Here is a 51,791-nt window from a genome sequence, read left to right as displayed (position 1 = left end):
CATCTCCCTTCTACTTGTATATATATACCATTAGACTCTCCACCCGGTCCCTTGGCATTTCTTCCTCTCCCCATATAGCTTTTCATAAATCCGGAATCCATTTCTCCCCCTCTGTAGCCAGTAATTTGATAATTTCAATTTGTAACTCTGATGGACCTGGTTCTTTGCCATTTTTCTTATTACTTAATGCTCTCATCACTTCTGTTTCCTGTATCTCCATCACTGGTCCCTATACCCATCTCCTCTCTCTCATTTTCAGTATTTAAAAGTTGTTCAAAATACTCTCTCCATCTCTTCTTAATGTCTTCATCCCTATACAATACATTTCCATCTCTCACCTTGATGACACCCAATTCACCCAAATCCTGCCTCTGACTTCTCCTAGTTTGAAATCTAACAGATTGTTACGGATCGGGATCCGCTCAGGTTCTTTATTACAAACAAAAAGGATTCAACACCAAGAATTGAAACACGGAATACGAATACAGAAAGAAACTGAAACAGAACACAAGATTATTTACAAGCTTATTCACAAAGATGAATGTAGAATGGTTTCTCCTACTTACATAACAAAATTAAATATGACTATATGTGAAAATGGGGGATCAGTGCAGTAGTAAAATACTTGCTGGGCAGTTTTACAGTTGTTGAGATTGGTGCTCTAAACGACGGCTTCACAAGGGAACAGTAAAAACTTCAAATGGGCTTCTTATCATCGTACTGCAGGAAGGAATAAATTAGTCCTGAAACTTGAAGGACAGGTTACTTCTCAAAACCAATTGCAGGACACTTCTTCACCGAAAGGGTTTACTCGTCATTGGGACTCTCTCTCTCTCTCTCTCCTCTCTCTGACTATGGACTTTACTTTCTTGTTTCCGTTCCCACTCATTCTCGTGCGTCCTCTCCCTCTCTCATCCTTCATCTCTGCCTTCTTGTCTTATCTCTGTTCCTTCTCTCCTTCTCTTCTCTGATGATCTGATCCCTTTACTTCCTCAAGAGTCCTGTATATATACATATATATACGTCGATCTCAGGGCGGGGCTAAAAGGGCGGAGCTAACCAGCTAACATTTTCATCACAAGAACTTTTCAGAAGACTCTGGACGAAATGTTACGGCATATCCAAAGCATCATGTTGCTAACAATGGCCACATGTTGGAGTTCCACAAAACAACAGAGTATTCTCGAACAATCATGACTCAGAACAGACACCCCCAAACACGTGTGGGAATACCCTCCTTGCTGCAGACCTACTCGAAAAAGATACATTTTCCTTTCCTTTAACATATGTTCCTTCACTAGAAAACAATTACCATGACATATCCTTTTCTCCTTCTCTTCTTCCTAGCCTTTCATTCAACTGCTATGCCACCCTTCCAATAGCCAAACCTACCCTCCTCACGTCTCTTCCCTCTTCTCTGTACCATTCCTCTACACCCTGTTCATGCCTTACTTTCCGGTCCTTAAATCCTTTTGAATAATCTTTTAATTGCTTCTTGCACTTCTCCATTCCACCGTCACTTTTCTCCTTTCAACACTCCATATCTCCTGGTTCTTCCTACCAGTTCCTCTGCTTCCCTCACACATATTTCTGGCCAGATATTTTCCACTCTGTTACCCTGCCCAGATTCTACAGTCCACCTTTCCAGCCATCTCTCTCACCTGCAACCTTTCTTCCAAAGTTTTGTTTCTAATGCTTGACATTTGTTGGCTGGAAAGCAAACAATCGCATCAAATATATTTAAACACCATCAGCGTTTTTCTGTACTCCCTGTTTTCTGGGAAGGGGTCAACTTGGGATTTCATCAAACACTCATGGACCAAATGAGTGTGACCAATTCGAGGATGAGATGTGTCTTTAATGTGACATTGATTTTTTGGCTGATTATTATTAATATGAGCTTGTTGGAGGGTGCATGGATGCTGGAATCTGGGAATACTGTCTCCCCTACACTTCTGATCACCTACCCTACCCTGCCCCACCTGGGATGGATATACAGGTTTCCATATCTACCCCATTCCCACCAGGGGTGGACAAACTGGTTTGCAGGATTTGGCTGGCTGTGTAATGTCTCTCCTACTGTCACCCGGGGGAGGACAAACAAGGTCAGATCCTCTTGGATTTTATTATTATAGATTATTATTATTATTTAGCAGATGAAACCTATTCACTGGGAACAAGCACACAGGGGCCATTGACTTGAAATTGAAGCTTCCAAAGAATGCTGGCGTCAACCACCCATCACAGACCCCACACAGCTGCAGTAACTGATCATGATACTAAGCCAGTGATATTTCATCGCCCAGAGGGAGGCGCAAACTTGGATAGGCCATGACACTAGCCACTATACCAGTGAGGTTATTGTTTGTTTCAAGTTGCGGTTATCAAATTAATTATTGCATAAAAATTACCATTTACCAAGGGAGATGGGTTTTAAAGATTATATAAAAAAATATAATTATCAGCTTCTTCATTTCCTTTAACGCCTACAAGAGCATAAACCCAACACATTTTATTACTATAATGCTAACTTTATACAATTATAAAATAAAAACTTAATATGCTGGGTATAAGGATTTTTAGGAAAATAATTTTGCAAGGTTTCTTAAGAACTTAATGAATCAATGAAAAAATAAAATTTCTGTGGTAGTATGTTTTCAACAATTTTAATTTTCTGACCAGATTGCAAAGTTAAGGACTATTGGGTTGAGATAAGTAACTTGTTTTTAGGCGATATTGCAGCAAATTCTAGACAAAAAATAAGTTTTGCAGCCATTGTTATACATAAAGCAAAGTGTGGCTTTACTTATTATATGCTCTACTGTTTGTTGCTTAGGATTCAATTTATAATGTGGTTTACGTAGTTCTCCAAGAGAGCACAGTTAAATTACTGCCCTCGTCCTGAATGGCCTCAGTAATATATGCAAACGAGGAAATATGTGGGACGGGGGAAGAGTTACTATATGGTTATGAGAAAAAAAAAAGCTTACTCTTAGTGTAAAAATTCACACAATTTCTTGCCTTATTTTGACCACAGAGAGAGAGAGAGAGAGAGAGAGAGAGAGAGAGAGAGTCTGACATATAACAAACCTATACAAACATAAAATCGAGTTACATCCAACTTCATTTACAAAACCCGAATGACCAATTAACCAGGGAATAACTTTGGACTCAGATGAAAAATTCATAAGTATGAAATACCTACCATCTAATTAGCCAGAAGGGGATGGCGGTTAAATATTTTGTGAACACTAAATAATGACTAGTTACTTCAGGAAAAGTGAAAAATGACTTGATATATAAGCTAGCCCACTAAATGAATATTACAGCGACATATTCGTCCATATCTCATACCTCTGACTCAAAACAAACGTATGTTTAACCTCATCAAAATCTATGCATTCTGATGTTACACAGAAATGAAGATGATCACTGCCGTATTCATACTTGAGCTGCTGAATTGTGGATGAACATTGAGAAAAAAAGTCCAAAATATTAGCCATTCCATACACAGAAAATTTATCAGCAACACATCGAAGCCCCTTGATATAATGCGCCATTCCCCAAATATCTTACGCTTCTACACATTAAAGTTCTTCTGCCATTCACCTTTCTTGCCATCATCATCATCATCCAGCCTTTTTGAAGAAGTGTCTCTCTCCTCCTCCCTTCTCCTTACACTTTCAAATTATACTCAGTCAGGGACTAACTTCGTTTAACGACCTGAAGGAAACGACACAACACACAGTGACTGTAAATACGTTATAGAATATAAATAAACAAGGTATACGGTTTCATAATCTCCCTGACTTGTTACATTTTATTTCTGTCAATGTATATCTGACTGGATTTTCATCAGAGTTCCAGTATACCTTACATTCGTTTTTCCATATCAGTAATGTACTAATCTGGTTACGTCATAGTGCTGTTTCAAGACACGATGATGCTTCTGAGCATTGGGCTGGAACTGGTTTTGCTTATGACTTCTGTTCCTTGGGGGCTCCGTGAGCAATTCAAGTCTTGCAGTTTGGAATTTCCTGGATTAGTTTTCAATTGTTTTCCAGATGCTTGTTTTTAGTTTGGTCAAGTAAATGGCCTACAGGTAAAACACATACATACATACATACATACATAAATAAAGGTTTTTGCCACGAAGGAAAAAATGAAAAAGCGAGATAGCCGAGTACTTTCGGTCTTGTTCTGACCTAAAGGGTCGGAACAAGACCGAAAGTACTCGGCTATCTCGCTTTTTCATTTTATCCTTCGAGGCAAAAACCTTTATTTATACATAGCATCACGTTTTATATACTTCGTGATCAAGTTATATATACATACATATATTGTCATGCATTATGATGACATGTATAGGGAAGTTTGCATATTGGGTCCGCAAAGTGCAGTTTACCAATATGACTCTCGCTGCATTTGTTAACGAAGCGACAACGTAGCCGGGATTTTGACTACGGCAGTAAGGAGCTCGTCAGCAAGCATAGAGGTGCTCTGCTTTGAGGAGTAGTGGGGCAGTGTAAGGACATGGTCCGGTAGCCCTTGCGTAAACTGGAAGAATCCCCAAGGTAATCTTCGTGATATTGACCGTTAGGTTAAAGTGTTTATTCTATATTGTATATAGAACATTTGTATAATCATTGATGCTTATATTACACGAGTAAATGTTTTGTTTTAGGAGTGGACAGCATATCCGTAATACGTCTTGGGTAGTGATCACCTTTTGTTACGTGTGCATTATCTCTCCATGGGTTTTCTTTTAGGTAATTGTGTTAAGTTTGGTGTTCAAAATTTTATGGAATGTGACTAAAGTATTTGTGGTTTTGTGTTGATACTTTAATTTTGGTGTAATTAGTGTTCTGTCATTGTAAGAGACTTTTCTTTTGTTTTCTTTTAAGTGTTGACCGCAAGTCACGTACCGACTATTTTGTCCTGGTCTATTTAATTGCTTTATACGTTGCTGTGTGTTGATGTATTGGTTACGATTGTTTATTAGTTTGCTTTTAATTGTTAGTTAGCTATTATTTTGGTTTATGTTCAGTCTAAGTTTTTTGTAATAAATATATTTTTTAAAGAAAATTGTTTCCTTTCTGCAATATTTACCATTGTCTTGTGTATGAACCTTTTATGAAGGGAACGGTCTCCTTTACCCTAGTGCATTAAGCCATAACAAGCTTTAACTATAAAATTCACGTGACATATATATATAATATATAATAATAATATATAATCTATTATATATCTAATAATATTGGGATAATAGGTGGGGCAATTTGAATGAATTCCTCTCAAAATTAAACGCATTAGTGCCCAGGATCAAATTTAAAGTTGAATGGGAAACAGACAACAAAATTCCTTTTCTTGATGTTTCAATAATCAGAGACACGACAGAATACAAATTTACCATATACAGAAAACCAACGTTTTCACTTTCATACATTCACTACTTCAGCTATCATGACATTGCTATCAAGATAGGTGTAGCCAGCAACCGGTTCTTAAGAGCCTTACGAATTTGTTCCCCAGATTTCCTGGAAAAAGAATTTGAACTAATTCGCAAACAACTTTCGTCTTTAAAGTATCCTGACCATATAATTGAGAAAGCGATTCACAAAGCAAACGTAATTTTCTACCGACCCCCTAAAGACAAGACCAGAGATACACCCAACAATAAAATAAAAATTCCACACCTGGACACGATTAACAAGGTGACTCAGACCCTCGGGAAATCTAACCCTTTTGCATTTACTTACCCAAACACCTTAGCCAAATCCCTGATTAATGTTCAACAAAAGAAATCTCCCGAGGACACTGGGGTTTACCAAATCCCTTGCCAGGACTGTGACCAATCTTACATCGGATTTACAGGTAAATCACTTCCCCAGTGATTAATACAACACAAACAGTCAGTTAGGTATGGACAACAGAACTCAACTATTTTCAACCATATAAATGAACATAACCATAGAATAAACTGGAATTTGTCACGTGTAATTTATAGCAGCAACTGCCAGTACAAGAGTCAAATGATGGAATCGGCCTTGATAAAAGAGAGGCAGGTAATGAACATCTCAAAAGGAGCATGGATTTCAGATACGATCGACAAGGTTTTCATTCAACCAACGCTTAAGAAGATTAAAGGAAGATTATCAGCGGGGGTGACTTAAATTGGCTTGCCTGTGGATGGACCTCTTGGTATAAATACCACATTTTCTGTAAACTTTTCTCACTCATCTACCTGAAGAGGGAGACAGCAGTCTCTGAAATATAGTACTTTTCTCTCTATATTTTGGTGTTTTTATGGGCTCCTTTTATTAGATATATATATATATATATATATATATATATATATATATATATATATATATATATATACATATATATATATATATATATATATATATATATATATATATATATATATATTCTCACTGTTGCTCTACTTTCTGAATACAGCTGTAGGTAACATTGACTCTTGTCAATTATAATTAATAAGATAAGGTTTGAAAGGCTAATTCGATCGCAAATGTGATATATACATAATTTACACACACACATACATACACATTTATGTATGTGTGTGTGTGTGTAAATATACTGTATGTATGTTATAAGTATATGAATATATATATATATATATATATTATATTATATATATATGTATATGATATATATATATATGTATATGTAGATACGTATGTATATATAGATATGTATATATATATATATAGATATATATATATATATATATATCATATATATATATGATATATATATATATATATATATATATATATATGTATATTATTCTTATTTATATATTGCTACTGTCAAAATGCATATATCCCCTCTTTGAGGGGATATATGCATATATGTTTTTATATTGTAAAATAAAACCGTGTTACAATGGTATATAGATATATATAATATAAATATAATATGTATATATATATATTATATATATATATAGTATATATATATATATGTTATATTATTTATTATATATTGCCCCTACTGTCAAAATGCATATATCCCCTCTTTGACTGTATAAAACATTGTGTATAAGATTGTGCAACATTTTTTCAGATTTCTAGATGGCTTAGACTTAGGATGTTTTAAATGTGTGTTCAGATTTCGCATAACATAATTTATAAAACGAATATATATATAACGTAGAATGTAGAAAGAGAGAGAATATTTTTGCCCGTTCAAAGCTAGAGTTGTTTTTCCTAATCAGTCAACATGTTTGATTAGGGACCTTGAGTCTTCATTGTATTTTGGGATTCTGTCATCATGTGTGATAAGGGACTTCTGCTTCGGTCGATCGAGTTGAGTACATGTCTTTTTTGAACAGACTGGTCTCGTACGCGTATGTCTTTGCCGAGTGCCACGTGCAGATTACACATTTTGTACGTAAAGTTGCGTAAGATTTTGAAGCTTCTAGAAAGAATTATTGCCCAAAACGTTTTGTGTCATCTGCCCTGTCCAGCTTCCGAAGGGAGAAGTTTTTCATTGGGGCGTAGATTCTCAAAGCGATCACATCTCTCTCTCTCTCTCTCTCCCTCCCTCTCCATCGCATAGCACTTTTGATTTTAAAGTAACGTAACGATTTCATACTTACTGAATGGTCACTCGTAACTTGTAAATTTCAGATTTGATATTTCTTAGAGTTTATTTAGTGTTATATAGTGTTTTTTGTGGAATCTGAACAAACATTGTTGAGTAACGGCGCCTGGTTTTGTGAAAGTGTGAAACAAGCAGCAGCAATGGTATACCAAAAAGGCAAAGTGTGTTATATTTTTATTAGTTGCAACTAATAACTGATAGGAACAGTGGTTAGGTAAAAACTAATAACTGATGGTTACTAAGGTTTGGTAAAAATTAATAACTGATGCTTAATAAGGTTTGGTAAAAACTAATAACTGATGGTTACAGTGGTTTGAGAGAAACTATTTACACTTTTACACATTGCAAATTTTTGTGTTTTGTGTTTATTCATTTGAAGTGATTTTTATGTTTTGTTCATTTGTCCATTTTCTTATGGAAGTGTGCCTTTTTATTTTATATTCTGTGTGATTGATTAATACTTTTTGAAATTTTGGTATTGTCCACATTTTTCTGTATTTTCATTTGCATTCACAATTTGATTGACTTAGTTATTTTCATTAATTAATCGTTGCACATTTAATTAAATTTAACACTCGTGAATTAATTTGCATTTACTTAGAATTCTTTTCAAGTTTTATTATTGTTTAGCACTTGTGAATTAATTTCCAAATTTCAATTATTGCCTAACACTTTTGAATTTTGATTGAATTAATTTTCTTGAATTTTGTGATAAATTAATTTTGATTTAATTTTACTTAATTGATTGAAGAATTAATTAAACTTTACTTTGTTTTCAAGTAACAGTAATTTTTCCTGATATTGTGAATTTCACTTATAAATTTTGAGTTTAATAATAAATTTTTGTATTTAAAATTTTTATAAGTGTTTTCATTTCTAACCAGTATATTTGCATTTAATTATGATTATATTGATGTTAGGTAGAAATGTAGAGTGGTGATTGATCTGTTTTCCTTCAATTAACTTGAAGTGACTTAGAACCAGGGAAGTACTTAGAATTCTGAAATCAGGGAAATACTTAGGCTTTTAAAGTTGCTGATGGAGTGATGCCCTTTGATTAATTTAATTACTTACAAGATTACCTCACACCTGTTTTGATAAACTAGTCTGATTCTCTGCAATACTGGTAAGTTGTTAAGGGATCACTGTTGCCTTTAGAGTATTCAGTCGTTTAGTACCTGTGATGAGGATTCAGGTGTCTGGCTTTTGTGAGGTAACGATAAATGAACGGTAAGTGTAGTAACCAGATACTTGGCTCTTCGTCATAATATATATATATATATATATATATATATATATATATATAATATATATATATATATATAATATATATATATATATATATATACATGTATAAACACAATATCATATTTGCCTTCGAATTAACCCTTCGAACTTTTTTATTATCCTTTTAATTGACAAGAGTGATTGTTACCTGCTGCTGCGCTCAGAAAGAGTAACAGTAGCAAAATAAATGCCTACTTATCATTAAAGCCAAAGGTTACAAGTCGAGTGTGGCGAGTGCCTCTGTGAAGGCAAAACTCGGCAAAGGTGTTCTGACAACGCCAGCTGTGCGCCCTAAAGACAGCGCAGCCCCAAATTGCACTTCAAAACCGGTAACGAAAAAAAAAAATGCGAACTTCGTAGGCAAAGTTACCCAATCAGATTAGATACTTCCTCAGGTTTAATGGTTGCAGGTCAAGATCACCTGAAAAAATCCATCACAAAACTGTAGCTACCCATGTACAAACACATCTGCCACCCACCACGTGACTCGGGAAAACATGTACGTACTACTGATGAGGAGAAGAGCTGCATGGTGACGTAAGTCAACCAAGGTGAATATGTGGGATCATAACATTTCTACGTCGTTTCCGCTGGTGACACACTCAAGGGCACCTCCAGAAGAGGTTACACATGTTTCTAAATGGTAATCAAAAGAATTAATTTCATTTTCGATGAACATTATAACTGACACACTGACACACGAAACGCAATTAAACGTAAGGTTCCCAAGTGATCAGATCTACGAGAATTAATGGGATGACTCCACCTTCATCGATTCCTAATATGGACACTTTTAACACATTCACTTTTACTATTTATGGAATGGATACCATTTCTCATTTAATTGGTTCATTAAAAGAATGAAAGGCTAACACATGCGACAGGATATTCAAACCATACTTACATCTTTATTCAAAGATATTAAGAAACAGGATCAGTGATACAGGTAATCTGTCTTTAAAATACAAACCAAATTTCCTCTCATCCCCATCCCCAATTTAAAAAAAAAAAAACATTACTTAGGCCAGCGTCAAAGGATTATGCCACCACTGACCTTGACATAACTAAGACTCGCACCTGAGTCATTCAGTTAAGTTCTATTAACATCAGAGAAAAAGGTATTCTTATTAATCAATATGTCTTTAATGCCAAGCCACAGACAACTCTTAGGACAGCATTGCACCGGTGGAACAACAACTTCCTACCACCTGGTAGCAGTTAATTTTTGTAGACTGACCTTGATGTGACTGAAAGATAATAGGATAAGCGCTAGTGAAAAGATGGGTCAGAATATTCTGAGATGGTCTGGTAATGTGGAGACAAGGTTGGAGGTTGATGGGTTTGTGAAAACAGTATACGTATGAGTGGCTAAAGTGGATGTTTTCTGTAAATTGGTTCATCCACAAATCAGTAGTTAATGTATGAAACTGGCACATGACAACTGTATAAGGGCCTCTTGAATCACCCTCGTAAGGGGTACTACTGAGAGAAACCAAAACAAAACAACTAACGGCCTTGTTGACAAACCCCAGCACTACAAGGATTTATTGATTGGTTTATATCATCTCCCTAATTAATGGAATGCAGTGCTTGTTGAGTGACAGATACTGCACACAGTAAATATTAGAGATAAAAGTAATTGAATTTATGCAACATATATATATATATATATATATATATATTCATATATATATATATATATATATATATATATATATATATATATATATATTATATATATATATAGATAGATATATATATATATATATATATATATATATATATATATATATATATATATATATATATATATATATATATATATATATATCTATCTATATATATATATATATGTTGCATAAATTCATTACTTTTATCTCTAATATTTACTGTGTGCAGTACACACAGTAAATATTAGAGATAGTATATATATATACATATATATATATATATATATATATATATATATATATATATATATATATATATATATATATATATATATATATTCTGGAATGCTACATTCAATTGATCAGCGCTTAATCAAATCAATAAATAAATCCAGGGGAGACTGGGAACATATTTCAAATTATACATTTAATAGATGACAATATGACTTTAAAATATTTATACATGCGTCAACAAATATTGTGTAAACATGCATAATATTTTATATACTATTATCACCCGTGTCAGTTTTGTCGACGAGCGAGATTTGAACGTTAGTAACGAAAATAACAGACTCCAATATACTACCTAATGATAACTAGATTACAGATAGAGTTGTATTACGAAAAATAACAATTGAGAATATAAATTAATTTAGCTGTCACTCGTATTCTCTTATCTTTACCGAGAGAGAGAGAGAGAGAGAGAGAGAGAGAGAGAGAGAGAGAGAGAGAGAGACCATGACCCTGAAAAGTTTGTTCCTAACTAGAGACGGAAAGGGGGTGGGGGAGATGGATGGACTTCATAACCCACAAATATTTTATATTGCTTAACACTGGAAGTTAACTACATAATAAATTACAGCTTTAGCTAAGGACAGGTGTTACAGTAACCTGAACAGCTGATAAACCTAAGTGATATATACCATGGTGTCAATAATTTCACCAATCCAGATGAGTACTTTTAATTGGTTATTTAAAATACCCTTGAATTAACTAAACATGAATTCATATACAAAACTACAAAACATTATTCTCAAATGTGGAAAAAATCTAAGGTAAAAGAGGGATTTAAACATGTATGAATTTGAAACATTAAGGAAAACATCTATCCTTTTTATGCACGTTATTACAATTATTTAAAACCCCAACCAATTAAATACCTTACAGTGCACACGTAACTGCAAATCAAGTCCTCAGTAAAATCATACTTGACTAAGCAAACTGCACTCTATATGCATGATTACTTCACTGACTGAGGATGGGCAATCCAACACATATATAAATTCCTTTCCTGGATATCAGTTGATATCAGAAATAGAAAACAATGCGTATTCTAGAGACAGCTACCGTAAAGAAAGGTAACACTTGAACAAAATTACTAGAAGCATCCCTGTTCTGTTGATGTGTGCGATGTCACTGTTCATTACTAACAGGAAAAAGATAACATGAATCACAGAATAAGTAAAAAAAGGAAAAGGCTTCTGTTGAAAAAGATGTGACTATGGAAGCAAAAATTGGAATGTTCAAAGGGTTTATTGAATCATCTCTCCTCTTTGGAATTGAAGCTTGGATACTGAATGCAAATGAACAGACGGAAGTGAAAACCATCAAGCTAAATTGGGAAGAAAAGAAAAATGATACATTTATGAAAAGGGTATACAATTTAGATGTCTTCTGAAAGAAAAAATTCAGAAAGGAAAGAAAGATGCAATGGAGAGAGAGAGAGAGAGAGAGAGAGAGAGAGAGAGAGAGAGAGAGAGAGAGAGAGAGAGAGAGAGCAAATTTTTCTATAAAATGGCAGACCAATAACAATGATCTGACAACACATAATTTGAATCAATCATCATCCCCCAAAAGTGGAATCATTCTGATATGCACAGGAAAACAATTCAGTATCTTCTGGATAGAACCTTTCATACAATTCTGGATATTCTTTAAACTTCTAAGGCTTAAAATGAAATTTAAATCTTTTACTCAGACTTTTCAAATGAATATGCAGTCTACCATCTGCCTTACTAAAACTGTCATACAACTGTCCTACTAAACTGAAAGCTACTGTATATTTAATATATCCCTCATTTATATTTTGCCAGTTTATTAAACACAACAGGACTTTTTCTGTACTTTATGAGAGGAAATGTTAACCTATTACCTAACACCTTAAATTAATTTTATTCAGCTTGATACGCATGCCCTTAGGCAATGGCTGCACTACCAAATACTTCTTGCAAGCTGTGTCTTCACTTTCTCTCTCTCTCTCTCTCTCTCTCTCTCTCTCTCTCTCTCTCTCAACAAGAAACAAGTCCAAAACATCATTAATTACCCAATGACACCAACAGATGTAACAGTTATGCAGATCAAAACCATATGAATATTCCTCACGTTTTAAACCTTGTGCACCTGCACACAGATGACTGCTTATAAAAGTCTGTCTGATTCACTTCCCAAGACACTACATTCTTTCAGTCAAGAGTGAAGAGACACCATATGAAGACCTCTGGTTACAAGGAGCGAGCAATGTAAGTACACAGACAAAAATACAGAACTTACTAACTTACTTTTGGAAGAACAAGAAAAATATATATGAAACGAAGTTTTCCCACTACTGCAAGAATTACTGGTAGTTGTATCTTTTATGACAAGAGCATTATACCTGCTCCAAAGATTATTATTTTCTTAACTGCGCTGTGGTTATTTACAAATTATGACTGCAAAAGATCAAGAGCAATATTCATAGCAATTTGGAATAATTAAGTTACATTGGATTTTCATATCAAATAGTTCTATTACACAAAACTTGAAGAAAATGACAGCTTTTGTGAATGATAAAGTTGATTTGCCAAACATGGAAAAAATTTCAAATTCTGTTTTATAAGTTAAGAAAATATACCTGAGAGCAATTACTGAATAATATTTACGTGATTTATAATAAAACATCCGAAATAGAAAAAGAAAAGGATTCTGACATGCACAAAAATGTTTAATCTTACCTAAAAACAAAATAGGTTTGTAAGTTTTTCATCACCAATTTAGCAAATATAGCCTATGTTTGAAAAATGATTGACACTCAGTATCCGTAACAATTTCGAAAATAAGCCTCACCTTGATCATCTAATTTTGATTGAGACTTTATACCTGCTTTGATCAAACTAGCATGGGGATATTTAAATAAACATCTAGCATATTTAAAGAGATTTCACTCATAATCTATTTGAATTTTTATCACATCGCAGTAATTCATATACATGCATTAAGCTACAAATGTCATTTAATATCCAATTCGCTCTACCTCAGAACTAAAATATTTTCATGAATGTTAACCGAAGTTGATAATAATTTCGTCCTCTCATGGATTCGAGCCGCTGCACAGAGGAGAAATCAGGACTTCAGTGACGTCTTTACTGATGTATCCATATGTGTGTGTGTGTGTATGTGACATACACACTTTGAAATACATTGAGCAAATATTATCACAGACGCTGAGAAGAATAGTGACACTCCCAATGCCCTTTAAGTTCATGTTCAGCCCCGATAGGGAGGGGGGTGAGAAGTGGATGGGAAAGGGTGACATGTAAAAATAACCGAAAACGACAGACATAGTGTCTAGTTCATAGTTTTTTTTAGGTTGCAGAGATAAATAGTAATACTCCCAATGCCCTTCAAGTCCAAGTTCAGCCCCGATAGGAGGAGTGTGAGAAGGTGTGAAAAATAAAATGCCCAAAATGACAGATATTAGAGTATAATCCAGTTTTTGAGGTTGCTGGGATGAATTGAGACACTCCTGATGCCCTTTAAGTCCAAGTTCAGCAATGATAGAAGCAGGGGTGAGAAAGGGGTGTCATGCAAAAATAACCCAAACTGACAGATATTAGTGTCTAATCCATAGATTTTGAAGTTGCTGAGATTAATAGTGACATTCCTGGTGCCAATTAAGTAAAAATTTAGCCCTGGAGGGGGGAGTGAGAAGGGGTGGGAAGGTGGTGACATGTAAAAATAACTGAAAACCACAGATATTAGTGTTTAATCCATAGTTTTCAAGGTCACTGAGATGAATAGTGACACTCCAAATGACCTTTAAGTCCAAGTTCAGCTTCGATGGGGGTGTGTGTGGGTGTGAAAAATAAAGTGTAAAAATTTTTATATATTAGAGCATAATTCACAGTTTTTTGAGGTTGCTGGGATGAATAGACACTCCCAATTCCCTTTAAGTCCAAGTTCAGCCCCAAGAGAAATGCAGGGTGAGAAGTAGTGAAATTGGAAACGTAAAAAATGCTGGGCAATGTAACTAGTGATCTATACAAAACTCGCGATTTCTTATTTCATGATAATGATTTAAAGAAACTGTCAAGGCCATGGGGATTACCTAAACTGTGAAAATGGGACTATGGTCAAAGTACGTATACAAGAATAAAAAAAGACAAAAACCTAATAGACTTAAGTACTGCACTTATGTACTTTCAAACAAACAAAGGTCATGAAACAAACTTTTATGGATGTTTTACCTCCATACTATTGATAAAATTGTTGATAAAGTGTGGGAAGCCTAAAAATCAAAGTAGGCTCAAGCATAGGAGTATGTTAAAAAAAACTGTTATTACAGTCTTAAAAAAAAACTAAAACCTTTATGATTTTGTTATTCTTTTAGTCTAATGGTTCTAATAGCACCCTCTCCCACGGGAAAATGCATTTGTGTGTAACTTCATTTTTTTCCCTAAGCTCTTCTTCCAACAATTACTGACCGTTTACCTTCGGTAATTTCGGTATGACAATCCCGTACAGCTCTCATATCTTTGATGACAGAAGCAGCTTTAGGGTCTTGTAGCAGTCCTCATTCCTAACTACTTTGCAGATGAACACAGTACAGTAAGAATATTGCTTACTTCATTGGTTCTATGATAAATTTTCTTCTATCCTTTCATTTCATACTTCGCAAACAATGGCAGGTCTTACAATAATAACATTATGAGCCTGGCCAATTCTGCCTGTGAGATGTTAGAAGTACTCACTCTTTTTGAACAACAAAACTCTCCGCTGATCATCCTAGAAGCGGTGCTTTCAATGTCGTATGGCCATTGGCGTCTCTCTATCTCCAGTGAGCAGCTTCTTTGAATTTATGGGAAACTTATCTGTCATTTACTTGGAACACTGACCTCGACAGTTTCTTGACTGCATGATGCAATTACTGTCTCAACTGCACTGTATACGCAGATGACAACCTGTCTGAGGTATTGTATAAAAAAAAACATAATTGAAGGTCAACTAATCGGAAATGCCCTAATTTACAACAACCTTAGAATAATTCCTTTTACTTGTTTTGCAGAGGCAGCTTTATCATCAGGTTACACTGACATCCATTAAAGCTAGCTTTTCTCACATTACACAAACTTCTTGACCATTCAAGCATCCAACCTGGTCTTTTTACTACAAAAAAGGCAATTTTGTCTGTGATAATGAGTGAACGTTCCCTCTAATCACAGTGTAATCTAATCAAACCTTTACTGAATTACAGTAGTACTGGTATTTTCAACAGAAAAATTAAAATGACTAAATGGTCAAAGGATAAATTAAATGGTTCATTTAGAGAAAACACGTGTAATCTTTAGTAACATACCCTTGCTTAGGATACTAATAACCTAAAATAAGATTGTAAAAATTATTATTTTTACCATGGGTGTCCGCACGTCGGGGGCTTGAGGGGACTTGCCTCCCTTGAAAACCTGAAAAAACTTCACACACACACACACACACACACACATATATATATTATATATATATATATATATATATATATATATATATATATATATATATATATATATATATATATGAATATCCTTCAGTCCACGGTAGAAAGGTGAGTGAAAACTGGGGACTTGGAACAAGTACTTTTGTAGTATATTCTAACTTTCGTAGTATATTCTACAATTTCAAGTTCACACTTGAAAATGTAGAATAATGCTTGTTCCAAGTCCTCAGTTTTTTCACTCACCTTTCTACCGTGTATTTAAGGATATTCCCAAGCACATGGCCCTTCGTGCTATATATATATATATATATATATATATATATATATATAAAATATATATATATATATATATATATATATATATATATATCTATATATAATATTATATATATATATATATATATATATATATATATAATTGCTTTATTCATTAAAGAAATGCAGGCTCTGATACTGCTAGTTCAAAGGGTCAAAGGCATTTGCTTGATATTGGAAACTATCCATATATGTATGAAGATTTGCCCCCAATTGGAAAATATGCTGCGAGCGCCCATGAGTTTTACTCCAACTTCAGTTGCTTTTTTATCTGTACTTTTTATTGATCTTCTATTTAGGCTTCTTGAAGTTGACCAAACCCCCTTTAAGCTTCCCGCACAGTTGAACTTCTAACATTGCCAACATGGATAACTACTGTTGATGTTTGATGTTGCATATGTTTGCGCTTAGCCACTGAAGAGAAAGAAACCGCTAAAGTTATCTATAAATTAATTAGCTTCATATTTTACTACGCTGCAAGGAGCTCTAATTAACGGTAGTATGATAGGATTTAGAAATACAAATGATACATTAACTTGTGTGATGAAACAGAAATAAAGAGGGTACTGTGTATGTACGTATTGCCTACATGCTATATATGTTAAAACAAATATTGACATATACTCCTCTCTCTCTCTCTCTCTCTCTCTCTATTATATATATATATATGTGTGTGTGTGTGTGTGTGTGTGTGTATATATATATATATATATATATATATATATATATATATATATATATATATATATATATATATATATTGGTATTCTCCTTAGATACGAAGGTATGTAATGCAATTGTATACTGTACTTTACTGTTATATATTCTTTAATACAACGGAATTAATAATTGCTTAGGAGGAGAAGAGGAAGAGTATATGTCAATTTTTTTTTTAACATGTATAGCATGTAGAGTGTAGACAATAATACATCCACTTTGGCATCTTTATTTCCGTTTCATCACAAAAGTTAATATATCATTTGTATTTCTAAATCCCATCATACTGCCATTAATTAGAGCTCCTTGTAGCGTAGTAAAATATAAAGCTAACTATTTTATAAATATCTTTAGCGGTTTCTTTCTCTTCAGTAGCAAAGAGCAAACACAAGCAACATCAAACATCAGTATATGCAATTGTATACTGTATTTCACTGTTGTATATTCTTTAATACAAAGGAATTAATAACTGCTTTGGGGGAGAAGGGGAAGGGCATATGTCAATATTTTTTTAACATGTATAGTATGTAGACAGTATTTATAGTTTTTTTATGCATGTATAATGTATGAAGTAGCATTATATATTTTCCATTATAAAGGAATTTACAAATTTTTACTTTTTCCTTTTTATCCTCCGGTGTGAGAAATTCACTTATCGGAAACCGCCTCACATACTTCTGTCCATAATTTATCCTTTATATGCTTATACTATATACCTTTACTGTAAAATCATAAAGAGCTGGTCTTCTCTGCACCTCCGTAATCAAAGATTCACAGACATTTATCCCTCTACATGTCATTGTAACATTATTGGTCTGTCCCCTCTGCTGGTCAATCACCTACTGCAGCCAAAATATCTCGACCACAAAATCGTTGTGTGCGCGCTCTGATTTGAAATAACGTTTTTTTTATCCCCGGCCACTAGTAGTGAGCGACTGTGGTATGGCCAAGAAAATAGACCCCGTAGCCACTTCCAAACGACTCTGTTAGTCGCGTCGACTGCTTTGGCTCGTCTGAGGCCTTCCGTTTAAATACATGTGTTCAATATTTCTTTAGTGGTTGGCCACTTAGTCGGCCAACCACTTTCCAATAAAAGTGTCCCGTGTGTGAGCAGTCTTTGGCAGTTCTTGAGAGATAAAAAAAAACCTTTCCTAAGGAATTAATATCAAAATTATTATTTCTCTATACAGAGAGAAGGCTATACCTATGGACAGATGAATTTCTTTCATAGTTTACTCATATTTGGTTTTTCTAATAACCATGAAAACCAGACCTATATTTAGTCACTACAGACTAAATTCACGGTGAATTGGCCCATTATCCAGGAAGTGTAATAGTGTATGCAAGACACAGAGGTGAATGGTGTTATGTATGCAAGGAGGTCGGATGTATTACTGATGATCTTCTTTAGCAATGCAATTCACCTCCTTCGGAACACTGTCATTTACATATATCTTGCATGCTCTTTCTTGTTCCATCTATCTTCAAAAATGCATATAAACTCATTGCAAACAACGGGCCATTCACCTCCGTCTCTGGACATTATCTTGCTTCCTAGATAGTAGACTAATCTACAACATGGGACATTCATCTCTCCCCACACAACTCATCTTTTCTGTCTAAATATAGTTTTAACAGCGTTTTATTAAAAAAAAACGATATATACTGATAATTACTGCCATTGGCAACTAAATTATGTTATACAAATTTAGAACATTCCAGGATACAGTAAGTACAGTAATGTAATTAAGAGAAGGGACCTTCCTGTTTTAGCATTCTTAATGTCACCTATTACATGAAGTAAATTTACATATCAATTACCAAATCAGCACTGACATTTCACTTTATAAATCATTCTCAAATTCTCAGGTCCAATAAAAAAATAACTTTTTAAAAACAAGTTTTGACATAGGAAAAACATATTTTTGGTAGTTGCTGTTGAGTCCTCAAGGATTACCCTTTCCATAGCCTATCCAGAGCTCTATGGTGACCAGACTAATGTAAAAGAATTCTCTTAACTGGTCTTGTAGCCGGGTATTGTGTCGTAATGATAAACATTACATATAACATGTGATAGAGTATAAATGGACTCAGGATAAGAGGCCATTTTCTATTATGTTCAGCAAATACTAATAGGTAGCCAGTTTACTTACTACATCAAAACTACAATAAGAAGTGGTTGTGCGCATACACACTGTCATATTGTTTACATACGACCAAAATCCGACCAAGATGCCATCACTTTCTGTTGGTCAATGCAGGATGATCCATCACCCAAATCCCATGACTTCTCATCAGGGAAGTGGGAGGGTTTTGAGGACTCAGCAGTGACTGCCAAAAATATGTTTTACCTACATCAAAGCCTGTTTTTCGATAGTGCATTCACTGTCTTGTCCTCTAGGAGCTTTACAAAGAAATTAACAGGTGATGAAAAGCTCTTGAACTTTGATCCCGACAACCCCAAAACATTTTTGGTCCCATACCAAATACCTTTAGGCTTGGTAGCAAAGAACAAGAAACTAAGTGTGAACTTTCGTTTTTTAGGGTGAAGTTCTTGGTGACTTACCTAAGCATGCTGGGCATGGTTGTAGTATTGTCAAACCTTCCCCAAGCGATAGTTAACATACCTGACTGTTAGGAAGACCCAGGGTCAAGGCTATCCATGCAACCTACCTATAAATAATGAAGTCGAATTTGTTCAAGCTTGTGGAAAGTGTTGCTAGGGCACAGAAAAAAACCGACCTTTTGAGATGCCTGCCGTGAAGTCTAGGTAAACCTTAGGTGCTTGAACTGGGCATAATGTTTTGTCTGCTAATTCTAGTTTACTTAGGATAGGAGATTTCCTTCCTAAAGGAATCCCATTCTTGGCCAGGAATGACAGGCCAGAGGACAATAATAACACTGGCCTGCGCTGTTTTCAAGGTCTGACATATAATACCTGATTTTAGGCCAGTTTTTTTGCACTGAATCCAAAAATCATGCTCATTTTACTCAATCAGATCAAGTTAATGAAATACTAGCTCATTAAAAATATCCTAAATTCTGATCTATTTGTAGGTGAATGAAAAACAATATTGAAAATATTACAGATTTATTCACAGAAGGCTTACAAAATATTTTGAATGGATAGCAAAAAGAGTATAATGAACTAAGAAAGCTACTCGTGGATGAATGGTCTCTTCAGAGACTTCTGTTTGTGCTGAGCAGACTCCACTTCCCTCTTCAGGCACTTCAGGCACCAGCAGTAGTCAACCAGAAAGTTGACATTCCATCGGCCTTGATAGCGTTCCTCCATAACACTGATATCTTGGTGAAATCGCTCACCCTGTTGTTCACTGAAGTCTTCACAATTCTCTGGAAAATAGTCCAGATGAGACAGGAGGAAGTGCATTTTCATGGACATGTGCGCACCAAGTTGGCGGAAATTCTCCATTAACTCATCAACCACCTTCTGATACTGGCAACTTTTGTGGTTGCCAAGGAAGTTTGCAATGACTGACTTAAGAGACAACCAGGAAGAGAGTTCAGCAGGATTCGGTGCATCATCAAAACTAGCGCCCTTGATGAGTTCCCTTATTTGAGGACCATCAAATATACCTGCCTAAAAGGGGAACTTCTGGTTAATAGCCATTAAATTTCGTCAAACAGAATTTTTAATAAGCTAAAAAATGAGCCATTGCTTGAATCTGTACATGATCCCATTTTTTTACAATTTAATTTCAAATTAGCGCTGAGGTACTTCAATGAAGAGCGCCATTTATCCAGGATTCGACTATGTTGCCATCTGGCAGATTAGTACCGATGACATAGTGTAGCGGTTGTCTCACAATAACAAGCGCAGCGAAGCACGCGTATTGTATGTGTCCTCGGTATTGTCCTCGTGTTTTAGGTCAATTGTCATTCAACTACCATCAATTATGCCAACTTGTATGGCGTTTGGTTGTGCTGATACTTCTGACAAGTGTCCAAAAGGCATATCATTCCATAGGATTGGTCAAATAGAGAGAAATCAGGTCACTGGCTGATGGCTCTTCGAAGGGAGGATATCAACATCAAAACCTTTCAACCTACGACATAAACCGTTCCCTGTTCGGACCATTTCTTGCTAACAGATTTAAAAGTGACATTTGGAGCAGGTTATTAAGTATAGCTATGAAATTTATATAATATATTTTGGGAACTTAATTTCCCTCTGAACAGACCATGGTACTGACGAAATAGGGCGGCTATCTACCACTATCTATATTAGCTACTATGGTGCCTCCACTTGTATGCATTTGAATTGAAATTTATTCTTTTCAATCGGTATGTGTGTGTTGTGACGGGGGTGAACGGCAGTTTTCTAAGCGTGTATGTATGTGTCCATGAATTGATGAGGGCCTTCACTTAGTCCTTTTCCACTAGTTTAATTAATGGAGTTTTAGAATTTAGGACTGTATGCCTAACTAGTCCTACTTCAGGCAACTTCTTCATTTACCATTTCAATCATATATTTTCAGCTGACAAATACAAACCAAAAAGGATATTATGTGAAGATGCTGTGCCCTCAGAATAGTTCCGCCTGTCTGAGCCTACCGTGATAAAACGTCACGCATAACAGACGAGCCACACATATATGGCTGCGCCCATGGTGCAATAGAAAATTGGTTGTAAAAAATAAGAAAACACCCCTTTCAAAAACATTTTTTCACCAGGGGTACTTAAATGGAATAATACTACATATGGAACAGCTAAAATGCAATCAGAAGTTCCCCTTCAAGTTTCTCCATGCTTTTTTTGTTGAAACTTCTGATGGAGGAAAGCAAATCCTCTACCTTCCCTGTCTAATGCCTTTACAAAGTTCTTCATGAGACCGAGTTTGATGTGGAGGAGTGGAAGAAATATCTTGCTTGGTTCAACCAGAGGGTGGGACAGAACGTTGTGTGACCTAAGTTTTAATCGTTGTCTTGATGGCCACTCTTGTCTGACATAGTGCTGGTCAACAGCACGGCTATCCCATAAGCATAGAAAGCATGGATACTTTGTGTAACCACCTTGAAGTCCTAGAATGAGTCAAACAATTTTAAGATCTCCACAGATCATGTTCCTGGTAATTCAGAGCAGACAACAGACGTTCCATGCTTTTGTGGAATTCTTTAATTTCAACTGAGTGCCCAACAGGGATTGATGAAAACTTATTTCCGTTATTCAGAAGAACTGTCTTAAGACTTCTGTTAGATGAGACAATGGAAAGTCTTCATTCCATAGCATCATTCTTCAGACCAAGTAATTCAATCAGGTCAACAATATTGTTACAGTAGACCAGTGAAGATGTTTCTTCAAATGCAAATGTGAAGAATATTCTAAATTCTCTCTCACGGTCCCGATACCAATAGAATGTTGTTCCTGGTGTCAGTAGACATTTCTCTTGAAGACGAGATCCAGTAGCTGGGCAGACTCCTTGGAAAGGTTCAGGTCTCTTGTCAGGTCATTGAGTTCCGCTTGGGTTAAAGGCACCGTTTGGTTTTCCTCTTCTGGCCTGTATGCACCACACTCAGCAGTATCAGTCATGTCACTAGATTCAGAATCAGAACTAGATTCCAATGTGACATTTCACTCAGGAACAGTACGATAAGGGCCATGGGGTACTGGTTTTTTGGCAGAAGGAACATCAGGGTATTGAACATGGTGCATGTTTTCGATTGATGACTTTTAGATTTGTCATGCAAAAGTAGCAGTCTGTAACATGATCTTTCCCTTCCCTCCACACCATTGGGACACTAAATGGCATACTCTGCCTTTTCTTATTCCTCCAATCCCGTAAGTTCTCTACAAATGTTTTGTAGCAGATATGGGGATCGAATGGCTTATCCTGGTCCCCTAGTTTGACTCCAAAGTAAGCTTGATAGGCCTTCTTCACAAAATCTGTAATTTTTGCTTGACAGTCTGGAAGAACGACATGTTCCCTGACGTGACAGAACCAATTAGGATGGTTTTTACACTTGCGATCCATTTTTATATATATCTAGACCTGAAAAGAGAAATAAGTAAGCATAATTATTAAAGGTTACCCATGACCCAGTTTTGCAAAAACAAAGCCCATAAACGCTTGGATAATTGCAATATTTTGGAAAAATATGCTGGAATAGAAATAGACTATATCTTAGTAAACCTTACCTGACCCAGGAAAATGAACTGTATTCTTTAATTCAGCATGCAAAAAGGACCCTAAATCAGTTGGAAACCCCTTGACCTTCGTAAAAAAAAAAAAAAAGTTTGAAACGCAGGCCAGTGTAATTGATCGTCATCTGTTTGTGTGATGTATTGTTCACGTATAAGAGAGCCAACTTTGTTAGTACGAGCTCCAAATGCTAATGAGATCAAGAAGATCGCATACTGTAGTTTGTGAGCTGTGGTTGTATCGGGTCCACTGAATTGAGGGGCTGATCAAAGTCTAACCACCTTGTTCAGGGACCAAGTGATTGGAACCCTTCTAGAGCGGATCTTTGTAGTGCAAAGGACCGTAGAAGGGAAGTGACAACTCATATACTAGATGAAGTCATGAAATCATAAAACAATTATTCGATTAATGATAACTTGTATCCCATGATTGTTGTAACTGCAGGGTGTTTGTCTTGTAAAGGGGGCTAAAAAAATTTTAAATCGTTCCCCTAGAAATTTTGACTGGGCTCTTGGTATGGATATAATGTAACTTTATTTTTCATACATACAGGTATTGCCAGACATATGAAGTCTGTAATTTTTGCACTAGGTATCTAGCAATGTTGGGCGAGTAATTTTCACAGTACAGATATTTAAGAAAATCTACCCATGAAGGTCTTTACTTAGAAAGGAGGATCCTTACTTGACTTTCCCTCCTACTGACTGGGATAAAACAGTGGGCAGTTTTGGAATTTATCTCTTTGTACATTGTTAAAGTAATAGGAACCAATCCCTGTTTAGCCAATTTGGGGCTATTAAGTAAGCTGTTCCTGAGTAGGTTAGGAGTTTGCTCCACACCTCCAAATCTGAAACAATGGCGGAAAAGGGTATAGTGTCCTCCATTTGTTCCAGTCTTGTAGGAAGGCATCTCTTGCTGTTGCTTGCCTGGTAGTTTGTGATTCTCATACGTGGCAAAGAGGTCCACTTCCATTTGTGGAAGCATGTTGGCTATTTTCTGAAAGTGGTTATCTAACTACTTCCTTTCTTGACCCTTCGAAGGATGGCTAGTATTACCATAATGAGAGGAGGCAAGTGTCATCCCAACCTCTTAAAGTAGGACATTGCAGTCTGAGTTTTTGAGAGACAAAAAGACAGCATCAGCTCCATGAAATCGATACGACAATTCCTCAGAATAGCTGCACCTCTCTGCCACCTGACGATCCTCCCAAAGTCTTCCCAACCTCTCAACAAGGCATCTGTGTCTATTGTCATTCATACAGAATGAGTCAGGTTGACCTGTATTGCCAGAGGGTCCTTCCAGGATCAAGGCCAAAGTATCTCCCCAAATTTTTTAATCTTTTGATGAGGTCGGTCTCGCATCTTGTTTGTTGCATGTGATAGCTAGAATTTGTTCATATTCATTTGTTGTAATCCGAGTATTGGATCTGTTATTGATGCAAACTGCAAGAAGCCTGTCATACATTCTAACTGCCATTTGGAAACCCTGGGCCGTGCAAGGCACGTTTTGAGGACTTGCCTTATTCTGTTTTGAGTATGATGGGGAGAGACGAACTGTGAAGTGTCCCAAGACAGTCCCAGCTACTGAAAGAGTCTGCTGGGTGTGAGGTGAGATTTTGATAATTCACCATAAAACATTTAGACATAGTCAGTTGACCACTGCTCTTAGGTATTTCAAGCACATTTTTCTTGTGGGCCCCCAGATCAACCAGTCGTCTAGGTGGGCCATTAATTGTACTTCTGATTTCTGGAAGAACTACCATTATTAACTCTGTCAAATCTTAGTGCAATGTTTGGCCCACAGGGCATGATTTTGAATCTGTACATATCTTTCCCTATCCAGAGCCTTAGGAAAGGACAGAAGGGAACGACGGCAGGAATGTGCCAGTATGTACACATCTTTCAGATCTATAGTTGTCTAAGTCTCCTTGGAACAATTGGACACACTAGGGCAATGGTAGTTATTTGGAAAATTTGGCAAACAATGGGCTTGTTCTGTGTTCATAGGTCTACAGTCACTTTTCATTTGGAGGAATCCTTTTTGGGGACACTTAGAAAGACAAGCTCATTGGCAAATATCTGTATGTTTCTCTATGGCTCTCATTAACAAGGGCTTTCTGCATGTAACATTCCAGAGAGGAGTCTGGTTTTTTAAAGAACCCCTGGGGTCAGGGTCAGGGCTGAGATCGTTTCCACCCCAGCCTATTCAAAATTAATGCTGTGTTCCCAAAGGGAAGACTTCAATTGCCGCCTGTGGTGGAATTGAAGTTGAGCCCCAACCACACCATTCCCATTAGTATCCCCCTCTTCCTCTGCCTCTGCCTTGATAGGCATTCCATTTGTTGCTTATACTTTTCCTATAAGAGGTTCTTTAGACCTTGTGGAAAATATTTACTGTTTGCTGTTGTTGCCCTTTTGTGAAGCACCATCCCTTCTGAACACTTACCTGTTCTTTGAGGAAAAACTGTTTGGGGTGACTGAAGGCTTACCTTTTAAAGACAGCCTTTTTGGGTTGGGTAAGAGGAATTTTTGGGTTTTTGTTGCCTAAATCCCCCTTTTTCCCAAAAGAGAGTACTCTTATACAATCTTGTTGATGGGTTTACCCATTAAGTTTTAACCACAACAAACTTGTCAAACAGGTCCTTACAGAAAGGGTTATTATGTAATAATGAAGTTACATCAGGATGTGACTAGTTGAAACGCTCCAATGTTTCCATTTGTGCTTTCATGTGCCAAGCTAGAGAGCCATAGGATGCTTGCCACAGGGTTCTCATAAGAATTTTAACCACAACAGCAACAATTGCTCTGGAACATTTTGGAATGGCAACTTCCAGCACAGTGGTAGAGGGTATAACACTACAGAGGAAGATCCTAGTGTGAAATTCTGTTCAGGCTGTCACCTCTGAGATTCCTCTGATATGGGTCCTAAATTGCTGTGTAGCTATAAATAAAGGAGGCTTTTCTCCCTCAGAAAGGGGATGTAGCGTTGCCCATTTCTTGGTGGAGTTTTCTGAAACTGGAATCACCAAGGCAAATGGTTTTGATTCTGGTATTGTCTCTGGTCTTTTAAGCTCTACAACATTCTGAAAATCTGTCTTTACAATATTAATAATTTTGAAAATGAAGGGACAGAAGGCTGGAACTCTTTGGTGAGCAACACTGGTCCTGATAAAGGGTGTCTTCCATAGCATCTAATGTTATAGACACAGGGAAGAAGACCGTTTCTGTTAGTGGTCTTTCACATGTACAGCTTCGATCATAATTTTTCTCTCATTAATTAGATATTTACTATAGGGAGAGAAAATGTGCACTGATACGTCTAACCATGGATCATGAGAATCATCGGTGATGAATATTGGAGCCCCTATCATGTTTTGTTTTGAAATTCTGTATTTAGAACTGACCAATTAGAGGTTTCCAGTCGTAATTCCACCACCAGACCTTATTTGGGCAGCATTTGCATCCCCTTTCACTTTTGGGTTGCAGGATGCAGCGCTTTTACACTTTGGAGTGTACTGGACTCACTTAAATTCCTTTTCCCAATCATGCATCATGTCGCTCATAAATCGCCTTTCTGTGGCAACGACATTTTCAAATGTTATTTATAATTTCCTTACGGAATTGATCAAATACCACAAAATGGGTATCCCTTATGGGGGTGCTTGTGTAACCTGAGTATGTACAGCTGAGCTGCAACTGCCTGTTCCCCAGGGGCAAAGGTCCTGGGTGAATTACTATAAGCCTCTGAAACTGTTGTCATTTTCATTGGGTTCAGGTAAATCCTTGTATCCCTTTTGGGAGAAGGATCCTAATTTCCTTACAGAATTGATCAAATGCCACAGGCTGTGTATCCTGTTTAGGTAAGCTTGCACTTTTTGAGTGAGCTTCAACAACTGAGCTGTAATTACTAAAGGAGCAGAAACCCTAAGTCCTAGGTAAGTTACAATACCCCTCCAGAAATATAGTAATATCGGTCAGAGTCAGATAGATCCTAGTATCCCTTTTGTGGCAAAAGATGCTCTTCAGCATCGATAGCTGTAAATGGGGATAGAATTCCTTCTATAAGGTTTCTCCCATGGCTACCTGAAATTTGTATTCCTGATCCATCTGGATTCAGCAGGGTCATTTCAGTGACACTGCCCACTTCATATTCTATGGTAAGAATGTCTCCCACATGTAAAAATTCCTCTATTTCCCCTGCAGGGTTAATCTGGGAAGTTGTGAGGAATGATGTTACCGGTTTTTTCCCAAACATAAATCTTTATCTGAGAAAAAGGCTTCATATCTGCTGTTGGAGGTTTGCCGGAAAGATATAATTTCCCCTTTCCTTAGTCCTACTGAACCCTAGGAATCACCAGGACAGCTTAAAATGAGCAGTTTCATCCTTGAAACTTGCTGCCAGTAGCATACTACAAGTCTGGTACATATCTGTTGACCATGTAAATTTTAATTGAGTTTTACAAGACTATACCCATGGCAGGTGGTATGAGCCATACCCACTGGCACAAAATGACCCAAGCAATTTGATACAGAACACTTGAACTGAGGGTCCTGCATCATGGCAGCCCTATAACGCTATAAAGCAAGTTGTTATTAGAAGCCAGTCAGTGTGAAATTATTAATGAGGGACACCTCCGTAGTTCCTCATGAAGTTTCCATATTTGTAATAAATTCTATTAGAAATCTATGTTAACTTAAGCCCTTGGCGGTTTATATTAGTTTTGACAGCCGTAAATGGCTTGTCTAGCAATATAAAATTGTCGATTTACAGCACCATAACGGGCCGAATTTCGGTTATTGGCGCCATAAGGTGCTGAAAATATTTTGTGACACCATAACATACCATAACAGACGAGCCATTAACCGGTTATCAGCATCATTAACCAAAACTCAGCGCCATAAGTGCCATAAATTGAAGAGTTCCGGTTAATGGCAGTTTTTTCTTATGAGCATACAGCCGATAACGGAAACCCCTCCCACCAGATAACTGGGGATTGCACGTATAAGTCCTTTTTGCACTGGCTATGTAAAATTTCAATTTGAATTGTCATACCATTCAGACCAATATCCTGTGTACTAATTTGTTAAAGTTAGCCCAAGCCACAGTTTTAAATGGCTTTAGGTTATTTCAATTTGAATTGTGATAACCATTCATACCATATCCTATGTACTAATTAGTTAAAGTTAGCCCAAGCCACAGTTTTAAATGACTTTAGGTTATTTAATTATACCTAGGATACTGTTTATATCTGGTCCGGGGCTAAACTACCACTTAGTACACCAACAATAGAATGTTTCCTAAATTCCTCTCTCTTAGCATAGTATAGGGTATTACCTAATCCAGATTATTCTAGATTAAATGTAAAGGCTAGATAAAACCAACGTTACTTACATGTAAATTCATAGGCTTACATCCTTTGTCTAACCCAGATTGTTTATACATGTATCTACCCTTAAGCTATTTGGTTTATTATATAAAACAGTAACTTTCTAATATGAGACTCACTGATGTGGAAATTTTTTATTTAGGTTATCACCTACTACAGTGGTACCTCGGTTTTCGTACATAATCCGTTCCGGAACCTCCAGCAATATCTGAAACGTATGAAAATTGAAGCAATAATTTCAATGAAGAATAATATAAATAGCATTAATGCGTTCCAGACCACCAAAAATATTAACAAAACATACATTTTACAGGGAATAAACAGTTTTATATACAGAAAACATTGAGAAATAAATATAAATGAATAATGAAATGAATAATTAACATTTAACATCACTCTTACCTTTATGGAAGACTCTTGTTAGCGTATGGAAGACAGTGAGGAGGTGAGTGGGAGGAGGAGAGGTTACTGTTTAGAAGGGGAATACCCTTCCAGAAGGACTTCAGGTGTCATGACCTTTCTGGGGTTACCTCTCTACATTTTTTAGTGGCACTGTCTGAGGCTACTTCCCCACTTCGATTTATATGGACACTAGGACCAGCTTGAGAGTCACTGGACCCCTGCCAAATAACAAAACTGTCCAAAAACATTTGTTTCTGACATTTCTACAATGTCTGCCTGAAATGGTACAAAGCATTGTCATTAAACATGTTAGACACAGATTGCAACTCTTTGTTAGGGTGATGTGTCTCAACAAAATTTTTTATATCACTCAACTTGCCAAAAATTTCTTTAATCACTGAGGTAGGCACAGTATCACCTCTCTCTTCCTCCTCCTCTTCAGATTCCTCATCTGGCATCTGTTGCTGTTCCTGCTGAAGGTCTTGCAGTTACTCAGTGATTAGCTATTCCCTATGGGCATCCACTAACTCTTCCACATCCTCGCCACTCATATCTAAGCCCCTGAACTTACCCAGAGACACAATAGACTCCACAACGGGCATAGGGCCAGCCTTAACCCTTCGAAATCCTTCTCGAGGTAACACTCTTGCTTCTCCAAGCAGAGTTCATTGTCCTGGAAGTCACTCCCTGCCAAACCTTTTCTATAAGACACATGCAATTAAAGATATTGAAGTGATCCTTCCAGAACTCTCTTAGGGTCAATTCAGTGTCTGAGGTCACTTCAAAGGACCTTTGGAATAATGCCTTCATGTGCCTACAGTTTCTTGAAGTTCGAGATGATTTGCCGGTCCATGGGCTGGATGAGAGGAGTGGTATTAGGGGACAGGAACTTGACGGTGATGAATTTAAATTCGTTTAACAGCTGGCCTTCCAAGCCAGGAGAATGTGCAGGGGCATTGTCCATTACCAGGAGGCACTTGAGGGGCAACTGATTTTTGCCGAGATATTTTTTCACACTTGAGCCAACCACTTCATTTACCCATTCAACAAAAATTTGCCTCATGACCCATGCCTTTTTATTGGCCTTCCACATCACAGGCAATTTATTTTTCATCACACTGTTTTCCTTAAACACTCAGGGAGTTTCAGAGTGTTACACCAGTAGGGGCTTCACTGTGAAATCCCTACTGGCATTCGCACGGACGAAGAGTGTTAGCATATCCTTCATAGGCAAGTGAAGACCTGTTGTGTGGAGGAATCCCTCAGCATCAAGATACTGTTTGAATTCACTAACAAATTCTTTGGCGGTATGTTTATCCGAATTTGCAGCCTCCCCATGCTGTATGACAATATGGATGCCCGTACGCTTTCTGAATTTTTCAAACCAGCCTCTGCTCGCCTTGAAATCACCAAGAGCAGCGCTAGTTGTTGGCATTTTCTTACTTAATTCATATGTAACATCCTAGCTTTCTCACTGATTGCTTCAGACACAATATCCACGTCTTCCACTAGCTATGATCTCAGTTTTGTTAACAATGTGACCCCTTTTGCAACATCAGCTGCCTTGATTTCATGTTTCTTTGCTAGGATAGAGCTGGTCATCGACACTGACTTGCAGTACATCCTAGCGAGATTAGCTACACGTGCACCACTTTCATACTTTGCTTCAAGTTCTTTCTTAAATTCAATCATATTCCTGGTCTTTTGTACCAAAAGGGTGGCACTTGAAACCTTCTTTGGCCCATGATGGCTACTTTGCAGTGAGTTTTTATGGCAAAATTAGCACAAAACACAACAAACATGTGCGGTGATGCAGACTATGAATGTGGAGATGGCTGTTCAGCGAGAAACAAAGTCAGAATGGGTCACAAGAGAAGATGGGATGGTTTGTTTGGGTACTTGATGCGGGGTTTGGTCATGCACTGGGCCCAGATGAAGCATTTCCGAGTGTACAAAAACTGAGGAAACATACGATAACAAAGACAAAGTTTTGTAGCAAAAAAAGTCTACGAAAACTGCAACGTACAAAAAGAGAGGTTTACAAAAACCAAGGTTTGATTATATGGGCAATTGTCTAATCCTGATTAATTTACCTACAAAGGTATGGGATTAACAAGGTTTGTAGCCTTCAAGATAGGCTACTACCTCATAGCCCATTTGGTCCGTGTACTGTTTTTGGTCAACTATATAAAACAGTAAACTACTACAAAAAGCCCCCGGGTTACATCAGGTTTGGGTTACGTCGTTCCGGACTTATGGTGTTTACCTTATAGCACAGTTAACTTACAGCGCCGTTACCTGCTTTACGCCACTGTAAACAGGACCTACGATGCTTACGGCACTCTAGCAGTGCTGTAAGAGATATTCATTCCTATTATAATTATGATGAGCCAGGTTAAGGCAATTTTCGGCTTACAGTGCCTTGTCAGGAACGGAACCCCACCTTCCCCCCCCCCCCCCTTAACCCAGGGACAGCCTGTGAAGGGAAACCTAGAATAGGATATTTTGTAAGGACAACGTCATTTTGCTATTTTCATTCCACAGTAACAACATGCTAAATTCTAATGTACATCACCTTATGTAGAATTCTCTGGCCTTTCCGCCAATATATAATTCATGTATGAACAACAATTGTACCCATAGATATCCATGCATATATGTCTGCAAGAAAACACAAATTTGGCTGGCCCAGACCCAGTTTCTTTCTGTTCGGGTTGTACTACATATCTGTCCACAGCCTCCTTTATAACATGTGTTTACCTGTAATAAATTATCAGTACCCAGTTACCTGTCTCTCTCCCTTGTCCTCACAAACTGGTGACTTCCTGGAGTGATTTGCACTCAGTCATTAACTGACCTACACGGCGACTAGTCTTGACTCTGCCGAACCCAATGCCATTAACAGACTAAAAACGGCACCTCACGCTTTTTTGGTGTTTATCGACTCTCATTGACCATGCCCAACACTATCAGCGGACTAAATTCAGCAACCTCGTGCGTTTTGGTGTGTAAGACAAGTCATGAGGACAGGTGCTGGGTGCTGATCAGCCAACACAGAATCAGGCGGCGGTCGAGACACATCTATATCATCGAGTACTCCTTTGTCTCAGCCGGGGAATGCCAGATACCTTCTCAACCCGCCGCACCTGCGGGCTTCCTTGGCTCCTCCCCCAACGCCACTGCCACACCTGCGAGTACCCATGCAACATCTCGATGTCGCCTCTGCACCTGTAGGGCTGCTCGGCCTGCCTGACGCTGCTGCCTGTGGACTTGCTCGCCCAACCTATGCCGCTGCCTGTAGTCCTCCTCGGCCTGCTGATACTGCTGGAGCACCTGTGGGCCTGCTCTGCTACCCTGACACCACTAACTGTGGGCCTCCTTGGCCTGCTGATGCTGCTGCCACACCTGTGGTCCTGCTCTCCCCGCCCAACGCTGCTGCCACACCTGGGGACTCCCTCCGCGGTCTTGGTTGCCCACAGTAGACAGTAGAACCTCCCTGGCAACAGCCACGGGAGGCATCCCATCAACCAGCAATGCCGAAGGGCTCCACATTCAATGACACCCCACAACAAGTGATCACAAGGACATGGGGTCATCTCCTGCCTCCAAGATTTTTATCATCCATTCATTATTCCATAATAAATGTCCTGGGGGGAGTATTTGTCAGGACAACGTCCTTTTGCTATGCTAAATTCTAATATGCTTCATCTTATGCAGAATTGTCTGGTCGTTCCGCCGATATATAATTCATATACGAACAACAATTGTACCCATAAATATTCATGTATATATGTCTGCAAGAAAAGACAAATTTGGCTGGCCCAGGCTCAGTTTCTCTCTGTTCGGGTCAGATACCACATATCAATCCATAGCCTCCTTCATAACCTGTGTTTACCTGTAATAAATTACCAGTACCCAGTTACCTGTCTCTCTCCCTTGTCCTCACAATTTTCTAATACTGACTAGCCGTTTTTGTCTACTATAGCTAGGCTAGCCTATCAACTACATAGGTTAGTGTCTAATCAATCTAGATTATTTAATTCCCTTTTAAGGGTATGCACATGATAGCCTATAGGTAGTATTAAGACCATGCTTAAGTATACAGGCTATATATAAAAGAAAAAGTCTGTAACCTTTTATCTACTAATACTAAAGTCTTTGGTGTAAAGATAAGCTACTGCCTAGGTCCAAAGCCTAACAGGATATGTCCTTAAATCTTACCTTAATTCAGGTTACCGCCTAATCCAGGTTATTTCTGTTCACCCTTAAGGTTATATAATCCTGTTCTTATATCTTACCTTAATTCAGATTACTGCTTATTCCAGGTTATTTTTGTTCATCCTCATTGTTATAGGTATAATCCGAAGTTTTAGGCTACAGACACTATCTACTACAGTCTAGCTAACATATTCTTACTGAATCGATGTAGATTTTAGGCTACTGTCTGGTAGGCTATTGCCGATGTTGTTATCTGAAAGGATTATCTATATTAATAATAATCAAGGAACATTTAGATAAAACTTCAAAATAGAATGATAAATTCTTCGAAACAATTTTCACTTCTTCAAATAGCTAACGCTCACAAAATAAATAATTGTTCCATGGTCTAAACTAAAAATTTTTTAACTGGCGCTTAAAATTATATACTCAGCTTTCAAGTTTGATGAACTTCAGTAATGAAATCAATAAGCAAAGAACGAAACTCTCAGAGCTAACAATCCTAAATTGCCAGTGCCAAATGTGTACTGGCGAAAAACCATGGTTTATAGTTTTTCATGCACTATAAAATCGTTGTTCCATATTATAAACTAAAAAAATTCTTAACTGACTCTTAAAATTGTACACTTAGTTTTCAACTTATATGTTTCCATGAACATCGGTAATGAAATTAATAAGTGAAGAACAAATTCTCAGAGCTAGCCTAACAATCATAAATCGTAAGAGACACCAACATGTGCTGGCACAATAAGCCACTTCAGCTTTCCATGTGCAATACAATAAATCATTGCTCCACGCAATCTAAACTAAAAAATTTTTGACTGGAACTTAAAATTATGCACTTAACTGAATCAATAAGCAAAGAATGGACTTCTCTGAGCACTGGTTATTTGACCAAACAGAAAGGTAATGTGGTATTGGTTGGATGTTGGTCGTATGTAAACAATGTGATGGTGTGTATATGCATAATCACTTCTTCTTGCGGTTTTGACAAGTAGGTAAACTGGGTATTAGCGTTTGCTTAGGATAATTGAAAGTGCCCTCTTATTCTGAGTCCATTTATACTCTATCACGTGTTTAAACTGTTTATAATTACGACACAATACCCAGCCACAAGACCAGTTAAGAGAATTCTTTGACATTAGTCTGGTCACCATGGAGCTCTGGATAGATCATGGAAAGGGGAATCCTAGAGGTCGAGACAGCGACTACACTATCAAAAAGCAATTTTAGGAATGGCATAAGTGTTAGTTCATCATAATTTTTGACATTTGTATATTTTTCATTTAATGAACAACTTATGTTTTATGATGTATTACTGGCCCTCTTTCATTACCCTCAATGTGCACACTATCAAATAAGGCCATTAGCATGTGTCCATGTTTTGGAATGTATGATAAGAGGAAAGTAAGAAGAAAATAAAGATGAATTTACACTGTGAATACACAAGGAAACCACCTGTCAAAATATATGATTTTGCCACAGAGTCAGTTAATCTTTCATAGGCAGGAAATTCGGCCATTCCCTCTCTTTGAGGGGCTTTCCAAGCGAAGGCCGTATCCACACTAACGGGCAATGCCCAACAGGCAAATGCTGTTACCATTACCTGTTCCACTATACTGACCGACAGAGTATGTAGCCAGAACAAGGCAATAATTGTCTGGTAACACTGCTTCACTAGTGTGGACAGGCCATAAGAGGTTACTGGGTTATCCATGGAGCAAAAAGGTGATTTTGTCTTTGTAAAGACAGAGCAAACAAAAATTCAATTAACTTAGCGTACTAAAATATATTAGTTTGAAATTAAGGACCAAACAAATACCAAGAGACAATTATTAATAGATCCCAATACCTTGACAAGTCAAACAGATATCCTTTCATACAACCAAATTTTCATTTATCTTTATTCAAAAATAAATATAACTTATTTACACTACAAATTAACTGGATATACTGAAGATATTTGAGGATTTTAATGGATCAGCTCAGAGGTCCACAGTCTATACCATTAAATCAATGTTTCCCAACCTTTTCTGACCATTTCTGGTGGCCCTGCCCTAACGCTATTCAAATCCTATAATATCCCCAAAAGTATAGAAGATAAAAGAAATATCCCTACATCTTTAAATTTCATCCCATATAAGATTTATTTTCATTTTAAATTATCATAAATTCACATTTAAATTATGTTTTAATTATTGCATTAGTCCCTAACACTATTAAAATGCTAACATCTCCAAAAGTATTGATGGTAAAAGAAAAATTCTTTCGGCAGATAAAACCTTGCATCCTGAAATTTTAACCCAAATAAGATCTATTTTCAAGATGTCATGCATTCACATTTAAATGATGTATTAATTATTGCATTATAATTTTTGCGTTGGCCCGGCCCTAACGCTTTTCACACGCTAATATTTCCAAAGGTACTGAAGATAAAGAAAATTTATCTCAGCAGATAAAACCTTACATCTTTAAATTTCATCCCATATAAGATTTATTTTTAAAATATCATAAATTCACATTTATATGATGTTTTAATTATTACCTTTTGCCCTAACGCTATTCAAATATTAATATCTCCAAAAGTATTGATGATAAAAGAAAAATTCCTTCAGCAGATAAAACCTTACATCTTTAAATTTCATCCCATATTCCATTTACTGTTCAAAATATCATAAATTCTAATGCAAATGATGTTTTAATTATTGCATTATAATTTTTGCCACGGCCCGGCCCTAACGCTTTTCAAATGCTAATATCTCCAAAGGTATGAAGATGACACAAATATTCTTTCAGCAGATAAAACCTTACACCTTAAGTTATCACCTTTAGGGCGTTCTATTGGTCACTGGGATAAAAGAAAGTGCATTGTACTGCTTAATCATTAAATCATATTTTGTGTTTTCTTAAAATTATAACATAGTGCCATTGTTGCTCATAGAAGAAATGAGAAAACCCGAGAAAAAGAAAATACCATGGGCAAGCTTAAATATGCACTGCTGGGGGATCAATCATACATATATAAATGTGATTTCTATTGTTGCTTATACACAAATACTTTCTCAATTCGAGGCTTCGTGCTGGTCAGAACCACCCTCATATCATTGAGCAACTCTATTTGAAGGTGGTTCCGGGCAGTTGCTTTGATTTGGAGCATTGTGGAGGATATCTTATCACAGCAGTAGGTAGTTGGAAATGGGATGATCATTTCCAGTGCTGCTCTTGCTACTCCAAGGGTAAGCTACCAACTTATCAAACCAGAAACCCGATAGTGGTAGTGTGCAATATTGTATGACAACCCTGTTATTATTATTATCCATAACTGCCAAAAAGGCCGAATGTATCCCTTCTGGAAATGTAAAATACATGGGAAAGTACTGTGCCATCTCTAGGAGTGAGAGGTGAGTAACAATATGTTCTATATTCAGTTTTTCAGCTGGCCGCACATTGCTAGGAAGTGATATTTTACTGCCAAATATGCATTGCGCATTGCTTCCCAGAGACACCTATAATTGATTTCAGCACCCGAGGTTGGAAACACTGGCTCTAAATTGACACTGACAACCGAAATGTGATGTTTACTATAAATTTAACCTAAATGCAAATCTTACTGAACCTTTATTTGTTTATGACAGACCATCAATAGAGGTCATCATTAGATTGTGCGGGATTGGTCATGAACTTTTGTCTAAACTCTTACAAAAAATTTAATGAAAATTTGTATACAATATTTTCGAAAATATCTAATGGATAGATTCCTATCTTTGTGCAAGACGCCACCAAAAAAAAAAAAATGTCAACATTTGTATATTGTTTTAATTTAGATTTATATCTTTGTATAAGTTAAGAATTGATCTTCACTGTATGGCACACCTCCGTTTTGCACCTTTTCCTGAAGCAGCCATAATTACTGTTTCAAACAAATGGAGAAATATTAACCTCAAGAGGCACCATATATTAAAAATAACAGCATGGCAGTATCATTAATTGTTACTATGATATCCAAAATGACTGCTGTGAGGGAAAATAGTACCATATACTCTAACTCAAAAGGAGGTGTGGAATAATCTAAACTAGATACTTACTTTACAGATAACTGCAGCCTTTGAGATCCCCTGAGACATGGGGCTGGACATGAAGGCATTAAGCCTTTCACTTACGTTGCTGTCATGCACTAAGGTAAGTGAATGCTTTGAAAGTGAAATGTGTGTGTGTGTGTGTGTGAAAAATATGTAAAATATTTTACATACAAATGTCTGTCTATATATATAATATATATATATATATATATATATTATATATATGATAGTATAGTATGATGTATGTATGTATGTAGGTATGTATGTCTTATATATATATATATATATATATATATCATATATATATATATATATATATATATAATATATAGTGTAAAAGTTTAGTATATCTTAGTTTTACCAGACCACTGAGCTGGTTAACAGCTCTTCTCCTAGGGTTGGCCCGAAGGATTAGATATTTTAACGTGGACGTGGCTAGGAACCAACTGGTCACCTAGCAACGGGACCTACAGCTTATTGTGGGATCCGAACCACATTATATCAAGAAATGAATTTCTATCACCAGAAATAAATTCCTCTGATTCCGCGTTGGCCGAGCCGAGAATCGTAAGTTCGGGGTGGGGATATATATATATATATATATATAATATATATATATATATATATATATATATATATATATATATATATATATATATATATATATATATATATATATAGAGAGAGAGAGAGAGAGAGAGAGAGAGAGAGAGTTATATATATAATTAAAAAAAATTATTAATATGATTTAGGAGGAGAATATATATGGAAGCAGTGAAAACCCATTAAAACTTAGAGTACTTTAATAACAATTAGTAAACACCTATACCATCCACAAAACAGAACGTAAATACAAATTACGGACGAGTTACACAAAAGCAACGACTCACCGTACAGCATTTCTTCACAAACTACCAATCACCAATCATACTGCGGCTTACACCACAAAACCCAAATCAACAAGCTTTACATCAACTAAACATTAGAACCATATAAACCGTAACATCAAAAGGTTAGTGGCACCCACAGTTACATCGCACAAGAAAATTGTTTGCTGCGACCCCCCGAAATACACTGTGTGGGCCGTGGGGTCTTTATATACCAGAGACCTGCTAGACAGACATGGACCGAATAATACCTTTCCTTACACAATCCTTGGCGACTGCCTCCTACGTTAAGCGCTACTGCCATCTGTTGTCTACTGTTACACTTCCTATGAACTAGAATATTAATTTTCACAACAAACCTAAATACATTAAGGAAATTAGGATAATAATACAGTAAAGTACAGTTTAAGTTTGCGATAAGGGTTGTTCGTATCTCTGAAATCTAAGTAGAGGAGCAATAATATATTATAATTATAATATATATATAATTATATATATATAGATATATCATATATATATATATATATATATCATAAGTATATGAAGGCGGGCAGGAACACACAGGAATTTGACATTTGACATTTAATCCGACGTTTCGCAATACATTATTGCATCCTCAGGGAATTCTACAATAGATGTAAATAAAATAATTTTTAAAAACTTAAAAAATCATAAAATTAAAAATAGTTATCTAAAAGTCAATTTAAAAGACCATATTTAAAACGCAATAAGTTAAGTTAAAACACCAGTTACAAAAAAAAACAAAAAAACATGGAATTGAGCATTAATCTACAAGGATTTATTAAAAAATATATAATAATAATAATAAAAATAATAAATAACTAAAGGAGTGGAGCTAACCTGCCAGAGCAAAGTCAAGCGTAAAACTGAAGGCAGAAACGAAAAGTAAACAATAAGAGGCTTTAAGAACAACAACAAAGTCAAGATAAAAAAAGTTGAACAGCCGAGGACTGGGTATCTAAAACAGGAACAAGTTGTTTAATTTTCAGTGTCTCTAAAATAAATAGCTCTTTTTGGTTGTTGACCTGTCCAATTATAGAGGAATCTTTGTATTGGATGGTAGTTTTACATTGCAAAGAATGATTTCTTATGTTGGATGCATCTGGGTTGGATAGGCGACATCCAGTTCTATGACCAACCCCCCTATGGGAATCGACTCGTACCCTAAGAAGACGCTTCGTGGATCCCACATAATTTCCCATATCACATCTGGGACAAGTATACTTATATACCACATTAGACGTCATCAAAGGACAGAGTCGGTCTTTACTCTGAAAAGGGAGCCGATTGTAAGGGGGTTTTTCGGAATCAAATTTACGTCAAGGGCATTAAAATGTTCATTTATTATTTTAGTGAAGCCTGTACGGAAGTTGTCAGATTTTAAGTACGGAAAAGATGCGTAGAATTTTTTCTTTGGAACGTTAAAATACAAAGGGCTGTTAGAGAACTTTTTGCTGAGTAATTTCTGTATGACCTTAATAATCTTGATAGGGAAACAGTTATCGTTAAAATATTTGTAAAGGAAGGTAATTTCGTTATGGAAAAGTTTCCAGTCTGAAGTGAGTAATAGTGCCCGATGAATTAGTGTATAAACAGAATTTAACTTAAAGTTATAAAAACAAAAACTATAAAAATTGGAGCCCAGACGTGATGTTAGGGTGACGTTTACTATTGAAAAGGAGCAGGAGTGTCGTTTACCTTTTTTAGACGTTTTGGTATCTAGGGATAGTAACTGTTTTAAAACCACTATTTTTAGGAAGAAAACCTTTACAGGTCTGGGCTCCAATTTTTATAGTTTTTGTTTTTATAACTTTAAGTTAAATTCTGTTTATACACCAATTCATCGGGCACTATTACTCACTTCAGACTGGGAACTTTTCCATAACGAAATTACCTTCCTTTACAAATATTTTAACGATAACTGTTTCCCTATCAAGATTATTAACAAGGTCATACAGAAATTACTCAGTAAAAAGTTCTCTAACACCCCTTTGTATTTTAACGTTCCAAAGAAAAAATTCTACGCATCTTTTCCGTACATAAAATCTGACAACTTCCGTACAGGCTTCACTTTAAATAATCAATGAACATTTTAATGCCCTTGACGTAAATTTGATTCCGAAAAACCCCCTTACAATCGGCTCCCTTTTCAGAGTAAAAGACCGACTCTGCCCTTTGATGACATCTAATGTGGTATATAAGTATACTTGTCCCAGATGTGATATGGGAAATTATGTGGGATCCACGAAGCGTCTTCTTAGGGTACGAGTCGATTCCCATAGGGGGGTTAGTCATAGAACTGGATGTCGCCTATCCAACCCAGATGCATCCAACATAAGAAATCTTTCTTTGCAATGTAAAACTACCATCCAATACAAAGATTTCTCTATAATTGGACAGGTCAACAACCATAAAGAGATATTTATTTTAGAGACACTGAAAATTAAACAACTTGTTCCTGTTTTAAATACCCAGTCCTCGGCTGTTCAACTTTTTTTATCTTGACTTTGTTGTTGTTCTTAAAGCCTCTTATTGTTTACTTTTCGTTTCTGCCTTCAGTTTTACTCTTGACTTTGCTCTGGCAGGTTAGCTCCACTCCTTTAGTTATTTATTATTTTTATTATTATTATTATATATTTTTTAATAAATCCTTGTAGATTAATGCTCAATTTCATGTTTTTTTTTTTGTAACTGGTGTTTTAACTTAACTTATTGTGTTTTAAATATGGCTTTTAAATTGACTTTTAGATAACTATTTTTAATATTATGATTTTTTAAGTTTTTAAAAATTATTTTATTTACATCTATTGTAGAATTCCCTGAGGATGCAATAATGTATTGCGAAACGTCGGATTAAATGTCAAATGTCAAATTCCTGTGTGTTCCTGCCTGCCTTCATATACTTAGTGTGACTATGCCGAGTGGCCCCCGGCTGATCATACATACAATTTCAAAAATTTTTTGTTAATACACCTTATCCTATAATTATGATCTATTTATTAAAACTGGACGCACTCCTTGTCCATTAAGTAATATAAAAAAATCTGTAGCACGTACTAACTGACAAATTCATCAATGAATAACAAGTAAAAAATTTAAAGTGGAAACCAATGAAATTATTATCAAAATATTTCAAAAGTCTTTTGTTATCTCCTTTATAGTACTGAGTTTTGTGAAGTTTACAATAAACCAAGAAAACCACATCAAATTCAATTATTTTAATGTCAAAACAAAAGAGACAAGACTTATAAACACCATAAATTTCATGTACAGACACGAAAACATTCAAAACAGAGAAAGCCACAAATGTTTCTGTAATCAGCTAGGACTTGGGTTTTCATTCGTTTACCCAATTATTCCTCCAATCATTTTATAATATTTAAAAAAGGAAAACATCAGCACGGCAAGCATCACCAGCCCACTTTCAAATGAATGTATCAAAAAAGAAGGAACAAGATAAATATTCAGATCATGCAGTACAGTAACTATTACTTAATTCACTCACCTGCAGTTGATGAGTGTTTGTGGGGAAACAACCAAAGAAGCCACATGCGCTGAAAGAGGTGGATATTGCGTGTCCATGGAAGATTACACATGTTTTGACGAAATTGAAGCCCCAGGCTGCAAAGAAGATGAGATATGCTGTAGCAATGATTTCTATCATCTAATCTTGGATGGTAAGCATCTGATATATTGTAAAACTGAAGATAAAGTAAACACTGTCAGTCTCTCCTACAATATTGTATAGACATACAGTATATATAAATGTAATAATCTAAAAGTACAGTTTGCTTACTAATTACCAATTGCTTTTTCTCGACAGACAGTCATTCAAGAATATATTGCAGAAATTCCAGAACCTGCAAAAATGCAGGTGGTTATTGCTTTGATTATTACATAAAAAATCCAAGGTGTGACTTTGTCAACAGAAACTACTGCAAGAAAAGCCGATGTGCCTGCTGCGTCAGTAAGTATTCAGAGCATTACAGAACCACTGCAATTCCTTTGTAATCCAAACTTCCTTTGTTTCTGTACATAATTTTTTAATTTAACCCTGCTTGGTTTCATTTAATACTAGTCATTTGTAAGTACACTCAAACATAGCTTATACATATATTTCCGGATTATACTTGCAATGTAAATTACAATATTATTACATATTACAGAGCATTTTAAGTAAAAAATATCACCATTTTTAAAGTAAATTGTATTTTTCCAAACTACAAAACTGAGGTCCTTTCCATTAAGAATTACTTTACGGCGAAACTGGAACACGATCATTAAATTCTTGAACAGAGTGGTTAGGAGGTAACTAACACCTGGTAGGCGGGTAGACCACCTCCCCGGATACAAACACTCAACTTTCCCTTTCAGCCCAGGTTTCAGATTGAGGGGTGGCATGGGGTGGGCATTAATGTAAAGGACCTCATGTTTGTATGCTTAGGGAAAAATACAATTTACTTTAACAAAAATTGTGATTTGTTCCTACACGATATACAAACCCTCCTGACTAGAGTTCAGCTTACCCAGGCCATTCCTCCTGGTTGTAAGAGCGAGGAGGAGTGCCCTGCCTCTGAAAACTTGATCGGAGTATAAGAGCTGCATGATCAAGACTCAGACTTCTGGGCCTTTTCAAAATGAGTGAGGAAACGTAAGTCATCTGAAAAAAGGGATGGGAAGAATATTTCGAGTCGGAGGCATTAATACAAAGTTCTGGGAAGGGTTTGCATTATTGCCAGAATCCTTCTTCCATTGCTAGAGGAAGGAGCGGGATTGCTTCTATGCATGTGATAAGAAAAACAGACAGGAAACTCGATGTGCAGGCTTACCGCATCAAATGCCCAACCAGCAACTGTAAGTTCAAGACCTATTCTCAACCTGAAGGAAGAGGAATAGAAGGACGGGGAGGGGGAAGGTGAGAAACCAGTCACTCTCACAATTTCTTACCTCTAGAACCTCACATCACAAGCAAGATGCAACTTGTCCTCTTAAAAGAGCCGAGTAAGCCAACACAACTTATTGAGCATCACCAGTCCAAGTAAAAGGGAGTTCCAAGGCCCTATGGGCAGACCAAAAGGATGGAAGATATAAATGTGGTCCTAATGAGACCACATCTATCTTCCAGCCCCATATATTCTTTGGAGTGTGATGAAAGTACCAAGCCACTGACACTGTTCGCTCTCTGAGAGAGCATACATTTGACATAGCCACATGCAGAGGGCTACCTCACGATCTTGTAGGACTCGAAGGAAGACATGTCGTTAGACACTTCTGCATTGGGATTCAGCAGTGGAGGAAGGAATCGATATTCAATGAACGAAGGGTGTCGATCCTTTCTAAGTACAGCAAAACACCAATAGGACGAAGTAATGATTGATCTGGAACCAGCAATACAAAGTCCAAAATGCAGGATATCATGAAGGATTAGAACTCGTCAATAGATGCCAAATGATTGCGCATCTGAGATGCACGACATGTCACCAGCATTTTGAAGGGTGATGTTGAGAACAAACCATGCAAATCATCTATCTTCTTTGCCAATGCTGGAGAGAGAAAAGATGCTGTCTTGGAAATCAAAACGTTTCTCATGATTCTCGCTAGGTATGTGCACACTAGACAAAAGTGAAATGCCTTTTAAAGACCGAGATCCCTGTGATGGCAAGACATCTCAACTACGGAGAAACAATACTACTTAGTCTCCACAGTTGAACTGGAAAGAAGTGAACTCTCATGATTCTGATCATAGAAAAGAGCCCAGTTAATGTCACCAACCAGTGAAGACAGCTCTAATCCTTGGCATGTTACAGAATACTGAAGAAATTATTTTGCTATTTCATTGCTGCTCGGCAAGAAAGTATGTGCTCACAATGAAGACGGGGAGTGTTTTTATTCATGAAAACATAGGAATTGTACTGCCTGAAGAACTAGTTCTTGTGGGCTGAATCAGGGAGGAACTCTTCTATTTACCCTGGAAGTAGAACTACATGGGAGGGGAACAGGCAAAGTTTTCCGTTATTCATTTTCAATTCAGGGTGAACAAAGAATATCTGAACACCATACAAATTAGAAAAATGTATATAAGACGAATAAACTCGATTTGTCTAAAGAAAATAATTCTGATGCAGCTGATGGGGCAGGTGCGATGGAACAGAAGACTACAGACTTCTATTATACCATGGGGTAAACAGAAAGATGACAATGAGCCTAATAAGACATTTCTCTTGTCTGAAAATTCTCTCAATGGCAAATGTGTACCACGAGACATGAACCTTGTGCCAGAATTCCGAGGTAACCAGAGACCTAAGTGTGTGATGGCAAGGCAGAGATATTCGAATTGGTAGTTCATCCTCAATAGAGGAGAAACAATACTAAGATGAACAGAATCTCAGAGAGAATGCATACTCCGTCCCTCCCTCAACTCCTTCTACTGAGTTGCCTGGTAGTGCATTCCATGTTGGAATAGCATTCATTTCCTACAGTTGTTTCGTCTGCATGAACATGACCAAAAGTTGAGTAGAGTTAAATACAGTAAAAGCTGGTGACAACTTGCCACGTCTTGCTATGCATCTATCTTCTCTGTGATCGAACCCTGTGAAAACTCGCTGCAATACAGGAAGGGATGGTGCTATGTCATGGCAAGGGACAGGCCTGATCAAGAGCAGATAATCTGTTCAGTAGAGCTGAGCTGAGATGGCTGGTCGAGCCAAGTCGAGCAAGCTGAGCAGATCATCACTACATAATTATGAGCGGTAATCATCAGCAAAGAAAAATCACTTCTTCCCAATCAACTGTTCTCCTTCAAGGCTGAAGCTCCAAGAGGAATGAAGAGGGGTTCTGTGTCTGCTGTCCTATGTGTTCAGACCCTAAGGTCCAAGACAAGAGGATGGCACTTGACCATTCACCTAGAAGGTGAATGGTCGCTAGCCAAGCACTTGTGATACCAAGCTCTAGAATTCATAAGAATTCCCACGCTAAGCGAGAAAACCAGACTCTTGCAAGACAATAATTAATTGGTCAAACCTTCTCTTGCCCTTGCGCTTAGCAACATGATGATGCCAAGCACTCAACGAGCACCAGCGAAGCCAAGGGATTCAGGCACTCGGCAACACTCCCGATTACTGTGATAATTATCGGAAATACCTGCTGCCCAAGTTTGGAAATCACAGAAAACCAAATCCCACTGAGAACACCAGAATTTCCAAGGAATTTAATCGCTTACAAAGACTCCCAATTTTTGTAATACCAATTATCAGGGATGTCCTTCTCATCTGAGGGTTTTTAAATTACAGAAAACCATAACATTCTGAGAATACCAGAAATTCCAAGGAATTTCAAGCATTCAGCAAGATTCTTGGGTATTGTAATAACAATTAGCGAGAATTCTTCACTCGCATAAGTGTCTGCAGATCATAGAAGACCAAAACACGCAGAGAGTGCTAAACATTCCAGAGAATTTAAGCACTCAGCAAGACCCCCAAAATTTCGTAAAATGATCATCAGAGAGGGGCCACTCATCGACTCCTGTAGAAATTGAGGAGAAAAATGCATAAAAACCAGTAATATATGCGAGCATTTAAGACTGGAATGCAAGTATACAATTCAACAGAATATGAACTCAAGACCCCCAAAACAAAAGAACCCCTAGGGGACTGCAAATTAAAATCTGTCCAAAGGACAGGAAGAGCCAGTTATCTGAATCCTAAGAATCTAGACACCAGATGTTGAGACAGTGAGAGGTTTCTATGTCATTAAAAGAGATCCTTCCTCAACAATGTGGACATACATCCCTCCAGGAATGTAGTCCCTGACGATGAATCCTGCGGAGAGCACTGCAGGATCACTCTATTTCACCTCGCCCCTCCCGGTGTAGCCATAGGAAATAGAGGGAATAAGTGAGGAAGATTGGACACTTTCATTCACCTCGCTAACAGAACAAGCAGGAGAAGCGAGTAGCGCACAGCCATCAACCTATGGTGATGACCGCAACGCGAGTCTAGGGGAGTGTTCTCGCCCTGGAGAAATGCTTTTCCGAGGAGGTTTACAAAACTCTTGCATGGCAGGAGAAATACTCACCACCACCAAGACAGGTTGGTCATGCAAATATGACCATGACCTAGGTGGAGTTGAGTATGCACCTGACTGGCAAAGGCCAATACTGTCCTCTGATGTGTCTCAGTCCTCGTCAAACCGGAAACTCTCAAGAGGACTATGGGTGACACCGTACCAATCTCACCGCGTGTACGGTCACGCAGGACCGTCACGTAAACCGTGGGTACCGAGTGATCACTGCGAGAGTGATCATCGATATGGTGTGATTTACCTGAGCAACTTACTCTTTCTTCCACTCTTTGGCTGAGTCATGAAGGTGAGCGGATTCAGCGTCATCGACTCTAGTTGCATGTGAACCTGTAGATTTATGTGCACACAGAGAATCTCATGAACAAGTGCCCAACACTCAACTAGTCTTAGGGGTAGAACCTCTAGGACTAGCAGCAGAAGTGCAAACCGAAGTTTGCACTTCTACGGCTCCTGAAACCTAAACTGTGGGGACAGCATGACGGTTCCTGTTCCCGAAGGAACAGGCAAGCCTACGGAAGAGGAGGCAGACCATTAGTAGTCACGTGACGAGACTTCTTGAGAGAGAGAGAGAGAGAGACTACCTTTTCCTTCTTCAGCAGGGACCCTTAGAAGTTGATGAAAAATATGATGATTACGAATGGGCAGATGATGATACTTGATGAGCTCTCTTCCTCTCAACTTCTTCAAATTCCATAAGACTTCTTCTACAAGATGAGGCGCATTTACCGGCAGAAGTAGAGTTAATAATCACAGGGCAACGGTGAAGGAGTTGTCTGCTGACGAAACTCGATGATAACAGCGGCAAATTAATATGATTTTCAGCAGGGGAACAGTAAACACACTCGAGGACCAATATCACAGGTACAATTCCAAGCCAACACGAAGAGTTATCCAACCAGCTACTGCTGTATTCAACTATCACCACTGTTAGACTGTAGAAGAAAGAAAATATGATTAAAAAATAACGATATTCCTCTCGCATCCAGGGGCCACCACCCTCCGAAATGTGAGGAGATCCCTCAAACACCAATACCACATGGGCCCCCTTATTTCTTCGTCCAATAAGCTAGCATAAGGACGAAAGAGAGGAAGAAATGCCAAAGAAAAACAGATGACAAACCACCGAAGTTCCCCTCAGTAATTCCAAAGCGAAAGTGTAAATTTCAGATGAATACATTGCCTTGCCCTGTCCAGAACGTTAAAGGGCGATATGTAATAAGGGTGTAGGCACACCCTTGCCGCCGATCCTTAACACATAAAGTATAAAGGCAGCTAGCAAGGCTATTACAAAAAATGGGTTTGTATATTAATGATCAAAGTCAATTATTATTAACATCAAACACAATACTATATATATTTATTCAAAATAATAAAAGAAAGATCCCACCGGGATATCGTGATTAACGGCTTGTCAGTATGAGCGTACAACATACGTACATCTTCATGGGAAGACAGCCGAAAGCAAAGTGGTGTTTACATCCGGGCAGCTACGAGATAGTGGTTACTGCCTAACCACCAAGTTCAAGAATTTGACTTTCAAGCCTACGCTGAAAGTAATTCCTAATGTAAAGGACTGAGGGTTTGTATATCGTGTAGCAACAAAGAAGCTTTATAAATATCTACTGTGAACCATACTATGTTCAATACAACCACTATTGCACTTGTTATGAGAATATATGCACCACAATATACCTTTATAAAAAAAAGTGTAGATATTAAGTATTGTGAAATTTTATTGTCTTCAGATGGGTAATTCTTAAATTAAATATGAATTGTATCAAATACAATTCTTAATAAAATAAATATAGTACAGGCTTTAGTATTAACCTAATATCAAGAATCAGTTAAATACTCTTATTATAAATTACACTGTAAAATGGAAATGGATTGAGAGTTTTCAAACAGTAGGTACTGAGAAAGAGAGAGAGAGAGAGAGAGAGAGAGAGAGAGAGAGAGAGAGAGAGAGAGAGAGAGAGAATTGTGAAAAATAACAGAAGAAGGGTGCATGTACTAACTGTGGGCCCCCGTATATGCGGATTTGAATAACCGACCCTCCCCCCCACATAGCTAGAATCCACGAATACTTAGAACCACCATGAAAACGCTTAAAACTGCCTATTTAGTTAGTTCAAACTGAAGAAACCCCCACTAAAAATGCCTATAACTGTTTTTTTAATAGTTTATCACAAAAAATGCATTTAATCATGAAACTGATATGAAATTCAATGATTTGTGGATATTTCTCAGAAAAATTCCACGAAAACGCGAATTTCCCACGAATAATGGGTATATGAAGTCCATAGAGAAATCTGCGAATACATGAATCCGCTAATCCAGAGTCCGTGAATAGCAGGGGGTCGACTGTAGTGTACAGGCGTAAAATACCAAAAACAGAAAACCTTGGTACCATGTTAACATGATATTGCTTAAATTGGTCAAAAATCATTCCTAGTTTAACATTTTGTTTAACAAGAATTTATTCTAAATTAATGACCCTCTCAGGATAAATATTAAGCCTTCAAGATACATACTACACAAATGTACGTTACATACGGTACCTATGTATGTACCCTTTCTTTTAAAATGTAGATAAAGAGTTTCTAGTATGCTATTTTAAAATCTAGATAAAGACATATGCAATTTGGGTTCATTGTCATATCGAGGGTATGCAAAACATACCAAACTCTAAGCTTACCTGGAAAAATAGTCAGTTTCATTAAAAAATTTCAACATTAATTCAACAGTACATATATGCCTACTTTTTCGTTGCAGGATGTGCGAGACAAAGAGTACCCTCAACCTGCCAGATTTATGATGGCATCTGTAGTAAAACCTGCCCATCTGATCGAATCTCGACTGGATACTGCAGGTCAGGATGCAGATGCTGTGGATGTCCAACTACTGACCTGTGTACCAATGCTTATGGAAAATGCATTCAGAAAGACTCGAGATGCAACGGTCGGACTTACGACTCAAGATGCACAGGTCGAGAATGCACATGCTGTGTTGAAAGTAAGGCAAAGAGAGACTGTGTTTCTTATGCTGTACCTGAATGTCACACTGCCATTAAAACCTTCAAGTTAACATTAAGAAAAGTGAGAATCTGACATACTTCCAAATGCAGTCCTGCGATTACAAAGAATAAGCTCTGTGCATCAAAGGCACAATCTACTTTGGGATTTTCACATTATCTTAGTTCTTACATGTCAATAGCTCAGTTAAATAGATGCTGAAGTTTCACAAAGTATCTGGGACACAATAGTACATTCCGTACTATCTTGCTTAACTAGAGACCACAATAATTTAGTTACTGCACTATAAAGTGAAATATCACATACATCAAGTGAAAAACATATAGAAGACATTGTACTTCATCAACGACACCAAAGAGGGATATAAGTGTTTTAAGGACAAATAGTAGTTAACATCTAACATCTTAAAACCTAGTGCCAAGATATCTGGTAGCGATACTACTCTGATTATATGATAACTGAAGTAAAGAACTTTGGTTCTTACTAATTTTCAATGACAGATTCATTAGCAACTGGAAAAGAACATATAATTTTTATTTACAGGGAACTTAGAATACCTGGCATTAACAGTGGCCACTTGAATGGGGTAGGGGGAAGCCAAAGCATAGTTCCTTAGCACATAGCGAAAACCTAGTACTTACAGGCCCCTAGTGTATCTGAGGAGGAATATCTTTACCAATCACAGCAAAAACCTAATAAATTATTAGACGGCCTTATGTTAGCCAGAGCTTGAGTGGCTTATAACTCTGGTAACAGAAATAGTACATAGTCAACAAAGTGCTCAAAGTTAAGCTGGCTGTCAAATAGAAGGGTGGCATTCAGCATCAGAATTCAAGGAACTAAGTAAACATTCACCACACTTTTTATTTGGACAAGAATATTTCTTCATAAATTGAATCTGCTCCCACTTTCTCTGGGCACAAGACAGTTAGTCATTATTATGTCAGAACTAAAGTCATATTTAAATAGTTTGTATTGCACGTTCTATACATACACAGAAGCAGAGTACCTTAAAATGACCAGCAATTATCAAATGTTGAATATTTCAAACATGCCATTACATTTCTTACATTTTCAAAGAAAATAACTGAACATATAAGAAATCATTCACAACATGGTTTATTGCATTTACAAACAAGACATTAAACAATAAACACCTGGTTTTCAATATGGCTTCGAACAAAACTGATACCACCTGAAGAGTAAAAAATACTTTACATTATAACAGACCCACGTAACTGCAAATGCTCACATATTATTTCTTTTTATTTGTATTTAGATCTTACTTTAAATGATGATTAAATATACTTTTCCAAGACTGCCAAGACAGCAATGAGTGTAGAACTGCCAATGGACGTTGTGATCGCAGATGTCTAGATGGGGAAGAAGTTAATGTGAATATTCCTTGTACTGGAAATGGCTGTTACTGCTGTGTGACAAGTAAGATCCTCAAATGTACTACTGTATTGCAAACTACACATATCTACAATGATACTTTTCACTAATGAAATATTTCAAGGATAACTGGCATTAGCTGTAACTGCTGTCTAATACATTATCAGTAAAGTATGTATTGTAACAACATAAAGATTTCTAAAATTTCATTTGTACACCAAAAGCGTATGCCAATTCGTATCAACTGTTTATTGACTCAAATCTATCTTTATATGAAAAAAAGTATGTCTTCCTTGCATAATTACACTTTCAAATACTCAATTCATCTTTTCACAGAACCAGCTCCCTGTATCAACACAACACTTTGCACCATGGAAGGAGGGTATTGTGATTACAGTTGCCCACAAGGTTACACTGAAGATAATAACATCTGTGACGGTGGAAATTGCAAGTGCTGCATTCCCCAGGTACAGCAAAAATAAATACTCCTTTCTCGAACAACAATGCCCTGTTTATTTTCAGCAAAGGAAGGCCTACTGTATAAACTTCAGTTCTTACTGTACATATATATACTGTAATACTTTGGTTCTAACATTATTTACTTTCAAAACTTGAATGGTCCTACACTTTTCTCTGAAATTATCATATAATTAACCCTGGAAAGCACTATAAAATACCTATCTTAACACTGGAAAGCAGTATAAAACACCTATTTCTAAAATACTACCAGAAAACATTTTCCATTGTTAACCTAATTCAATTAAT

General features: G+C 36.8%; 1 protein-coding gene and 1 long non-coding RNA gene across 2 annotated transcripts in view; both read left to right on the top strand.

Moving 5' to 3' along the window:
- Positions 1–13,022: 13,022 nt before the first annotated feature.
- On the top strand, positions 13,023–42,191 carry LOC135203310 (uncharacterized). The gene is made up of 3 exons (XR_010311911.1): positions 13,023–13,108; positions 37,626–37,712; positions 42,032–42,191. It is a non-coding gene; the product is annotated as an uncharacterized LOC135203310 (long non-coding RNA).
- Positions 42,192–44,648: 2,457 nt separating this feature from the next.
- LOC135203413 (neurogenic locus Notch protein-like) overlaps positions 44,649–51,791 on the top strand; it is an 81,937-nt gene continuing 74,794 nt past the window's right edge. The window contains exons 1-3 of the mRNA XM_064233141.1: positions 44,649–44,808; positions 46,452–46,732; positions 49,372–49,611. Coding sequence (XP_064089211.1) covers positions 44,649–44,808; positions 46,452–46,732; positions 49,372–49,611 — 681 coding nt within the window. The remainder of the gene's footprint in view (positions 44,809–46,451; positions 46,733–49,371; positions 49,612–51,791) is intronic.

Source organism: Macrobrachium nipponense, chromosome 36 (assembly GCF_015104395.2).
Source record: "Macrobrachium nipponense isolate FS-2020 chromosome 36, ASM1510439v2, whole genome shotgun sequence".
NCBI classification, from domain to species: domain Eukaryota; kingdom Metazoa; phylum Arthropoda; class Malacostraca; order Decapoda; family Palaemonidae; genus Macrobrachium; species Macrobrachium nipponense.
The sequence above is the reverse complement of the archived record's forward strand: the minus strand, read 5'-3'. Positions and strand labels throughout refer to the sequence as shown.